Source organism: Hordeum vulgare, chromosome 6H (genome assembly GCF_904849725.1).
Source record: "Hordeum vulgare subsp. vulgare chromosome 6H, MorexV3_pseudomolecules_assembly, whole genome shotgun sequence".
In the NCBI taxonomy this organism is placed as follows: Eukaryota; Viridiplantae; Streptophyta; class Magnoliopsida; order Poales; family Poaceae; genus Hordeum; species Hordeum vulgare.
The window spans coordinates 409,095,097-409,167,185 of NC_058523.1; the positions used below are offsets into that span (position 1 = coordinate 409,095,097).

The 72,089-nt window shown below is 48.7% G+C and overlaps 1 protein-coding gene across 1 annotated transcript; it reads left to right on the forward strand.

Moving 5' to 3' along the window:
- The first annotated feature begins 45,065 nt into the window (after positions 1-45,065).
- Positions 45,066-55,352, forward strand: LOC123401370. Its single transcript, XM_045095158.1, has 10 exons — positions 45,066-47,187; positions 52,466-52,714; positions 53,334-53,441; positions 53,525-53,566; positions 53,657-53,752; positions 53,826-53,915; positions 54,014-54,130; positions 54,229-54,258; positions 54,959-55,030; positions 55,112-55,352. The coding sequence occupies exons 1-10, from the start codon at positions 45,232-45,234 to the stop codon at positions 55,199-55,201; spliced, it is 2,850 nt and encodes a 949-aa protein (XP_044951093.1). The 5' UTR covers positions 45,066-45,231; the 3' UTR covers positions 55,202-55,352.
- Positions 55,353-72,089: the final 16,737 nt, after the last annotated feature.

The following is a 72,089-nucleotide window of genomic DNA, read 5'->3' on the forward strand; positions in this document are numbered from 1 at the left end:
AACATGCTTCTATGATTACTACTCAGGTAGAACAAGTACTTAAAGCTCAGAATGACTTGCTTAGTGAATTAAATGACAACTCTGTCAGAGTCATTACTAGAGGAGGCAAAATGATTCGGGAACCTTTGTATCCTGAAGGTCATCCTAAGAGAATTGATCAAGATTCTCAAGGAATCAATGCTGATACACCCAGTCATCCTAAGGAGAAGAAGAAGGATGATAGAAGCCTGCATGCCAGTTCACCAAATACTGTCACACCTGAAGAACCTAATGATATTTCTGCGTCTGATGCAGAAACACAATCTGGTGATGAACATGAACCTGGTGACAATATGGACAGTGATGTTCATAATAATGCTCAACCTAGCAATGATGAGGATGTGGAGATTGAACCTACGGTTAATCCTGATAACCCGCAACCTAAGAAATATGATACGGATGACTTCACTGCTAGGAAGCATGGTAAAGAAAGGGAGCCATGGGTTCAGAGACCTATGCCCTTTCCTCCTAAGCCATCCAAGAAAAAGGATGATGAGGATTTTGAGCGCTTCGTTGAGATGATAAGACCCATCTTTCTGCAGATGCGGTTAACTGATATGCTCAAGATGTATCTGTATGCCAAGTACATGAAAGATATCGTGACTAATAAACGGAAGATACCAGATCTTGAGATCTCCACCATGCTTGCCAATTACACTTTCAAAGGTGGAACTCCTAAGAAACTTGGTGATCCCGGAGTGCCCACTATACCTTGCTCCATTAAAGGAAACTACGTAAGAACTGCCTTATGTGACCTTGGAGCCGGTGTTAGTGTTATGCCGCTCTCTCTTTATCGTAGACTTGAATTGGATAAGTTGACACCCACTGAAATTTCTCTGCAAATGGCTGACAAATCAACTGCTTTCCCTATCGGCATTTGCGAGGATGTGCCTGTTGTGGTTGCTAACACCACTATCTTAACAGACTTTGTTATCTTGGATATTCCCTAGGACGATGCCATGGCTGTCATCCTCGGAAGACCCTTTTTAAATACTACAGGGGCTGTTATAGATTGCAACAAAGGAAATGTCACTTTCCATGTCAACGGTAATGAGCACACAGTGCACTTTCCGAATAAACGATATCAAGTACATTGCATCAATGCTACTGAAAAGACTTCATCGATTCTTATAGGGAGCTTTGAATGCCCCATTCCTTGTGTCAAGATGAAGTATGATTTGCTTGTTGGGGAGATACATATCCCCATTGAGGTGACTTAGTGGCTATTCGAAAATTCTCCGCTCTCTCTTGCGATTCGAGAAGGTTTTGTCCTGAGGACTTGATCAACCCCATTGACAGATTTCTTTCGATGACCATGAAATGGATGAATCAAAGATTTCATTTTATTTTGCTTAGAAGAAAAATGATAGAATTAGTTTAGTTTTTCCTGTTTTCTGTTTTAGCGTCCCGGAGAAAAATACCTCGAAAATAAATGTTCTTCGATGGTCCTGAAAATTTCGTATGATTTTTTCTGGAATTTTTGAAAATTACTGGGCCTGAGAGCTGGCCTGGGGGGCCAGACTAGTGGGCCACAAGCCCTGCCACCGCCACCCACCCCCTGGTGGTGGAGTGCAAGCTTGTGGGGCCCACAGGGACCCCCTCCACTCATTCCGGCTCCCAACCTCTTCTTCCACCTCGAGAAAAAATTGTTTCGCAGCTCAAACCCGTGTTCTTGCTTATTTGGCTGTGATTTTCGATCTCCTTGCTCAAAGCATCATTCTCCGAACCGTTTTGGGGAAATTACTCCTTGGTAAGTGACTCCTCCATTGGTCCAATTAGTTTTTGCTCTAGTGCTTTATCCTTCGTGTATTCTTGCTACCTTGGTGACCCTGTTCTTGAGCTAGAAATGTTGATTTTAGCTGGTTCCAAGTAGTTTTAGCGCGTGATACGGTCTCTAGGCACTAGTAGGAGTTGTTGCTACAAGTTGGGTTAATCCTTGTTCACTTTTCTTTCGAAGTCTCTAAAAATTTCAGAATTTTTCAGAGCTAGAAAAAGGAAAAGATGAGGAGGTTCTTGAGAGGCTCTTCAAGCCGTAACCCCAAGGAGGATGAGAAGAACCACCCCAAGTACGTAGTCCCTCGAGTCACAAAAGTTCGAGCGTGCGAGTGGCCAAGTGATGAATTTTTGCGCGCCGCCGGACTTTATGAAGACTTTTATTACTTGGTGTTGAAAGCGGGTCTTACTGCGTTCGTTGAAGGTAAGTTCTCACAATACCTCCTCCTCACCAATATTTTTGTTCAAAGCTTCAACTTTTATCCGAGGAAGAATCCTCCCATGGTTGAGTTCATGATATACGATGTCCCCCAGTGCATGATGCTGCAGGATTTTTGCAATGTATGCAAATTACCTTATGTTGGGGATATCCGTGACCCTCGTCCACGGGACTTGGAGGATTTCATTGGTTCTATTGCTATTGGAGAGGAGAGAGGAGTGTCTCGCGCTAGAATTGCTAGCATACATTTTTCTGTGCTTCGGTACTTCTCATTATTTGTGGGAAAATGTTTGATTGTCCGTGCGGAGGCTGGATCACTTAGTTCTCCAGACCTTGCGGTTTTGCGCGAAGGCCTTTATAACGATAAGACTTATAGCTTGGGCGCTATAGTAGCTCAACGGTTGAACCTGAACCGTTCTAAAGGTGTCGTCTATGGAGGTATCTACGCTACCCATCTTGCGAGACACTTTGAGATACCCATTAGACTGGGAGAGGAAGGAGAGATGCTTCTCCCTGAGAAATATCTGGATTATGACAGCATGGTTCGCCATGATTTTCTGGATAGAGATGCTAGTAGACGGATGACTTATAACCTGGTATTTAGTGAGGGTACTCGAGAGACTATTACTTTGCCTGCTCCTTCTTTGTTCGATCTTCATTCAGGCAGGTACACTATTATGCCCTCGGACATCTACGCATATTGGGGCTTGGCCCAACCACAGGTGCATGTGCCCGAGTCGCTAGTCGAGTACCAGACGCCAGTTTATCAGTGGGAGCCAGAGGAGCTCACACAACAGTGGCATCCACAGTCTGCTCCGGAGTATCCTGGAGCTGATTATTTCCCACCTTGGGAGTAGACCAAGCTAGGCCAAAAGCCTAAGCTTGGGGGAGTACGTGTTCTCACCGAGTTTAAATTCATGCTTATGCTTTCACTTTGTTAGCCGATGTTTACACTTTGCCACTGTATTATCCATGCTAGTTTATTTTCGTTTTCTTGTTTTCCTATTTTTTGTCCTTTTGTGAAAACCCAAAAAGATTTTTCTTTCTTCTTTTGCTTGTTGGGAGCTTTCTCGTATAAATAGTTTTCTTTTTCTTTGTGTCAAGGTAGAAGATATTGGTTACAATGTTTATTGGTTCTTACATGCTTACCTGTTTAGCTTTCAAAGAGCCATATTACTTTGTCTTCTCCTTTGTGTTTGCCTGCAGATTCAGCTTAGTCCAATGCACGAGCACTCTTATTATCGTTCACATTGTTCGATCGTGCAAATGAAAGGCAACAATGATGATATATGATGAAGTGACTGAGACTGAAAAGCTGGTATGAACTCTATCTATTTTGTTTTTGTAAATATGACTAGCTTGTCGACCCAGATTTAGCTTTGTTGTGAGAGAACCATGTTTGCAATGACAACTTAGAGATCATAGTTTCTGATACCATGCTTATTTAGCTGAGAGCTTATAATGGTTTGTCTTGAATGCCAACATAGATTTTGAGATGACTATGATGTAGTATGATAGGATGGTATTCTCCTTTGAATGTTTCAAGTGGCTTGACTTGGCGCATGTTCATGCATGCAGTTGAAACAAAATCAACATAGCCTCTATGATGTTCGTGTTCATGGTGATTTATATCATGTTCATGCTTGCATTTAATGTTAGTCAAACTCATTGCATCTTGATGACTGTTGTCGCTCTCTAGTTGGTCGCTTCCTAGTCTTTTGTTAGCAATCACTTGTACTAAGCGGAATACTGCTTGTGCATCCACTTCCATAAACCCAAAAGTTTTTCCACGAGAGTCCACCATACCTACCTATTTGCGGTATCTACCTGCCGTTCCAAGTAAATTTGCATGTGCCATTCTCTAAACCTTCAAGAAATAATCTGTTTTGCATGCCCGAACCGCTCATGTGGTGACAGGGGGATATCGGTATCTTCCATGCTAGGAGTGTTATCCTCGACATGTGTTTATTCACTGTCATTCACGAGAAAGGGGATGGTAATTGGAATGCCCAGTTCCACGCTTAAATCGAAAACATAACTGTAAAACAAGACTCCCCCGGATTGATGTTAGTATGGACGGTACCCGAGGATTCGACTAGCCGTGGAGTGTGATTGATTGGTGGTGGGGGAGTTAAAACTTTACTTTTCTGTTTGGGAACCGCCTATAGCATGAGTAGCATGGAAGATATTGAGAACTCTTGGTCATTGCGTTGATAATGAAAGCATGCCACCCAAAATTATTATCTCTGTTTTCAAAGCTTGAGCTCTGGCACCTCTGCAAATCAATGCTTCCCTCTGCGGAGGGCCTGTCTATTTATTTTCCTGTCGAGTCATCCTCCTCTTATATAAGCACCAATTAGAGAGCACCTCTGTCATTTTTATGTTTTGCTTTTGATTGATATTGAGTATGACTATGACTGGATCTTCGTTGCTATGAATTACAATGTTTAGTCAGCCCTTGATCTTCGAAAGTGCTCTGCATTTATGTTTTGCGATCACACAAAGAGCTAGCGAGATACCACCTATTCATATTGCTTCATGCTTGTTTTGATTGAAGTGTTGGTATTTGAAACTCATTATTATTTGCTCGTTAGCTGATTATGCCATTGATATTAGCTTACCGTGAGACCTTTGTGTCATTTGCTTATGTGGTTAACTTGTGATCTTGCTGAAATTCTGGTTATGAGTTAGACATAGTTGCAACAACAAGATCAAACAGAGTTTGTCAAAGTTTTTCTTTCTCTCTCAGTTGGTCAACTGAGTTGCTTGAGGACAAGCAAGGTTTTAAGCTTGGGGGAGTTGATACGTCTCCATCGTATATACTTTTCCAAACTCGGTTGCCCTTGTTTTGGACTCTAATTTGCATGATTTGAATGGAACTAACCTGGACTAACGCTGTTTTCAGCAGAATTGCCTTGGTGTTATTTTTGTGCACAAATCAAAGTTCTCCAAACGTCCTGAAAATTTACGGGGAGCATTTTTGGAAAATATGAAAAGTATCTCCGCCAAGTTCCACCTGAGGGGGTGGGCCAGTGGGCCACAAGCCCTGGCTCCGCCACCACCCCCTGGTGGCGATGGGCAGGCTTGTGAGGCCCACACGGCTCTGCCGCCCCCAATTCCAGCTCTATAAGTTCCCTTTCGTCCCAGAAAAAATAAAAAAGAGAAGTTTTCGTCGCGTTTGCGATACGGAGGCGCCGCCACCACCTGTTCTTCATCTGGAGGGCAGATCTGGAGTCCGTCTTGGGCTCCGAAGAGGGGAAATCGTCGCCATCGTCATCATCAACCTTCTTCTCTCTCCAATTCCATGAAGCTCTTCGTCGTTCGTGAGTAATCTATTCGTAGGCTCGCTGGGCGGTGATGAGTAGGATGAGATCTATCATGTAATCGAGTTAGTTTTGATGGGGATTGATCCCTAGTATCCACTATGTTCTGAGATTGATGTTGCTACTACTTTGCCATGCTTAATGCTTGTCACTAGGGCCCGAGTGCCATGATTTCATATCTGAAATTATTATGTTGTCACCAATATATGTGTGTTTTAGATACGATCTTGCAAGTTGTAGTTACCTACTATGTGTTATGATCCGGCAACCCCGGAGTGACAATAACCGGAACCACTCCTGGTGATGACCATAGTTTGAGGAGTTCATGTGTTCACCAAGTGCTAATGCGTTGGTCCGGTTCTTTATTAAAAGGAGAACCTTAATATCCCGTAGTTTCCATTTGGACCCCGCTGCCATGGGAGGGATGGACAATAGATGTCATGCAAGTTCCCTAAGCACGTATGACGACACACGGAATGCATGCCTACATCACATTGACGAACGGGAGCTAGCCACATATCTCTCCGTGTTATAACTGTTGCATGATGAATATCATCCAAACAAATCACCGACCCATTGCCTACGAGTTTGTACTTCTGCTGTTGTTACTACTATTGCTACTGCTGTTACTTGTCTTGCTCTGCTGCTACTGTTGCTACTACTCTCGCTTGCTACTGTTGCTACTTGCTACCGATGTCACTATTGCTTTTCCTTGCTGCTGCTATTGCTTGTTACACTGCTGCTACCTGCTACAATTTTGGTTCGCTGGTCGTTGACGGGAACTGACAATTTCCGTCAACGAGGCAACTTGGCGCCATTAATACAATCGTTAGGAATAGTTTGCCGTCAACAGATCGTTTCTGACACCGTTGTTATCATACTACTTTGTTGTTACTACTTTGCTTGCAGATACTAATTTTTCGGGTGTGGTTGAATCTAACATATTCAGCTGCTAATACTTGAGAGTATCCTCTCACCTCCTATAGGCGTACCAACAAATTTGGGTCGAATACTCTACCCTCGAAAACTGCTACGATCCCACGCGCTAGTGGGCCGTCAACAACATTTTTCTAGTTTCGATTGCCGGAGAGTGCTAGCAGCATTCTTCTGGTGTCGTTGCAAAGGGGAAGAACAGTTGACATCAGGTATCACCGTCGCTTCGGAAAAGCGTCGGATGGAGGCCACGCAGCGCGAGTATAACTCCGCATACGGCCTCACTCCGATTTCTGAGGCTCCTACCTAGCTTGGATCGGTCCGCAGCCGCGGCCGGTTCATCGCTGAAGTCCTAGGTGGCGATCTGTCCACCTACGAGACCCCTGCAGCCAACATGAGAGCGGCTCAGGCGGCCATGGAGGAGATGGCGAGCCTGGAAGGCGATGAGCGCGCTTTCCAGGAGAAGCGGGTCAAGCACCTCCTTGACGCAGCCAACCAGCAGCACGCTCGGTTTGACCCCAGTCAGGCCCAGTCAGAGTCTCCAGGACCCAACCCCGGAGCACGCCGCAACCCTAGTGGTCAGCATCATGCAGAAGGATCTTCCTCGCATCGCCCTTCCGGCCGAAGGGGCGAGGGAAGCCAAGACCGGCGCTCCCAGCGCCAGAGCGAGCACACTTCGGGCTTGCGTCGCGGAGGTGACGAGGGCGATTTGGAGTGTGAGACTCTTCCCCCGCGAAGAACTCATGTCTCTGGTTCGCGAGGCGCCTCCCCTCTCGCCACTCGGGCTGGCGCTCACACTTCTCAAGATGATTGGGATGCTCGCTGGCGTCTCATCGTCCTGGCCCAGTCATCCCTCCTAGAGGAAGACGGTCCCGTCGGTCCGGCCTGCTTCGGCCCCCGGATCCGAGGGTAGCCGTTCCCCCGAGGTTTCACCTTGCCTCAGGACACGCCCAAATACAATGGCACGGCCAAGCCAGAGGACTGGATGATTGACTACACCACGGCCGTCAGCATTGCCAGGGGCAACAAGCGCGTAGCGGTCCGCTACGTGCCACTCATGTTGACCGGCTAGGCCCGGACTTGGCTTAACAGCCTTCCGGCCGGCAGTGTCAAATCCTGGGTGGACTTCGAGGAGGCGTTCATCCGCTATTTCACTAGCACCTACAAGCGCCCTGGCCGGCCCCGCGAGCTGGCCATGTGCATCCAGAAGCCCGACGAACCCCTTCGCGACTACGTCACCCGGTGGACAGAGCTCCGTAATTCTTGCGAGGGGGTGCATGAGGTACAAGCCATCCAGTACTTCATCGACGGTTGCCGAGACGGCACCCTCCTCAAGCATAAGCTTATGTGCTCCAAACCCACCTCTCTGGCGGTGCTCGTGGCCAAGGCGGACAAATACGCCACGGCCGACTCGGCGATGCGCGTCAAGGTGACCGCCTCAGACAAGGCTGTCCCTACGCCGGCTACTCCCAAGCCGGCTGGGGACAACCGAGGCGGCCAAAACATCAACAAGCGCAAGGCGGATCAGATGGATTCCCGCTCCAACAGAAAGTTGGTGGCCGGCGTGGAGGGCGAAACATCGGCTCCTCAAGCCGGCCCACCACGAAAGCGTCCCAACCGGAACAACACCAACTGGCTGCCCAAGCAATCCTTCGAGCAGCTGCTCGACGCCCCCTGCAAGATACATTCTAGGGTGCGGCCGTCCACCCATACCCTTCGACAGTGCAGCTTTGCACGCCGGCTGTCGCAAGGGGATGGCCTGCCGGCTCCCCAGGTGCGCAGGCGGCACCTCGTGCACTGGCTCCTGGCCACGCTCCGGCTCCGCTGCCGCCGCCTCGCGAAGACGGCCACCGCCAAGACGACTACCCTCATCAAGACGGAGCGTTCGTCGTCTTCACCAGTGAAGGCGACGACAAGCACAACCTGCGCCAGAGGCGGCGCGAGGTGAATGCCACGGTCCCCCCGGTTCCCCAGTACATGCATTGGTCGGACAAACCAATCACATTGAGCCGGGTGGACCATCCTGCGGTGATGCCCAACCCGGGATCATACGTGCTCGTCCTCGACCCCACCTTCGCCTCCGAGAGGCTCACCTGCCGATTCTCCCGGGTGTTGGTCGACGGCGGCAGCAGTATCAACATCCTCTACCTCGACACTCTCCTCAAGCTCGGACTCAAGGAGACGGACGTCCTACCGACAAGTATTGTCTTCCATGGCATCGTGCCTGGGCAGTCCTACTCGCCCATTGGTAAGATCCAGCTGGACGTCCTCTTCGGCGACAAAGCCCACTTCCGCCGAGAGTCCATATGGTTCGAGGTAGTGGAACTCAGCAGCTCGTATCACGCGTTGCTGGGAAGACCGACTCTGGCCAAGTTTATGGCTATTCCGCACTACGCCTACCTAAAGATGCAGATGTCGGGTCCCAAGGGCATCATCACTGTTGTTGGCGACTACAAGAAGTCGCTCAAGTGTGCCCAAGATAGTAGCCACCTTGCCGATGCCTTGGTGACTGCTGAGGAGAAGCGGCAGATCGACCTCGTGGCCCAGGCTACTGAGCAGCCGATGATTCCTTCTCCTCCGTCCCAATCGGCCGGCGAGGGCTCTTTCAAGCTAGCTAAAGAGACCAAGCAGGTCCCACTCGACCTTGCCAACCCAAAGCAGTGCGTCACCATCTGGGCTGGCCTCAGCCCCAAATAGGAAGGCGAGCTCGTCGACTTCCTCCATGAGAATCGGGACATCTTTGCATGGTCCCCCAAGGACATGTCGGGTGTTCCGAGGAAGTACGCCGAGCACAAACTTCACGTGCGTCCGGATGCAAAGCCGGTGAAACAACCCTTGCGAACTTCGCCGAGGGGAAGCGACGCACGATCGGAGAAGAGATCACCCGGTTCCTTGCAGACGGCTTCATCATGGAGGTTTTCCACCCGGACTGGCTGGCTAATCCAGTCCTGGTGTTGAAGAAGAACAACACTTGGCGAATGTGTATCGACTACACTAGCCTAAATAAGGCTTGTCCGAAAGACCCTTTCGCGTTGCCTAGGATAGATCAAGTGATCGACTCCACTACACGCTGCGAACTGCTGTCGTTTCTGGATGCTTATTCAGGCTACCATCAAATCAAGCTGGATCGAGCTGATCGCCTGAAGACCTCCTTCATCACGCCTTTTGGGGCCTACTGCTACACCACCATGACGTTCGGTCTGAAGAACGCATGTGCGACGTTCCAACGCTGCATGCAGCAGTGCCTACTACCACAGATCGGCAGAAACATCCACATCTATGAGGATGACATCATCGTCAAGACGAAGCAGCACTTCAGCCTCCTCGACGACTTGCGGGAGACGTTCGCCAACCTGCGCGAGTACAAGATTCGGCTCAACCCAGAGAAGTGCGTCTTTGGGGTTCCAGGCGGCAAACTCTTAGGGTTCTTCGTGTCCGCCCGCGGTATCGAGGCGAACCCCGAGAAGATCGGCACCATCGAGCGGATGGTGCGGCCGGATCGAATCCTCGACGTCCAGAAGTTCGTCGGCTGCTTGGCGTCCCTTAGCCGGTTCGTCAGCCGGCTTGGCGGGAAGGCCCTTCCACTCTACCACATCATGAAGAAGACAACGAAGTTCGAGTGGAACAACCAGGCGGACGAAGCCTTCCGCGACCTCAAGCGGGTAATCTCGAGCCTGCCAATCTTGGCAACGCCGTCTAAAAGGGAACCATACTCATATACATTGCAGCGACCACTCGCGTGGTTAGCGTAGTGTTGGTAGTTCAGTGTATGGAGGAGGGCAAGGCACTGCCAGTACAGCGCCCTGTCTATTACCTTAGCGAGGTCTTGCACGCCTCCAAGCAGAACTATCCGCATTCTCAAAAAATGTGTTGTGGTGTTTACCTTGCTGCAAAGAAGTTGAAGCAATACTTCCAAGAGCATGCCATCACCGTGGTAAGCACTCCTCCACTTTCAGAGATCATGGGCAACCGTGATGCCACAGGCAGGATTACCAAATGGTCCATCACTATGGCGGACCACGATATCCGGTACGAGCCCCGCACCGCCATCAAATCTCAGGTGGTGGCCGACTTCTTAGTCGACTCGGCCGAGACCCAGTTTGAGCCACCGCCTCCAGACTCCACGCATTGGCGGATGCACTTCGACGGCTCGAAGATGCGGACAGGACTGGGAGCCGGCATCGTCTTGACGTCTCCGAAAGGGGACCAGCTCAAGTATGCTCTCCATATCCACTTTGCCGCCTCCAACAACGTTGCCGAATACGAAGCACTTGCTCACGGCCTCTGGCTCGCCAAGGAGATCAGCATCTGGTGGCTTATATGCTTTGGCGACTCCGACTTGGTGGTACAGCAAGTCTCTGGCGAATGGGACGCCAGGGACGCCAACATGGCAAGCTACCGCTTCCTCATCCAGCAGCTCAGCGGCCCCTTCGAAGGCTGTGAGTTCCACCACGTTCCCAGGGTAGAAAATGAGGCGGCTGATACACTGGCAAAGATCGGCTCCATGAGACAGGCCATTCCAGCCGGTGTCTCCCTCGAGCAACTCCATAAGCCGTCTATCAGGCCGTCTCCCAAATCGACATCGATCTTTGTGCCGGTAGACTCTATGGTGCAAGCGCCATCGGCTCCACCAGTTACGTAGGCCGCAGCTCCTAGGCCGGCTATGTTGGCTATGCCGACTCCAATAGCGGCATCGGCTGAGTCCACGGTACAAGCACCGTCGGCTCCACCAACTACGCTGGCTATAGTTCCAGTGCTGGCTACGTTGACCACGCTGACTCCAATGGCGGCACCGGCTACAACAAACAACTCCGGCTCTGCCTGGCCTCGAATCCTGTCGCCTCGACACCCAGTGGGTGGACGTTGATACGTCTCAAACGTATCTATAATTTTTGATGGTTTCATGATGTTATCTTGTCAACTTTGGATGTTTTACGTACCTTTTATATCTTTTTGGGGACTAACTTATTAATTTAGTGCCAAGTGCCAGTTCCTGTTTTTTCTGTGTTTTTGGCTCTTTTCAAATCTGATTTTGGAACGGAGTCCAAACGGAATAAAATCCCCGAAATGATTTTTCCCGAACGGAAGAAGATCAGGGGGCCTGTGGGCCAAGCCAGGAGGGCTCCAGGGAGCCCACAAGCCCCCACTCCGCCACCAGGGGAGGCGGCGGTGGCAGGGCTTGTGGCCTCCCTGAGCGCCCCCTGACCTAGATCTTCGGCCTATATATTACCTAAAATACAGCAAAAAATCAGGGGATCCACGAAAATACTTTTCCGCCGTCGCAAGCTTCCGTTTCTGCGAGATCTCATCTGGAGACCCTTCCCGACGCCCTGCTGGAGGGGACTTTGGAGTTGGAGGGCTTCTTCATCATCATCATCGCCCCTCCAATGACTCATGAGTAGTTCACTTCAGACCTACGGGTCCGTAGTTAGTAGCTAGATGGCTTCTTCTCTCTCTTGGATCTTCAATACAAAGTTCTCCATGATCTTCATGGAGATCTATCCGATGTAATCTTCTTTGGCGGTGTGTTTGTCGAGATCCGATGAATTGTGGATTTGTGATCAGATTATCTATGATATATATTTGAGTCTTTGCTGATTTCTTATATGCATGATTTGATATCCTTGTAAGTCTCTCCGAGTCTTGGGTTTTGTTTGGCCACCTAGATCTATGATTCTTGCAATGGGAGAAGTGCTTGGTTTTGGGTTCTACCATGTGGTGACCTTTCCCAGTGACAGTAGGGGCAGCAAGGCACACATTAAGTAGCTGCCATCAAGGGTAACAAGATGGGCTCTGTCGTTGATATGAGATTGTCCATCTACATCATGTCATCTTTCTTAAGGCGTTACTCTGTTCTTTTGGACTTAATACACTAGATGCATGTTGTATAGCGGTCGACGTGTGGAGTAATAGTAGTAGATGCAGACAGTATCGGTCTACTTGTTTTGGATGTGATGCCTATAGATATAATCATTGCCATAGATGACGTCACGACTTTGCACGGTTCTATCAATTGCTCGACAGTAATTTGTTCACCCACCGTCTACTTGCTTTCATGAGAGAAGCCACTAGTAAACACTACTCCCCCCAGGTCTATTCACATCTATCGTTTACACCTCCTCTTTTACTTTGCTTTGTTACTTTGTTGCTTTTAGTTCTCACTTGGCAAACAATCTATAAGGGATTGACAACCCCTTTAAAGCGTTGGGAGCAAGCTTTTTGTGTTTGTGCAGGATCTTGTGATACTCCTCCACTGGATCGATACCTTGGTTCTCAAACTGAGGGAAATACTTACCACCGCTGTGCTACATCACCCTTTCCTCTTCGAGGGAACACCAATGCAAGGCTCCAAGGCCACGGGGGAAATCCTTTGCGTATTTGCCTAGGAAGTCCCTTAAGGCGTAGCCGTAGCAGAAGGATTCGTGGTGCCGTCGACACGACTATTCCTGTCGCCGTTGCCGGGGAAGCACAGCTGACATCGGAAGTATTTCTGACGCCGTTGCCGGGGAAGCACAGCTGACATCAGAAGTATTTCTGGCGCCGTTGCCGGGGAGGAGAGATCAAGATCTATCCAAGTAGGTCTCACAAACTCATCTCTTGCATTTACTTTTGTTGCTAGTTGTCTCTCGTTTTCTTCTCCCCCACTTCACATTTGCCGTTTTCTTTTGCCTTTCTCCTTCGCCGTTTTATTTTGCCTTTGCCGTTTCCCTTTGCCAGTTTTCTTGCTTGCTTGTGTGCTTGTTTGTTTGTTGAAGTCATCATGGCTGAAAACACGAAACTTTGCGACTTCTCGAGCACTAATAATAATGATTTTATTAGTACTCCGATTGCTCCCGCCACTAGTGCGGAATCGTATGAAATCAACGCAGCTTTGCTGAATCTTGTTATGAAAGAGCAATTCCCTGGCCTTCCTAGTGAAGATGCCGCATCCCATCTCAATACCTTCATTGATCTTTGTGATATGCAAAAGAAAAGAGATGTGGATAATGACGTGATTAAGTTGAAACTTTTTCCTTTCTCATTGCGAGATCGCGCAAAAACTTGGTTTCCTTCTTTGCCTAAATATAGCATCGATTCTTGGGATAAGTGCAAAGATGCTTACATATCCAAGTATTTTCCGCCGGCTAAGATCATCTCCTTACGTAACGATATCATGAATTTCAAGCAACTTGATCAGGAACACGTTGCACAATCTTGGGAGAGGATGAAGCTTATGATTAGAAATTGTCCCGCTCATGGCTTGAGTTTGTGGATGATTATACAAATCTTTTACGCTGGCTTGAATTTCGCTTCTCGCAATATCTTAGACTCCGCCTCAGGTGGAACGTTCATGGAAATCACGTTAGGAGACGCTACAAAACTCCTAGACAATATCATGACCAACTACTCTCAGTGGCACACTGAAAGGTCGCCTGCTAGCAAAAAGGTGCACGCTATAGAAAAAATTAACTCGCTTAGTGCTAAGATGGACGAGTTGATTAATTTGGCTGCTAGTAGAAACGCTACCGTAGATCCTAATGAGATGCCACTATCTTCTTTGATTGAGAGTAGCAACGCTAGTTTGGACGTGAATTTTGTTGGTAGGAACAATTTTGGCAACAACAATGCTTTTAGAGGAAACTATGTTCCTAGGCCTTTTCCTAGTAACTCCTCTAACAATTATGGCAATTCCTACAACAACACTTATGGAAATCACAACAAATTACCCTCTGATTTAGAGAGTAATATCAAAGAGTTCATCAACTCTCAAAAGATTATCAATGCGTCCATAGAGGAAAAACTACTCAAAATTGACGATTTGGCTAAGAGCGTTGATAGGATGTATTGTGATATTGATGCTTTGAAAGTTAGATGCGCTCCTCCCAAGGTCAACTTGGATGAAACTTTGAAAGCTATGCGTGTCTCCATGAATGAGAGCAAAGAAAGAACCTCCCAAATTCGCGCTAGGCATGAATAGTTTAAAAGGGTGCGTTCTAGTGATGCAAATCATGAAGATCTTAAAGTGCTTGGTGTGTCTCCTCTTGAATCTTTGTTTTCGCGTGTCAAACCTATTTATGGAGGGTCTGGATATGAATCCACTTTGGTTGAAAAACGCCCCAATGATTCGGAGTCCACCCATCTTGATGATAAAGGTGTGGAGAGTGGAGTAGAAGAAGTGCAAATTTTGGGTAGTAATGGAACTCCCACTTTGGATTTCAAGGAATTCAATTATGATAATTGCTCCTTGTTTGAATGCATTTCTTTGATGCAATCCATTGCAAACTCTCCACATGCTTATAGCCAAAGCAAAGCCTTTACCGCGCATATCGTAGATGCTATGATGAAATCTCTTCAAGAGAAGCTCGAACTAGAAGTCTCTATACCTAGAAAACTTCATGGTGAGTGGGAACCTACTATCAAAATCAAGATCAAAAACTATAAGTGCAATACTTTGTGTGATTTGGGTGCTAGTGTTTCCGTGATTCTAAAGTCTTTATGTGATATTCTTGGTTTTCATGAGATTGAAGAGTGTTCTCTTAATTTGCATCTTGCGGATTCTATTGTCAAGAAACCCATGGGAAGGATCGATGATGTTCTTATTGTTGCAAATAAGAACTATGTACTCGTGGATTTCATTGTACTTGACATAGATTGCAATCCTTCATGTCCCATTATTCTTGGTAGACCTTTCCTAAGGTCTATTGGTGCTATCATCGATATGAAGGAAGGGAATATTAGATTTCAATTTCCTTTGAAGAAGGGCATGGAGCACTTTCCTAGAAAGAAAATAAGATTGCCTTATGAATCTATGATGAGGGCTACTTATGGTTTGAGCACCAAAGATGACTATACGTGATTCCATCACTTTTTGCCTAGCTAAGGGCGTTAAACAAAAGCGCTTGTTGGGAGGCAACCCAACGAATCTATCCTTTTTATTTCTGTTTTGTGTTTTCCACACTTTCATAATTCTGTTATGATTGTGTTTTTTGTGTTTCTTTTTGCGTTTGTGCCAAGCAAAGCTGTTATGATTAGTCTTGGGGATGATCGTTTGGTCATGCTGGAAAAGACAAAAACTTTCTGCTCACGAAAAGAATTTTCATTTTTTTTGTAAGAGCTTTTGAGTTGATTATTTTTGCTTCGGATTGCTACACAAATTCTTCAGACTGTTGTAATTTTTCAGAAGTTTTGAAGTACCAGAGGTATACGAAATATACAGATTTCTACAGACTGGTCTGCTGTTAACAGATTCTGTTTTTGTTGTGTTGCTTGCTTATTTTGATGAAACTATGGATAGTATCGGGGGTATTAGCCATGGAAGATTGAAAATACAGTAACCCAACATCAGCACAAGTAGAATTTAAGTTTGCTACAGTACCTAAGGAAGGAGTGGTTTGCTTTCTCATACTAATGTTATCACGAGTTTGTGTTTAAGTTTCGTGTTGTGAAGTTTTCAAGTTTTGGGTGAAGTTCTTATGGACAAAGAGATAAAGAGTGGCAAGAGCTCAAGCTTGGGGATTCCCAAGGCACCCCAAGAGATTCAAGGATGTCGTAAAAGCCTAAGCTTGGGGATGCCACGGGAAGGCATCCCCTCTCTCGTCTTCAATCCATCGGTAATGTTACTTGGGGCTATATTTTTATTCACCACATGTTATGTGTTTTAAATTGGAGCATCTTGTATCGTAGGAGTATTTTATTTTTGTTGTGTCACAATCATCCTTGCTGCACACCGAGAGAGAGAGACATGCACTCACTATGATTTTGTCGAGCTTCACTTATATCTTTTGGTAGACAATTCAGCTCACATGTGCTTCACTTATATCTTTTGAGCTAGATACTTTTGCTCTATGTGCTTCACTTATATCTTTTAGAGCGCAGAGGTGCGTGGCTTGGTAGTTGATCTATGCTAGTAAGGTGTTGTGGATCTAGAAATACTTGTGTTGAAGTTAGTGATTCCCGTAGCATGCACGTATGGTGAACCGCTATGTGATGAAATCTGAGCATGATTAGTCTATTGATTGTCATCCTTTGCGTGGCGGTCGGGATCGAGCGATGGTTTATACCTACCAACCCTTCCCCTAGGAGTATGCGTTGAATGCTTTGTTCCGATTACTAATAAAACTTTTGCAACAAGTATATGAATTATTCATGACTAATATTGCATCCATGGTTTAGATGCACTTTCACCTTCCACCATCACTATCTTCTAAGTGTCGTGCAACTTTCGCCGGTGCACAAAACCCACCATTAGCCTCCCTCAAAACAGCCACCATACCTACCTACTATGGCTTTTTCAAAGTCATTCCGAGATATATTGCCATGCAACTACCACCACGACATGTGCCACCACGTCTACATTGCCATTGCATGATCGTAAGATAGCTAGCATGATGTTTCCATTAATGTCTATGCCATGCTAGATCATTGTCACGGTACACTACCGAAGGCATTCCATATAGAGTCACCGTTGCTCTAAGTTTTGAGTTGAAAGTGTGATGATCATCATTGGTGGAGCATTGTACCATCTGAGGAAATAAAAGAGGCCAAAGAAGCCCACCAAAAAAAATATAAAAAAAAGAGGCCAAAGAGCCCACAAAAAAATGAGAGAAAAAGAGAGAAGGGACAATGCTACCACTTTTTCCATGATCTTCATGATCTTCATGATTGAGAGTCTCTCATTTTGTCACCACCATATAGCTAGTGGAAAAATTTCATTATATAACTTGGCTTGTATATTTCAATGATAGGCTTCCTCAAAATTGCCTTAGGTCTTCGTGAGCAAGCAAGTTGGATGCACACCCACTAGTTTTCTTTAAGGGCTTTCGCATACTCGTAGCTCTAGTGCATCATTTGTATGGCAATCCCTACTCATTCACATTGATATATATTGATGAGCATCTCCACAGCTCATTGATATGCCTAGTTAATGTGACTATCTTCTCCTTTTTGTCTTGCAACCTCCACCACAGTCCACACCATCTATAGTGTTATAACCATGGCTCACGCTCATGTATTGCGTGAGAGTTGAAAAGGTTTGAGAAAGTAAAGGTGTGAAACAATTATTGGCCAATACCGGGGTTGTGCATGATTTAAATTAGTTGTGCAACGATGATAGAGCATAGCCAAACTATATGCTTTTGTAGGGATAACTTTCTTTCGGCCTTGTTACTTTGTAAGTTCATGATTATCTTGCTAGTTTGCTTGAATTATTATTGTTTCCACGTCAATAGTGAACTATTGTTTTGAATCTAATGGATCTGAACATTCACGTCACATAAGAGGAGTTACAAAGGACATCTATGCTAGGTAGCATGAAAACATCAAAAATTCATTCTTTATCACTTCCCTACTCGAGGACGAGCAGGAGTTAAGCTTGGGGATGCTTGATACGTCTCAAACGTATCTATAATTTTTGATGGTTTCATGTTGTTATCTTGTCATCTTTGGATGTTTTATGTACCTTTTATATCTTTTTTGGGACTAACTTATTAATTCAGTGCCAAGTGCGAGTTCCTGTTTTTTCTGTGCTTTTGGCTCTTTTCAGATGTGATTTTGGAACGGAGTCCAAACGGAATAAAATCCCCAAAATGATTTTTTTTCCCGAATGGAAGAAGAAGATCAGGGGGCCTGTGGGACAAGCGAGGAGGGCTCCACGGAGCCCACAAGCCCCCACTCCGCCACCAGGGGAGGCGGCGGTGGAAGGGCTTGTGGCCTCCCTAAGCGCCCCTGACCTAGATCTTTGGCCTATATATTCCCTAAAATACAGCAAAAAATCAAGGGATCCACGAAAATACTTTTCCGCCGCCGCAAGCTTCCGTTTCCGCGAGATCTCATCAGGAGACCCTTCCCGGCGCCCTGCCGGAGGGGACTTTGGAGTTGGAGGGCTTCTTCATCATCATCATCGCCCCTCCAATGACCCGTGAGTAGTTCACTTCAGACCTACGGGTCCGTAGTTAGTAGCTAGATGGCTTCTTCTCTCTCTTGGATCTTCAATACAAAGTTCTCCATGATCTTCATGGAGATCTATCCGATATAATCTTCTTTGGCGGTGTGTTTGTCGAGATCCGATGAATTGTGGATTTGTGATCAGATTATCTATGATATATATTTGAGTCTTTGCTTTGCTTTTTTACACCTCCGCTATCGTTTACACCTGCGCTTTTACTTTGCTTTTTTACTTTGTTGCTTTGAGTTCTCACTTGGCGAACAATCTATAAGGGATTGACAACCCCTTTATAGTGTTGGGAGCAAGCTTTTTGTGTTTGTGCAGGATCTTGTGATACTCCTCCACTGGATCGATACCTTGGTTCTCAAACTGAGGGAAATACTTACCACCGCTGTGCTACCTCACCCTTTCCGCTTCGAGGGAACACCAACGCAAGGCTCCAAGGCCACGGGGGAAATCCTTTGCATATTTTCCTAGGAAGTCCCTTAAGGCTTAGTCGTAGCAGAAGGATTCCTGGTGCCATCGACACGACTATTCCTGTCGCCGTTGCCGGGGAAGCACAGCTGACATCAGACGTCATGGAGGTAGACGGCGAGCCAGCTGCCGCAGCACCTCCAGAGACACCTTGTCTCGAGTCCACGACCGCGGCTCCACCAAGCTCGGGGGCTGCAGAAGCCCCCAATAGTCAAGTCGAGGCGGAGGCGACCCTTGTGTCGGCTCCGTCATGGGCTCAAACTATTTTGGCCTTCCTTCTTCGCGGCGAACTTCCTCAGAACGAGGCGGAGGCGAGACAGATCTAGCACAGGTCTGGAGCCTACGCCATTATTAATCGCGAGCTGGTACGACGCAACATGACTCGCGTGTTCCAACGCTGCGTCAAATCAGAAAAGGGACAGGAAATCCTCAGAGACATTCACGAGGGGGAGTGTGGGCATCACGCCGCCTCCAGAACCCTGGTGGCCAAGGCGTTACGCCACGGATTCTACTGGCCCACGACTCTCGAGGAGGCCGTGGATCCGGTCGACAAGTGCGAAGGCTGCCATTTCTTCAGCGCAAAGAGCCATATGCCGCCTTCGGCCCTCAAAACCATCCCCCTATCATGGCAGTTTGCCGTCTGGAGACTGGACATGGTAGGGCCCTTCAAGACGGCTCGTGGTGGGATGACGCACCTCTTGGTAGTCGTCGACAAGGTCACCAAGTGGATTGAAGCCAGACCTATCAAAAAGCTTGATGGCCCCACCGCTCTCAAGTTCATCACAGACATTTCTGTCCGATATGGCATTCCCCACAGCATCATCACCGGCAACGACACCAACTTCGCAAAAGGCGCTCTGGCGCTCTACTGTTCCAAGGTAGGCATCCGGCTCGATTTGGCGTCAGTGGCACATCCCCAGTCAAATGGCCAAGCGGAGAGGGCCAACGGCCTGATTCTGGCCGGCATCGAGCCGAGACTGGTGGCACCACTGGTCAGATCGGCCAGCTGCTGGACTAAAGAACTGCCAGTTGTGTTATGGAGCCTCTGCACAATGCCGAACCGGTCCACCGGCTTCACTCCATTCTTTCTTGTGTATGGGTCCGAGGCTATCATCCCCACGGATATCAAGTTTGACTCACCTCGGGTCACCCTATACACGGAAACGGAGGCGAAGGAGGCAAGAGAAGATGGTGTGGACCTCCTCGAAGAAGCAAGGGATTTGGCCTTGAGGCGGATGGCCATCTATCAACAGAAGCTGAGATACTACCACAGCAAAAAGATCAAGCCCCTCTCTTTCAGGGAGGGATACTTGGTCCTCAGAAGAATCCAGCGCACTGCCGGCCAACACAAGCTCTCATCCCCATGGGAGGGACCCTTCATCATCAGTAGGGCGTTGCACAACAACGCTTATTACTTGATCGATGCCCAAAAGCCAAGGAAGCGCAAGAGGGACGACTCCGGCCAGGAGACGGAACGTCCATGGAACGCGGCGTTGCTCCGCCCGTTCTATTGCTAGAAGGCAAGAATCAAAGAATGGAAAGGGCATGCATATGTATCTTTCTCCCTCTTCAGGGATCAACAACAAATGCAATAAAAAGAGCATGCCTCATGTTTCTTTTTATTGAGAGTTTTCACTCAGTGGACGCCCCTTGCCGACTTCAATAAGCTCGGGGCTACACAGCGTACACCTCTTGCTAGCTTAATCAAGCTCGGAGGCTACGCAACGCACGCCCCTTGCTGGCTTTAACAAGCTCGGGGGATCGCTAGCCGCTCGAATGCCTTCCCTAGTGAAAAAGAACACATAGTGTAAACCGGTTGATCCCTGGTCACCTCGTACGAGCTTGCGGACTGGCTCCGGCCGTCTGGCTTGCGAGGTGACACCAGGTCAGGCTGGATACATGCAAAGTTCGGCTACAAAGGGTCGTCGGCTCATGCTAGCTCGATCATATATACGATCTCATTCAAGCCGGCCTCTGTTGGTTTATGTCTTGTTCTTTAAGTCTTGATGGCTTCGAAAAATCTAAGTCTCGTATTCGAAGATCAGAAACCTCGACCCAGCCACAGACCGGCTCCCGGCTGTCGGGTTGGCGGGGTGGAATATTAGGAATACGAGGATTGGAGAAAAGGGAGTCAACCAGGAATCAAAAGACAAAGATATAAGACAACATGCATGGCAATACGAATATAATGCTGAATACATATATTAAAAAAAGCATTGGCCCACGGCCCACGTTCATTACATCCCTCTGGGGGTAGAACAAAACACAAAGGACACCGACTACGGGGCTGCGGCCTCATCGGTCGCCCCGGCCGCTGCTCCTGAAGTGGTAGCTTCACCATCCCCGGCTGCTCCCGAGGCGGTCGCACCGTCTCCTTCGCGAGGGCTCCCGGCTCCATCCGCACCGGAGTCGGCGTAGGCCGCACCACTGGAGGCGGCAGCAGATTCCATAGCACGGGCCGCCTCGTCGGAGCTGCCATCAGGGTCATAGGGATGAAGGCCGTGCAGATCTTCAGCGATCACACCGCCATCTTCACCCCGCTCCAAAACAAAATCATCCCACGCGGCGTACTCGGCGATGCCGCTGGCCCTCACACGCAGCGCCTCCTCCACGCCCTGCAGCTCCGCCTCCGAGCCGTCACTCTAGGCGGCGAGCTTGCCCAAGTCCAGGTTCCGATAGCAGGACTTAGCCAAGCGCAGGGCCATGTAAGCCCCGCCCCGCGCGACAGAGGCGCGCTAGACATCCAGGCGTTCTCTGCCCGCTGCAAGCCAGCGGGCGAGTCGGCTCATTGACGCCGGCTCCACGCCCTCCGGCCACAAGGCCGCCACCATTGATGAGCCTGCAACCTGGAGCTGAGCCACAGACTTGCCCAGGGCGCGCAGGCAGGCCCGAAGGCCCATCCCGATCTCCTCCACGCTCCAGCCGGAGGTAGTGTCTACCTCCTTCCCACCCGCACGGCGCTCCTCGCGGCTCACCTCGACGGCAATGTCGGCCGCGATGTGGGTCTCAGGAAAGAGACCTGGAATAGCAACAGCCGGGACACAAGAGCACAGTAAGAAGAGAGGACGGCCAAAAAGCCAAAAACAAGACAAAGAAGAGAGACTCATGATGGAAGGCGCCATCGGTCTCATGGGAGCTCTCGAGGACCTCAAGCTCCCGCACCTTACTTGCGTGAGTAAGGCGGGCAACCTCCTCCTAGAGAGCCACCGCAGACTCCAAGGCCTTGGCCAGCTGCGATTGCTTCTGGACAAGGGCCTCCTCCTTCTCCTTCAAGGCGGCGTCCTTGAGGTTCATCTCCTTGAGATGAAGCGATGCGAGGCGGTCCAAGTCGGCAGAGAAGGAGGCTTACTTCTCCTGCAGCGTGCTGCGCGGCTGCTCCAGCTCGACCCGGCGGGCCGCCTCGAGCTCCTTCTTCTTCGACTAGAGAAGGGTCAGCTGCTCCTGGAGCCGGTTGTCGGCACCACGCAGGGCATCCCGCTTCGTGGCAACTTCGCCCAGACAGACATCGAGCTCGGCGATCCGGCCATCAGCGCCCAGGTGCTGGGTTTGCTGCTCATTATAGGCCTGCGACTGAGCATCATAAAGCTCCTGCCAAAAAAGCAAAAAGAAGCAGGATTAAGATTCAGCCTGGTTAAGATTTAACCAGCCCGATTCTCGAGGGCTACACCCAGTGGGTGCGCTAGCGCGCCCCCACTAAAAGAGCAAAACACAAAAAAGATGCTCCAAGAGATTCGGATCGGCCGACGATTGACCGGCCCGATTCTCGGGGGCTACACCTAGTGGGTGCGACGTCGCACCCCCACTAACGCAAAAGAAGAAAAGTTCAATAACCAAATAGGAAACACCTACCTGGGTGCGGGCCTCCAGGCGCTCCATGTCGCTACACACCACGCGGGCCGACTGCTCCACCTTGGACCGGCTGCTGGTAAACATCGACACTAGCTCCGGGACGCCGGAAAGCGCGGTGCCAGCGGGCAGTCGCAGGCGGGCCAGGTTGGCCACCCGCCATGTCTTCATGGGCCGGCTCCCGGCCTGGCCCTCAGCTCCTGGCGCAACAAGGTCGTGCTGGGGAACAACAATGGCGCCGGCTCCAGGTGTCGGCTCTGGCGTCATCCCGGCCGGTGCTGCCTCCTCTACAGGAGGTAGATGGGTCGCGTCCGGCGCATCCATGGCCGCCCCTGGCGCGTCAGGGGCTGCGTCCGGCGCATCCAGAACCAGTTCCGGCGCGTCGGGTGCCTCTTAGGCCCTGGGGGAGTCAGGGACCGTTTCCAGGTCCACCGGCGCCGAGGCATCCGGCCCTGAAGGCTGAGCCCCCTCAGCCCTTGGGACATGCCTTGAAGCCGCTTCGTTAGCTGGCTCCTTCGTGCGAGCATGTGCGAAGGGGTCATGTCTAGCCTTCGCACGCTTCTCCACCGGCTTCTCGACCCGGCTGGGGCGAGACTAGCCCACGGCCGTCTTCCCCGCAGCCATGTCCCACCGGCGCTTGGACTCCGTCTCAAGCTCCCTCTGGGCAGCATCGGCTGCTGCCCAGCCAGCCCGCTCGGCTGCGGAGGCGGTATCTTCCTCCACATCCTCCGCCTCCCTGTCAAGCAAAGTCCTTAAGGAACAAAGCTTATCGCAAGATAAGCAAGGAAAAGGGGGAAGAAATCTTACCCCGCCGCCATAGGCACCTGCCTCCTGCCAGCACCACGACGTCTCTTGGCGCCGCCTGCTCGCGGTCTGGTTGGAGGACCCGGTGTCGGTCGGGATGCTGTGGCGCCCTTGCCCTTCCTCCCGGCCGACTCATCGGCGGCGATTGCCCCGGACATCTGACGCCGATCGCGCGTCAATGGCGGGCTGGTGACCTCCTCCACCCCGTCGGAGTCCTCTTCGAAGGCCGCACCAGAGAAGAATGAGGGAGTCTCGTCGTCATCCGTCCAATCTGCGACGGAGGGCCGCAGGTACTCACCAGGTGGCTCTGTCCCTTCCGACTCCAGTAGGTTCTCCGAGCCCGCGGAGGAGTTCAAGCGGGATTCAATCATGCCCTCGTCCTCAATCTCCGAGGCGTCGGACGTATCCACGTCGGGAGCAGGCGAACGGAGGGATCCCTGCAGTCTCTCGAACAACTGCGAATGGGGATTCAATCGCGGGCTCAGCAAGGTGGCCGGCTACAGGACAAACAACGAAAAACAAGAAGGCCGCTTACCATTGGAGGCGGATAGGCCCTGTTGAAGGGGGCCATCCCCCATGTCCATTCCCCGCCCTCGTCCATACGGGCGGTGGAGATCAGGTTCACCCGCCGCGCTACCGCACCTGGGGTGAACCCCTTGGTGGACAGTGACTCTGTGACAACATACCTTCCCCTGCAACGGCACCAGAAGAATGCTGCTAGCACTCCCCGACAGCGAAACTAGAAGAATGTTGTTGATGGCCCACCAGCGCATGGGTTCGCAGTAGTTTTCGAGGGTAGAGTAATCGACCCAAATTTGTTGATACGCCAATAGGAGCTGAGAGGATACTCTCAAGTATTAGCAGCTGAATGTGTCAGATTCAACCACACCTGAAAGATTAGTATTTGCAAGCAAAGAGTCAGCAGCAAAGTAGTATGATAACAACGGTGTCAGAAACAATCTGTTGACACGACAGACTATTTCTAACAATTGTATCAATGGCGCCAGAAGTTGCCCGTTGACGGAAATTGTCTGTTCCCGTCAACGACCAGTGAATCAAAATTGTAGCAGGTAGCAGCAGTGTAACGAGTAACAGCTGTGGCAAGGAACAACAGTAGTGACAGAAGTAGCAAGCGACAGTAGTAACAGCAGCAGAGCAAAACAAGTAACAACAGCAGTGGGACAAACTCGTAGGCAATGGGTCGGTGATTCGTTTGGATGATATTCATCATGCAACAGTTATAACACGGAGAGATATGTGGCTAGCTCCCGTTCGCCAATGTGATGTAGGCATGCATTCCGTGTGTAGTCATACGTGCTTAGGGAAAAGAACTTGCATGACATCTATTGTCCATCCCTCCCGTGGCAGCGGGGTCCAAAAGGATACTACAAGATATTAAGGTTCTCCTTTTAATAAAGAATCGGAACAACGCATTAGCACTTGGTGAACACATGAACTCCTCAAACTATGATCATCACCGGGAGTGGTTCCGGTTATTGTCACTCCAAGGTTGCCGGGTCATAACACATAGTAGGTAACTAAAACTTGCAAGATCGGATCTAAAACACACATATATTGGTGACAACATAATAATTTCAGATCTGAAATCATGGCACTCGGGCCCTAGTGACAAGCATTAAGCATGGCAAAGTAGTAGCAACATCAATCTCAGAACATAGTGGATACTAGGGATCAATCCCCATCAAAACTAACTCGATTACATGATAGATCTCATCCTACTCATCACCGCCCAGCGAGCCTACGAATAGATTACTCACGAACGATGAAGAGCTTCATGGAATTGGAGAGGGAAGAAGGTTGATGATGACGATGGCGACGATTTCCCCTCTCCGGAGCCCAAAACGGACTCCAGATCTGTCCTCCAGATGAAGAACAGGATGTGGCGACGCCTCCGTATCGCAAACGCGACGAAATCTTCTCTTCTGATTTTTTTCTGGGAGAAAGTGAATTTATAGAGCTGAGATTGGGGGTGGCAGAGCCACGTGGGCCCCACAAGCTTGGTTGCCGCAGCCAAGGGGGTGGCCTCGGCAACAGGGCTTGTGGCCCACTGGCCCATCCCCTCCAGTGGATTTTTGAGCAGGTATTTTTCATATTTTCCAGAAATATTCTCCGTAAGTTTTCAGGACGTTCCGAGAACTTTCATTTCTGCACAAAAACAACACCATGGCAATTCTGCTGAAAACAGCGTTAGTCTGGGTTAGTTCTATTCAAATCATGCAAGTTAGAGTCCAAAACAAGGGCAAAAGAGTTTGGAAAAGTAGATAGGATGGAGACGTATTAGACAGCCGGCAGGGATCATGCCTGCCGCTCATCTGACAGACCAGATGCGGTCGCCTCTGTAGCGGAAGTATCCGGCGGGTCACCATAGTGGTGAGCAGGTCGCGGCCGAGGAGGCCGCTCTTATCCAGAATGTCGAGGTGGGCACGGATTAGCGCCACCTCGGGAATCGGTTTGGGGGTCTTCGCCGCCCAGTTCAACTTCGTCGGTGGGTCGATGTTGAACGGGGGCATATTGAGAGCGTCCTGGGCGGGGTCGGCGTTCTTTGCGTAGAAGAAACCCTTCTGCCACTGCTTGGCGGATCCCTGGAGTGGCATCTGGGGGAAGCCTGACGACGGGCGGTGATGCACCAGCGCGGCCCCGCACGGCGTCATCGGTCGTGGCCCCTTGAGCTTCTCCACCTCGGATTTCTCCATGGCAATGGATTGATGCTTGAAGAAGAACAAGCTGCACCATAGATCGACGCGGGGCTCGATCCCCACAAAGCCCTCGCATAGGATCACGAAGGCCGACAACTACAGTATGGCATTCGGCGCCAGGTGATGCGGCTGCAGGCCAAAAAAGCGGAGCCATTCGGAGAAGAAGGCGCTGGCCGGAAGCCCGAAGCCTCGATAGAAATGTTCGGTGAAGACCACGACCTCTCCCACGGCGGGTGTGGGAGAGGTCTCGGCGCCAGGGAGTCGCACCAGCACTTGGGAGGCCGGGGGCGGCAGCCGGTGGTGGCGGAGCGCCTCGATGTGCTCCTCGCTGACGTCGCTGCCCAGCCAGGCTCCCTGCAACGACGCCTTCTGCGCCGAGGGCCTTTTCGAGGAAGAACCACCGGCCATGACTGCGGGCGACTAAAAATCGAAGGGCTTGGCGGTTTCGCGGCGACGAAGACAAGGAAGACGAAGGATACGAGCTCTTTCTCTCTGAGCGCAGGGAGGAAGAGGGCGCGGATGCGGGGCGAGAAGGGGGCGAATGGCCTCCTCGGAACCCCTGCATCCCATTTAAACCCCCACGAAGCATCGTGGGGAGGGGGTCCGGTGTGTGCGGGCCCCCCACCAGCCCCGTGTATTACGGGCGGTAACGCTTCCCTAAGCCCAACCGTCGCGGAGTAAATCCGCAGAGGATCTCTCACGCGGAGGCCGAGGGGGCGTCATGGCGGGACCGAGGGCCCAGGCCCGGTCCCGTCACCAGTAATCACCATCATTATGTCAAGCGGGGCCTGGCATGTGGCGCTCTCCGAGCGACTCGCGACGAAGCCGAGGCATCGTTTCGAAGCCAGCCGGTGCTCCTCGTCACGAATAGCGGCGAAAACACCAAGTCAAAACGTCAAGCTGGTGAGGCCGTCCGCCTGCAGGCGGCAAGCCTCTCCAGCTTCGGGGGCTACTGTTGGGGGGATAACCCCGGGGTAGGCTCATCAAGCCTGCTCCTTCATTTCCGGCCCAAAGGATATGAACATATACAGTTTCCCAAGGCCCATGTCTTCCGCCCGGCTAGGCTGCGCCTACCGGCTAGAGGACGAGGCGTCCATCCCTCTGGCCGGCCAGGCAACCCCTGCCGCCTAGAGTCGAGGCGGTTACCTCTTCTGAGCCGGCCTGGTCCAGCCAGCCGGCTAGGAATGAGGCGGCTACATCCAAGCCGGCTGGCCGAACAGGCTAGCCGACCAAGGATCACAAGTCACATCAGATCGTAGGTCAGGATGAGACCTTACGATTAAAGGTAGCTACGCATCAGCAAAGGTACTGGATCGGGGCACCCGACAGGTACGAGCGTCGGCGGCCACGCCACTGACCTACCCCGGCTCTGATCCATCACCTAGCGTAGTGTCGGACCGTCGCACTCCGACTCCATTACTGCACTCGGCGTGGGGAACAGTGGAGGCGGTCGTACTATCTGCCCATGACGAATCTCGTTGGACGATGCTTGACGTACATCGCGTGCTCGGCGTCAACCTTACGCGAGAGCTTCATTGGCCAGGCGGCGGGTCCCACTGCCAATCGAGACCATGCAGCCGGCGGGCCCCTCAAGCGACAAGACAAGACTCTAGTGGGCCCCTGGCCAGCCGGCGAGGCTGCTAGCCGGGTCCCACATTTGTACCCTTTATCCATATTGTAGGCCGGCGGGTTCGTCTATAAAACCCACCGGTCACCCTCCATGCAGGGGGCGATCATTCCACAGTCGAACAACACCACACACTCACCAACCATAGAGAGAGAGGCAGAGACGAGCCAACTGCTCCCCTCTTCCTCCTCCCAACACAGCTCCAGGAGCAACTCTGTACTCTGTTCATACACATCAAACACTCCGGCAGGACTAGGGGTATTATCTCTACAGAGAGCCATGAACCTGGGTACATCATGCGTTCCATGTGTGCACCAACCTCGTTCCCAGCGTCCACCTTTGTCCCTTCGGTTCTCACCGACTTGAGCCTACCTATGGCATATGTTGTGAGTATTCACCGACACTAGTCCTGAAGGCAGTCTTCGGAATATCTTCCTCGCGAATGCGAATTTGATGATAGCCCATCCTGAGATCAATCTTGGAGAAGACCTTAGCACCTTTCAAATGTTCGAACAACTCAGTTATGTTCGGAAGTGGATATTTGTTCCTGATTGTCTTCTTGTTCAATGGACGGTAATCGACACACAGCCGGTCCGTAGCCCCACAGAGATGAGCTTGGTCTGATCAAACCCAAACGCTCCTGCTCATCGAGTTGCCTCTTAAGTTCCTTCAATTCTTCTAGACCCAGCTTGTACGGCCGTTTGCACACGGGCTCTGTGCCTGGCTCTAGCTCAATCACAAACTCAACTTCTCTGTGCGGAGGCATGCCTGGAAACTCTTTAGGAAACACATCTTCATATTCGCAGACCACTAGGACTTGCGAAATAGGATTGATCTCACCCTTTTCATTCAAAGAGAACAAACGGATTGTATCATCGCGCACCGCGAATATAATCACGTCCTCCGAAGAGTGGGTAAGCTTCACTTCTTTGGCTTCACAATCAATTGACGCCTTGTTCATGGCCAGCCAGTCCATACCAAGAATCAAGTCGATGTCGGAATTGCCCAAGACAATAGGAGACGCCAGAAAGGAATAACTGCCTATCTTGACAGAAGCATCCGGAACCCTCATGTGCGAACTCATGCGCATGCCCGGAGAAACCACACGGAAGGGACTATCCAAATGAATTGCAGGAATATCATGCTTAGCTATGAAAGGCTTGGAGATGAAGCAATGCGATGCACCAGAATCAAATAACACTTTAGCAGGAATATCATTGACGAGGAGGTTACTCATGATCACATCTGACGGGTTCTCTGCCTCAGCAGCATTCACCATGTTGACTCGAGCTGATCTGGGGTTGAACTTGACAAGAGCATTACTTGGAGGTTTGCCTGGAGGAGGAGGCGGCAGTCGGAGCTGAGAAGTACACTTGTTGGCATAGTGACCCTTCTGCCCACACTTGTGACAAGTAACATCTACTGGCTGCCGGTACTGAGTCTGAGGAGGCCCTTGCTTCTGATGCTGGAATCTCTGCTGGAAGACAGAGTTGGGTGGGTGGGAAGAACCACGACCACCAGAGTGCTTGAGCCGCTGCGAGTGCCGAGGAGGAGGAGGAGGCACCCAAAACTTATGTTGCTTCTGAACCACCTGAGTCGAGGAAGAGCTGGAATCTCTGAAGTGCTTCTTAGAATTCTCCACCCTGAGCAAGGCTGCCTCTGCTCTGAGAGCTAGGTTGTAGAACTTGTCGAACTCCTCAGGATCGTGCAAGGCAAGAGCTAACTACAAATCTTCTTTCAAGCCACCTCTGAACTGATAAATCTTGCTCTTCTGGTCAGGGATATCCTACAACGCGTAACGGGCTAGCTCGTGGAACTCAAAGTTGTACTTGTACACGGAATTGCCACCCTGCTTCAAATGCCTGAACTTCTCACGCATCTCCTCCACAAAGATGGAAGGAATGTAGTGGGACCTGAAGTCACGGCAGAACTCATCCCAAGAAATCACTCTAGCGCCTCTGGAGTCCTTCAACTATTGCCACCAGATAGAAGCCTGCCCCTTCAACTGGAATGTGCAAATTTGACGAAATCCTCAGGACGCACATTTCTACACTCGAAATGCTTGTTCATATCACGGATCCAGTCCACTGCATCAAATGGCTGGTCGCATGAAGTGGAAGTCTTTGGCTGGTTCGACATGAACTGACTCAGACTAGCAAACTGATTGCCACCATGCTGAAAATTGCCTTGCTGCTGATTGGCTCTCTCTTGCAACAACTGTAGCAGCATCTGGGTGTTTGCATTAGTAACAGCCATCACCGCTTGCCAAGCCTCTGCAGGAGGAGGCAATGGCGGCGGAGGATTCTCCGGAGGAGGAGGTCGTGGCGGGATATCCTCACACCCTGGGTTCTCACGAGTTGGTGGAGCCATCCTGAAGACGGACAGCACATTAGCCCACAGAATAAATTGAAGATATAGCTGAATCAAAAAGACAGGAATATCTGAACAGGATTAAGCAATTGCACTCGAACAAAATAGTAAGAATGCTTCCTCAAAGTGACGGTCGACAAAAATATGATTAAGACCACTCCAAACAAGTATGAGCTAGAACTTCTCGGAACAAACATATGATCGAGATTTCATCCGATATCTTCGTGGATAAGATCGCATGGGCTCGAATTTATAGTAGCCATCCTGTGCAAGGTAGTGCACACGGCATACGAAGTATCCCCGAGTCGTAGCGAGCTACAAGGACTCTTTAAGATACAACGAGAACCGATGTAAGACGACCGTCAACAAACGCACCCACTGAACATCGAATCCCAACCTCAATCATGCATCTGTAGGAAGATAGTCCTATAAGATACTACTTGATATCCCACCTATGAATTCCCGAAATAACTGGTCATGCAATCTGGTACACGGATACAAGGAGTAATGTGACACAACTCCTAAACTAACCCGTCACCTGTATCACATCAGTCAACACACAACCAGCATCTCGGACCTTCATCTACAACAGACCCTCGTGATCACAACGATACTAAGTATGGCAGTACTCCCGAACAATCTGCACCAGTACTGGGGACATCAGGGTTATCTCGCCACTACTAGTATTGAAGCAATAACGAACATCCTTCGTTCTTAGATACTCAGAAATCTGAATGATGGCGATGTGCGCAAGAATCCCCTGGAGCTCAACTCCCCAGAAGAAATCAAAGCAGACAGGAGGCACCAAGACAGGACTCCGTCACATCGAAATCATATAGATTTCACAAATACCCGCGTGATCCTAAAAAAATTTGAGCGAGAAAAGGAGTAGAATTTAAGATTTCCTAAGTAGGGAACCTCACCATTGCATGGAAGAGGAGAAAAAAGAATCCTACTCTCCGATATAACTAAGACTCAAAACATTTTCTAGACTCGACTCGGCCAAGTACGATCACACAAAGGCTCCTATGGTCGTAAGGCTCTGATACCAACTTGTAACGACTAAAATGCGGTTCTTTCCGATCTGGGGATCGAGGCCCCGAATTGGAAAGGAGCACACCTAAGCGTCTCGCAAACAAGGTATCATAGCACATACATAATAATAACAGATTGACAATCAGGGGTTCAATTGCCATCTCATAAATATACCAGAGTACATCACGCATACAATCAAAGTAGTTCCGCTACAGACTACAAAACAAGGGAAATGGCTATGCTACCCTGCCTACTGGCCCACGATCACGACCATGCCTCAATCTTCTAGATAGTTCACGTACAGGCGGTTGTTCTCCTCGTCGTACTACCACGCCAGCTGCGCGCCGTCGGGATCACCTGTTTCTGGGGTACCTGAACCTGTTGGTGTTGTGAAGGAATCTATAAGCCACGGGGACTCAGCAATCTATGACCTCGGTGCCAAAACTAATCAAGTTATAAGGTTGGATAGGTGGAGTAGTTAGCTTGCAGCATCCTAAGCTTTATTTGGTGGCTAACTTACGTAGAACTTGTATGAAGGTGGTCTATACTAGCGGTCGGTCATACTTGATCACTAAGTGATCCTGAACACCTGCCTACGTCAATCATAACCCCACTGTGTTCCCGATCGAAGAGAGATCTTCGAGGGGACAGTCACGGTTACGCTCACGGTTGGCAATTTTATTAGCTTATGTTTAAGTTATCTAATACCGGATGTTAACAAAATATCCCAAGTTGCCACATAACCGCGGGCACGACTTTCCGAAAGATTTAACCCTACAGGGGTGCTCCAACTAGTCCATCACAAACGTACACGGGCCGCAAAGTAATCCTCTATCACGAATCTCGTGATCTCGTCGGAATCCTTAGAGGAAAACCTCAACTCTGGGGAGAACCAAAGCTTCACTGGGATTCCTATACGCAAGATATATCGCTAAGGTAAGACAAGACTAGCAGGACCTCCCGACGTGTCGACGACCCTGATAAGAGCCGCGTATCTCAGTCTCAGGACACGCCGGATGAGCGACGGTTACCACGCCAAAACACCGAGTTGCCCCGGGGAGCGTAATAAGCTGCTCTGGGTTGGACCAACACTCATGAGGAGCACTGGCCCGAGTTGTTGATTAAATTCCTCGGGGTAGCTATTCCCTATGCAGATTATTATTAAGTGATTAGCAAATTAACACCAATGTTGGGTCCTGCCGGACAAGTCTTAACACTACGCGATTTATCAAGGGGGTCCCCATAACAACCCCGAACGTGTTAGGAGCGATCAATATGGAATCAAACACCGGTAGCCGGTAACTATGGCGGCAATAACGGAACAAAGCACCCGACAAAAGGCTAGGCCTTCCGTTATTTACCAAGTATATATGTGCATTAATTAAATAACACAATTAAGATAATGATATCAAGCTCATGTTATCACATGAGACAAAGCACCTTCATCTAGCAACGCTAACATTAGTAGCTGAGCAAAGCCTACTTAGCCATTGAAGTTTGCTAGGAAGGGATCAGTGTTTGGTTTCATGGCATATCAAGAGGCAAATATTTCAGTGGTAGGCAGCGAGCATATGACAAGGAAACGTAATCTAGCATAACAAGTCTAGAGATGGAATCAAGGTCATATCATCTTGCCTGTGATATCCTCAGCTTGGAATGGTTCTTGTTCGTCCTGCACGTACTCTCCCGAATCCACGTACTCGTTCTCCGATCCCGGTGCTACCCATCATAAGAATAACATCCAGTGAACAACAGCACCTCAAGATGCAACAATCACATGATGCATGACATGAATATGAGCATGCATCACTATTTCTATCACTAGCACAAGCATGAGAAGCAAATACATGTTCCTGGAAAGAACTGCATCCTAAGCTATTTTGATATGCATGAGGATGATATGATCAAATGCGTCTCGAGAAAACGATGCAAAAGCATATAAAGAACATAACAATTGGAGCTACGGATCAACGGGAATCAACGAAACAAGATATGAAGCCCTACGTGTCAAAATCATCACCACACTCTCAAATGGCGCAACTCTGGTATTTCCCAGGTTGCCAAGACATAAAACAAACCAACATGGATGGGGTGGAGCAAACAAGAACACCACATCATCAACTAAGCACTCACAAACATCAAAATGGCAAAACTACACAATCTGCCATAAACTGCATCATAGCACTTTGTGAGCTACATGCAAAGCACCTACAGCCACCCAAACATGACAAATAATATATGTGGCTGTAGCTATCCAAGAGTACTACAAGCACAAGCAAGAATCACACACAAAGTAATTAAACATAGAAAGTTACAAGGCTGTAAACTTGCCCAAAAGATATCAGATTTCAGGAACTTAGTGAAAATTCCAGATTCTCACTATCTGCCTATGCTCTGAAGCATTTTGACAGCAGCCAAAACAATATCTACAGGACTCCAAATGGAATGAAATTTTACACGGAGCTAGACAAACATATCATCTCCAACTTTCCAGTTGAAAGCTAAGGCTAGATCGCAACACATTGACGTGCACAACCTCATCAACAGGAGAAGAAAATATAAACAGATTCTCAGACTTAGTGAAAATCACTAATCTGGAATTTCAGCCACATGCCTACTTTGGATGGGCACAACTTGCACATATGGATTCCAAAACATGAAATGAAACCAACATGTGGTAGAGGGGGTCATCCTCTACTACCACAGCCAAGAATCAAACACAAAGGCTCACCACAACTCATGGAACCAAGCTCTAAACATAGAAGAAAAATGAAATATGTCATCTCCAGAAAATGTTCCAATGGCAAAACTAAGTTCACCAATGGATTCCTTGGGAGATTCTACCCCAAAATCATATATAATATGTATGCACTTACTTGGATCAAGTGACCACAAACTAGGAAGGAAGAAACTACAAGAAATCATACATAGTGAATAGTGCAACATTTCATGTGCATTTCACTAGATCAACTCCTACATGGATACTTGTTCATGTGCATAATGGCAATAGTGACATGAGGGTTTTGACCCCATGTATGTGTCACACATCAACACTAAGCTCATCTACCAAACTATCCACACACCACAAGACATCATGCCCACTCACATATGGTCATGTGAAGGTGCATAGTGATTGCAAAGGTGGGGAAGTTCCACACACACACATATACTCCACATCATCCACTACAACATCATGCTCTTGATCAACACAAACATGTAAGGCATCTACATAGTAACATGGACATGGAAGAATATTACCACATACACTCCCATTAGGTGTCACATGATCCAAGCCCATGTGTGTGGCTCACATATACACACACCACAACTCATGCAACTAAAACTACTAGCACAAGACACCCAACATAGATATGAACACCATCTAGTATATACAACAAGCACCACATGCTCTCTTAGGATGTGTGCCTACACACACATACACACAACCTACACTATGCCCATGAATCCACAAGCACACATATACAAAAGGTTCAACTCCTTACATGGGCAACTACACACAACCAGCAAGCTAGTATGCAAATCATGTTGTTGTGAGGGCAGCTTAAATCAGCCTCATGGTGTGTTGCACACCACAGCAACAATCACTCAAAGCAGGAAGCACAACACACGAATAATTGCATAGCAAGAAGAAAATAAAATAAAAGGAGGAGGTAGGGGTCGAACCCTGTACCTCTAGTACACAAACTCCACCTCTACCACCCTGCTATCGAGGCCGTGTTTGACAGAACAGAGGCATCTCAGTAGTCAAGCTGCTCTGTTGCGCTCTCCACTGCCAGAACTAAAAATGCAAAAGGAAGGGGGGTTGCTTCCCCTGGGACTCGAACCCACCACCTCGTGAGAACAAATACATACAGCTACCACTGCGCTACAGAACGACGTCTGACAAAGGGGAGGACTATAGCTAGGTAAACTAACACGAGCACCCATTCCCTACTCTGCACGCCAGCGACAGGGAGGACGCCGGGGCATATCCTGCTACTGCTGCGCCCACGTGAGGGCACCACTACCTTGTTGATGGGCTGACGCTACGAGGGGGAGGATGCCCCTACACTACAACACGCAACACGAGCGCGCCCACACATGTAAGCACACATCTACTGCACCTGATGCACCTGCTGTCGTTCTGCTACTGACATAGGAGCACGGCGAGCACTACGGCGGATCTGAGCCGATCCAAGGAGGAAGAAGGAAGGGGGCGAGGCTCCTCACCTTTGGGAAGAAAGAAGGGAACCGGTCGGAGGAGGAGTCACTGGAGGGGAAGTAGATCGAAGCCGAAGAAGAGCCCTGCTGCAGGTCGAAGTGGAGGAAGGATATCACTGCGGTCGAGGCGGTGGCGAGCTCCTGGCCGTCGAGGGGCGTTCCCCGTCCTCCGTGAGGTCGGGAATGGGACGCGGGGAGCAACCCCTCGCCCCTGGACATGGCGGATGGCGCGGCCGTCGACGAGAGCGGGGGCTAGACGCCGGTGGGCTGCTCTCTCTCTCTCTTTGCTCCTATCTACAGAACCTTACCAGGAGGAGGAGAAGAGAGACGGGGAAGGAGATGGCGGCGGTGCTGGAGGAAGGAGAGGGAACCCCAGGTACGGAGGAGGGTTCCTGCAGCTTAAATCATCTCGGGGGGATGCACTTGAGCCGCTGGATCGGAGTCATGGGGAATCAATGGAGGAGGAGAGGGCGTACAGTGGCTGACGCCGAGAGGAGGAAGAGAGGGTCGCGCGGGTGGGCTGCTGTCGCGAGGGAGAGGAGTAGTTTGGCCTCTTTGAGTGGGAGGAAGCCCACCAGAGCGACAAATAGAGAAAAGCATGTCTTGGGACTTTCCTATTTACACAAAAGGGCAGAAAAGAGAAAATAAAACCAGCAAACTACTGGAGATAAATTCAAAGCAAAAATGCCCGTGGACCTGAAAATAAATAAGCTATTTAAATAAAATGCAAAAGGAATTTATGGGGCAATTAAATAAATACAAAACAGCAATTGTAATATCTGTTTTGTGATTTATTGCACCTTTAGGACACTCTCAAAATACCAAATGTTGCACCCCAATATCTCCACAATAAATACTAAAAAAGGACATTTTTAAATCAGGTTAGGAGCAAGTGGAATTTTGAACTTGAGATAAAAAGAGAGAAAAGGGATTTGAAACAATATCAAGCCACCACACCACAACATACATCACATGTTCCCCCCTCACATGAAATCACAATGACCACATCTAACAAGATCACATGCAACCACAACATGACATGGCAAGACAATATATGGCAAGCAAACAAGGAAGGTTAATGGAGCCACATGAAATCATATGACCACATTGCTACAACAAGAACACATGGCATGAAACAATATGGTATGCATGCATGCAATGGAAGAGAAATTAATAAGGTGACATCACATGAAATAATGAGCATGGGCTCTCTCAAGCATTGACAAGGTGGTCCCACATGGAGTAGGTTCCAAATAGGGAAGGTTTACACTTGGGGCATTACACTCCCGTGCCCACTCGAGCCGTCGTCGGCTGCCTCACCGGCCGTCGCCGACGCTGTCCCGCCCCGGCCGCCTCCCCTCCACCTCCCGAGCCGCCGCCGATGTATCGCCCCGCCGTCGCCGCCCGCCTCAACCTCCCCGGCTGTCACCCGCCTCGACCTCCCCCGCCGCCGCTGCCTCCTCGACCTCCGCCTCCATCGCTCGCCTCGGCATCCCCAGCCGCCGTCTCCTCCTCCCGCCCGCCTCGACCTCCCCGTCTGCCGCCCGCCTCAGCCTCCCCGTCCGCCGCCCGCCTCCGCCTTGTCCTCCCCGGCCACCTCCGCCCGCCCCCTGCGCCCTCCGCCTGCCGCAGCAAGAGGCCGCCCCGAGCTCTCCTCGCCGATCCGCAGGAATATTCCGTTATAAGGGTTGGGTTTGTGGGTTCTAGTCTTTGCCCCTATTTTTCAACCCTTAAAAATGTCAAAAATGCCATATTTCAACCCTTAAACTGGTTTGAGGATTTGAGGGTTTGAGGGTACTACTAGAGATGCTCTTAGAGCATCAGCAACATAGGAGGCACCGCTTCCTAACATGGGACCCATACAAATTTTCTAGAGTTGGCTAACAATGCTGCAGTTTATAGTATTTGATACCACCTTAGGGACGAAATTGGTCATGTGCGAAATCACTAGTTAGCGAATACACTTTCCAATGATTACTCCCATCTTCACAGGTTGCGACAAATGACGCACTGCATGCGTGTCGCTTGGCGCAACCTGAGAGTTTTTTCCTTTTTTCGTAGATCTGTATTTTCAAAACGTTTTATCTCCTAAACCGTGCGTCCAAATCTCGAACCGTTTTTACTGTTGGTTTTTTCGCGTCGAGATCTTCAAAACTAGATCCCATGTTGATAGATTTTGATGAACTTTTTTTCACTAGAAGAACTGGAAGAACAAAACCACACGAAAAAACCGTGTCTCACGCGATAGAAAAAAACAAAAAACGCGTTTTTTCACTTTCCGAGAGGCACGAGTCGCGAAGACAAAACCGTGCCTCTCGCGGAAGCAAAACAATGCCTCTCGCAAAAAAACAAGAAACACATTTTTTTCTTTTCCGAGAGGCACAGCCGTGCCTTTCGCGAAGGAAAAACCGTGCCTCTCGCAAAAAAATAGAAAACATGTTTTTTCGTGAAAAAAAATTATAAATTTATTTTTTCGTCCAAAAGTTACGAAAGACCGGTGAAAACCGTAACACCAAAGAAAATAAAAAACCATTTTAAAAAAGACGAAAACGCGTGCGAAAAAATTAAAAAAACAAAATAAGAAGGAAACGCTTAGAGCGCGACACGTGGCGAGGGGTTGAAAACGCGCGGGAGCGTCAGTTGGGAGGCTTCCGAGGGAGCGCTCGCTAACTAGTTGCTCCCGGTCCTCGGGCAACTGAGGCTACAGCCCTAGACGTGGGCCAACTAGTACATGTACGCATAGTAGAAGAAAAAAAACAGATTTTGGGATACATAGAAGCCCAGCCCCAAGCGTTGCATAGACTTACAAGCCTTGAGCGCATTAGCCAACTCCATCAACCGATCAGAACAGAAAACCCCACACAGACAAAAACTAACCCTAGCGGCGACTAGGGTTTAGGGTTCCTTACTCCGGCGGATCACCACCGCCGTTGAGGCTTGGATACTTCTCCCGCAACGGATCTCCCCCGTGAGACTGCCCCTGGCAATGGCGTCCTCGTCTGGTGCCGCTCGTCGGGGTGGTGGGACGGGGAAATCTCCGGTTGATCTGCAGGCAGCTATGAGAAACATGAAGCTTAAAGAGGCGGAGCTAGATGCAGTGATGGTGGACGATGAAGAAATCTCGAAGTTCACAGAGGAAACGCGATGGCTTACGGTGGCAAAAGTGCACATGACCAAACCCTTCAGCGCTGAGTCATTCAAAACCATGATGAAGTTCGTGTGGCGCTTGGCATATGATCCAGGGATACGAGAAGCGGACGACAATCTCTTCATTTTTCAGATGTTCTGCGTTGGGGATTGGAACAGGGTGATGCACCAAGGGCCTTGGATCTTCAGGGGCTTAATGGTGGTGATAGGGGAATACGATGGCAAGGGAAAACCACATACGGTTGCTCTGGATCGGGTGCAAGTTTGGGCACAGATACATGATACTCCTGAATTATATCGGAGGGAAGGGATACTAGACCAACTTGCTCGACGCATTGGGCAGGTAAAGAGCGTGGAGATGAACCCTAATAGGTTTTTTGAAGGAAATTATGTGAGGGTTCGAGTCAAGATCAAGATAGATGAACCGCTTGTTCGTTTTACTCCGCTCAAGATCAGAGGAGAGGAAGCCCTCCTCCTACCGGTGAAATATGAGAAAGTTGGGTTTTTCTGCGAGGTTTGTGGTGTCATGGGGCATGTCCTGGAGGTGTGTGGAGATGGCGTCCACGACCCTGAGGAGGTACATTATGGCCAATGGATGGTAGCTAATAGGCGTTCATTAGCGTCTAATCAATACCCCCCAGCACAGCTCAAACCCCCCACGTACTCGGGCCCGTCGCGGCAGGGGTGGAGGACCGCAGGGATATGCTACTTCCAACAGTAGAACAGAGAACGCAGCAAAGAAACGCTCTTCGCAGGAGGCAGGGATGAGCGATGACGAGAACGTGGAAGACACGGCTGAGAGCCCCATGAAACCAATGCAGATGGAGCAAGAGGAGGGGGGAGCTAAACCACCCCAGATTGAATCTTCTGCAAAGAAGCAGTTGGACTGTCCAATGTAACTGCAGCAGGGCCGACTGATCTAGGGGGCGATAACCAGTACACGACCAATATGAGGGAGGCTTCGGAACTCCTGGAGCAGACTCCACCACCTCCGCAGGCGTACGTTGCACCAAGGGATCGAAAGAAGCACAGGGCAGGATCTTCACCACATAAAATAACAAACACTATGAGCGATTGGGCGGGCTCCAGCGAGGAGCGCCGCCGGGCTCAATGAGTTTTCTATGCTGGAACTGTCGAGGGGCTGGTAGACCCGAGACAGTTCGTGAGCTTCGCAATCTTGTGAAGCAATATACTCCAACGGTGGCTTGCATTGTGGAAACTCAACTTCCTGGAGGGAGAGTAGAAAGCTTGGCAAGCTCATTAGGGTTCGATCTTTCTTTTGCTGTTAGTAGTTCTGGTAGAAGTGGAGGTTTAAGGATCTTTTGGAATAACTCAATAAAGCTTGAGATCTTTGGCTACTCTGAATATCACACTGATGCGTTAATCACCATCCGGGGGTGGAACAATGGAGATTGATGGTGGTTTATGGTGAAGCAAGGGTGGAGGAAAGAGGTATAACCTCGGACCTCTTCGGACATTAGTTTCGGCGAATGATCGTCCTTGGTTGTGTATGGGGGACTTCAACGAAGTCTTGCGTCTGGACGAGTACGAGGGATCCAGCCACCGCAGCATGACACAGGTCCATTGGTTTCGAGACGTCGTTGATGTTTGCGGATTCTCTAATCTGGGATTTACTGGACCGAGATGGACTTTCGAGAGAAGGGTTGCAGGAGGAAACTATACTCGCATCCGTTTAGACAGAGCTTTAGCTACTGCGGAATGGTTGTCTATCTTCCCAAATGCGAGATTAGCGCACAAAGTGGCTGCCACCTCAGATCATAGCCCCATCTTGCTCGAAACCGAAGGCCAACTGGACAGGTTCAGACATCAACCTTTTAAATATGAGATGATGTGGGAATCCCTTGATGGTTTCCAAGAGGAGGTACAACAACATTGGCAGGGCCCCGGAGTGGCTACAGTAGTAGAACTAAAGGGGAAAATTGATGCTCTGGCAAAAGGCCTCGGACGCTGGGATAAAACTACTTTTGGCAATGTGAGTAAGGAGATCAAATGATTGAACGGAGATCTGGCAAACCTACAGGCAGACCCAAGGCGTACCCAACCTACTAGGGTTGAAACAAAGATCAAAGATAGATTGTCGGAGCTCTATCACAGAGAGGAGGTGATGTGGCGTCAACGGTCCCGGGTAACATGGCTCAAGGACGGCGACAGAAATACAAGGTTTTTTCATCTACGGGCAAGCAAGCATAGACGCAAGAACAGGATTCAGTCTTTGGGACGGGAGGACGGTACTACAGTTGATGATGCCCTTGAGCTAGAACACATGGACACTGATTTCTATAAACATCTATACACATCAGAGGGCACATCAAATATGGAGGAAGTACTTAATATGGTTCCCCGTAAAGTCACCACTGGGATGAATAATCTTCTGACATGGGAATTTACTCAAGAAGAGGTGAAGGTGGCTTTATTTCAAATGGCACCCACAAAAGCGCCAGGGTCTGATGGGTTTCCCGCCCATTTCTTTCAGCGATATTGGGAAGTATGTGGCATGGAGATCACCGCAGTCACCTTAAAAATCTTGAAGGGAGAAGACGAAGTAGCTATCTTGAACGACACTATTCTGGTGTTGATACCCAAGGTAACAAGCCCCACACTCCTCCCACAATTCCGTCCGATAAGTCTTTGTAATGTTCTCTATAAAATAGCATCCAAGGTCATAGCAAACCGATTGAAACCTATCCTCCCTGAGATCATATGAGAAGAACAATCAACTTTTGTTGGAGGAAGAATTATTACAAACAACATAATATCTGCCTATGAATGCTTGCACTTTATGAAACGAAGCAAGTCGAAGAGGAATGGATTCTGTGCCTTGAAACTGGACATGATGAAAGCATATGACCGTTTGGAATGGACATATTTGAGCGCTATGATGACCAGACTGGGGTTTGCACCAGCTTGGGTTGATCTTATCATGAGGATGGTGAGCTCAGTTACATTTTCGGTCTTATTTAACGGGAAGAAACTGGATCAATTCACTCCTACGAGAGGGATTCGACAGGGAGATCCACTATCACCCTATCTCTTCTTGTTGGCACCAGAGGGCCTTTCGTGCCTCCTCAAAAACCACAATGAGTCATCACCTATTCACGGAATTAAAGTGGCACCAACGGCTCCTCCGGTAAGTCACTTACTGTTTGCTGATGACAGCCTGCTGTTTTTCAAGTTGAGTAGTGAGGGAGCTACTATGGTATCTTCTTTGTTGGAAACCTACTTCAATGCTTCGGGACAGAGAATTAACCAAGCTAAGTCCTCCGTTTTCTTCAGTAAAGGCTGTGCAAATGAGGTGAAGGAGAGTATCAAGAACATTATCAATGTGCACAATGAAAGTCTGAATGACAAATATTTGGGGATGCCCACATATGTTGGTAGCAGCAAAAATGGGGCCTTTAAATATCTGAAAGATAGGGTTTGGAATAAAGTTAAAGGCTGGATGGAAAAGATTTTATCTTCAGGAGGGAAAGAAGTTCTTATAAAGTCCATTGCTCAAGCAGTTCCAGTCTTCTCTATGGCGTGCTTTAAACTTCCCCGTGGTTTGTGCCTCCACATCAACTCCCTCATAAGGAAATTCTGGTGGGGTAGTAAGAACGATGAAAGGAAGACTAGTTGGGTCTCGTGGGAGGTGATGACACGGCCTAAATATGAAGGTGGACTGGGTTTCAAAGATATTGAACTATTCAATCTCACCTTACTTGCTAGACAAGCTTGGCGCCTGCTCAAGACTCCGGAATCATTAAGTGGCAGGATCCTAAAGGCACGATACTTCCCTTCCACTTGTTTTCTGGATTCTGAACTTGGAAATAACCCATCACAGATATGGCGTGCAATCATCGATGGGAAAGAGATTCTCAAGTTAGGACTGATCAAACGGATCGGCGACGGCACGACCACGGAGATATGGAACCAAAATTGTCTCCCTAAAGAAGCTTCCATGCGACCAATTGCATGTCTTACGGCCCAACGCCCTACAATGGTTGCCGAGCTCATCGATTATACATCAGCCAGATGGAGGCGGGAGTTGATCACCTCAAGATTCTTACCGATAGATGCTGACGTGATCCTCAACATTCCTCTAAGCGCCATGCACTATGAAGATTTCTGGGCATGGTCACAGGACAAGAAAGGAATGTTTACCGTCAAATCTTGTTATCGCATGCTCTATTACTACCAAACTTCGACGGGAGGCTTGGCTTGAAGGCAGTGCCGGCCCGGCGGACGTCACCAAAGAGAGGAGATGTTGGGATACGATGTGGCGGATCCAGGTCCCTTCGAAGATCAAGATCTTCCCGTGGAGATTGGCCCAGAGCTCTCTACCGACAGCAGACGTTCGGCACCATCGCCATATGGCACCCTCCCGGGCATGTGCGATATGCGGGGCAGAGGACTCTTGGATCCACTCCCTGCTTACATGCACTATGGCTCGATGCGTCTGGGTACTACACGATCCAGAGCTAGTCGAACACATGATGGCGACTGCGGAACCAGACGCGAGGTCTTGGCTCTTCACCATGTTATCATCAGTTTCTGCGACCTAGATGACCAAGATCACAGTAACACTATGGGCGATCTGGTTTGCCCGACGTAAACTGATCCATGAAGGAGAGCATCAAAGTCTAGGGGCTACACAAGCCTTCGTCAACCGATTTATAGCAGAGCTGGAACTGAACAAGCCAACATCGAGATCAAACCCTAGCCCGGTTCACTCCAATACTCGGCGATGGATCAAGCCCCCTGCGGGATGGACAAAGATCAATGTCGACGGTGCAGTTTGCAAGGCCCCCCCCATAGGAGCGATCAGTGCAGTATGCAGGGACGACCAGGGAGCTTACCTGGGTTCATCAACCGTCGTCTTCCATGGGTTAACTGACCCTCACATTTTGGAAACTCTGGCTTGCCGTGAAGCCCAATCTTTGGGAAGAGACCTCTTATTGCAAAAGGTTGCAGTGGCTTCCGATTGTCTGAATGCTGTTCAAGAAATAAACCCTGGATCTGAAGGAATATCCGCCCCTATTATCAAGGAAATCTTCGACGGAAGGAGTGACTTTCAACATATATCGTTTACCCATGAAGGAAGATTATCCAACATGGAAGCTCACCACTTGGCTAGATATGCTCTGCATTTAGGGGAGGGACGCCATGTGTGGCTACTCGAACCCTTTGATACTACTATTATTCCTGTAATCCGCAATAGTGATCAATAAAGCAGTTTTTTACCCCTCAAAAAATAATAATAATCAACCGATCAGAACAAAACCAATTCGCGAGCTAGATGGTCGACACTTCAATCTTTGATGCTTAACCCGGTCATTCGTCTTCGTCAATCAAGTCAATCACTGAAGCGTCGTCACCGCTGTCATCAACACGCGATTGTCGATACCCAGCCGCGCCGGCCGCCGGCCCTGTGTCCTGACCACCCGCCCGCCTCTAGTTCTTCTCCATCTATCTCTAAAGTCCGAATTGCACGCACGTAGACCCAGGCCAACCCACAGTGTGCCGCCCGCCCGCACGCACATGCACATGTAATTTGTAATCTGCATCTAATTATGTTTCCCCTAATTCTTTTATATCAGCCAAACTTCAGTGAGTTATATTTACTTTGTCAATTTTATTTCATTGTTGTGAGGAAATTATAAATACAAGATGAAGAAAACCCGGACAATTGAATCTTTCTTGCAGTCAACATAAAACCAGCCTAAGGCCATTGTTGTGAGGAAATCTTTCTTTCAATTGTTGCTAGGATATTGAGTGTGAAGTATTTATAAGGGTCGATGATATTAAGATTATACAGTGCTATAAAAAAAATGAGGAAACGCAAGGGTCTACTACCATGTGGACTTCGTGTTAATGGTATAATATGTACTCTCTTTTTTGCCAAATTTCATATGAACAATTGGTTTACTCTATGCCCAGTGACTTGATTTGAAGTACTTGATTTTATGTTTGCAGATCCATTGATTTTATGTTTGCAGATCCAGGCCCTTCCACCGGTGAAGAAATAATGGCCTTGAATTAAACAAGCCTTCAGTAATTAGGTACCAAACCATGTGTTGCAATTATTCACTTTGTTAAACTAATTGTTTTATGGAATTTCCTCTCATGATAATAACGAATTTACAATTTGTTTTAGATGTATATATAGAAATTCTTAACTAGTGACTTGACCAAAACATCCCTAAAAGGATTTTTTTTTTCAGGAATCCCTGGAAGGACCTAAAAGGGCCGTTCCGGGCTGTTTCATTGGCGTGCGGTGCCAGGCCGAAAGCCCATGCCCGCCAGACGGCCTTACAAGCACGGACAGCCGTATTCCGACCGTGGGCGTGAGCGTGACTTCGAGTACTAGTATACTACTCCTATTATTATCCCAGCATAAGCAAGAGTTGGCGTAAGAAAAAGGAAAAACACAAATACGGAGGAGTATCAACAACCCTAGCCTAGCCGGCCCGCTCTCTCAGCGAAACCCGATTCCTCCGTCTCCGTCCGGCCGCCTCCACCAAATCGGGTTGATCGGCAGGGCCTTCCTATTAGTTGGAACGATGCCGCGGAATCAGACCGCCGGCACGGCCTCTGGTGGAGTGCGGCCGCCGCCGAATCAAGCCGGGGTTCGGACGCCCTTGTCGGTGGTGCCGCCGCCGAATCAACTCGGCGATTGGACCGCCGGCACGGTGTCCGGTGGGCAAGCCCTGCCGAAGCAGCTCCGGAATTGGACGCCCCCTCCGCCGCTCAAGGGTCAGACGGTCGGCTCGGCCTCCGGTGGGGTCGTGCTGCCCAAGCAAGTTGGGAATCGGACTCCCGTGTCACCGAACCAAGCCGGGAATCGGAGGCTCGGCTCCCTCTCCGGCGGTGAGGTGCCGCCGAGGCAAGTTGGGAATGGGTCTCCCTTGTCGGTTCCTCCGTCACCCAAGCAAGCCGGGAATCGGAGGCTCAGCTCCCTCTCCGGTGGAAAGGTGTCGCCGAGGCAAGTTGGGAATGGGTCTCCCTTGTCGGTTCCTCCGTCACCCAAGCAAGCCGGGAATCGGAGGCTCAGCTCCCTCTCCGGTGGAAAGGTGTCGCCGAGGCAAGTTGGGAATGGGTCTCCCTTGTCGGTTCCTCCGTCACCCAAGCAAGCTGGGAATCGGAGGCTCAGCTCCCTCTCCGGTGGAAAGGTGTCGCCGAGGCAAGTTGGGAATGGATCTCCCTTGTCCGTACAGACGAAGCAACACGGTGATCAGACTGTCGGTGGCACGCTCTCCTATGAAGAACTGGTGCGGAAGCAAGTCGGGAACCGGACGCCCTCATCGGTGGCCCTGAAGCAACACAGGGATCAGATGGTCGGTGGCACGCTCTCCTATGGAGAACTGGTGCGGAAGCAATTTGGGAACCGGAAGCCCTCATCGGTGGCCCTGAAGCAACACAGGGATCAGATGGTCGGTGGCACGCTCTCCCATGTAGAGGTGCTGCAGAGGCAAGTCAGGAACCGGACGCCCTTGTCGGTGGCCCTGAAGCAACACAGGGATCGGACTGTCGGTGGCACAGTCTCCCATGGAGAGGTGCTGCAGAGGCAAGTCGGGAACTGGACGCCCTCGTCGGTGCTGCCACCAACGAATCAACGCAGGGGTCAGACGGTCAGCGGCACGGTACCTGGTGGAAAGGTGCTGCGGAAGCAAGTCGGGAACCGGACGCCCTCGTTGGTGCTGCCACCAACGAATCAATGCAGGGGTCAGACGGTCAGCGGCACGGTACCTGGTGGAAAGGTGCTGCGGAAGCAAGTCGGGAACCGGACGCCCTCGTCGGTGCTGCCACCAACGAATCAACGCAGCGGTCAGACGGTCAGCGGCACAGTACCTGGTGGAAAGGTGCTGCGGAAGCAAGTCGGGGATCGGGCAGCCTCGTCGGTGTTGCCACCAAGGAAGCAACGCAGGGATCAGACGGTCAGCGGCACGGTACCTGGTGGAAATGTGCTGCGGAAGCAAGTCGGGGATCGGGCAGCCTCGTCGGTGCTGCCTCAGACGAATCAACGTAGGGGTCAGACGGTCAGCGGCACGGTACCTGGTGGAAAGGTGCTGCCGAAGCAAGTCAGGGATCGGGCAGCCTCGTCGGTGCTGCCACCAAGGAAGCAACGCAGGGATCAGACGGTCAGCGGCACGGTCGCCGGTGGAGAATCCTCATTCCACACCCCCCAACAAGGCAGACCAGCCAGTTCTTTAAAATCTAGTGCATGTGCCACTCTCCGCGGCAACACTAGTTTGCATGCTCGTAAGCCATCTGCAGCTGCCAACAGAACTATGGTACAAGCTATGTCAAAGAAGAACAAGGAACTAGAAGAAGCGGAGGACGAAATCCGAAGGCTGAACAAATTGGGATTGGGAGATAATGTCAGTTATGAAGAGTATTGTGCTTATCTCAAACAGCTGCCTGACAAGCCTCATGTCAATATTTCCACTAAGCTGGATGCTCTGCAGCTCAAGGACCTCAATGCTCGCCATGAAATGTATCGCACCAAATATTATCAGGTTAGATTCGGAGTCCCATCACCCAGTGTTGTATGTCATATATGGTACTATTGAGTCCATGTAGGTTGCTTTGCTTGTATTATAATTCAATTACTCCCTCCGTAAATAAATATAAGAACATTTATATCACTAGTAGTGATCTAAACGCTCTTATATTTCTTTACGGATGGAGTACTAGTTATATGCTGCGTATGATGGTTTCTTAATACCATGTTCATTGGTAGAGGCTAGGGTTCTACCAGGTCTCGGACGTAGGTTGTAGGGGTGGAAGTGCGGGCTGCGAGGTTGGGGACGCCGGCGCCGGCCGTTGGGCGTCGTCGCGGCGTGAGAGAGAGAGAGGGAGGCGGCTAGGGTTTGGGGCTCTCGTCTCCTGAGGTAGACGACAACAGAATATACTGTTTATTGTCTGATTAATATCGAAGGGGTACATGTGTTTATAAAGGAGGACAGCCTCCACTAAACCCTAGATAACTTGGACTCTAACTTGGACTCTAATATAACTTGGACTCTAATATAACTTGGACTTCTAAGATAGGTAAGGTAACTTGGGCTAAGCCCGTAATTAACCCTGCCCATTGGGCCTCCTCCGTTGGTACGTTGTACCGGTCATAACATCTCTCCCCGCCTTCTCAAACAGCTCGTCCTCGAGCTGAACATCTGGAAACTGCTGGCGGAAATCGTCGAGCTTCTCCCAAGTCGCTTCCTCCTCTGGCAGGCCGGTCCATTGTACCAAGACATGCCAGACGCCGCGACGCTGCTGCGCCTGTAGCACCTTCGCCACCTGTGCGGAAGCTGGAAGGAGGCGGCCATCCGAAGTAGGAGGAAGGGCCGGTGTCGCTGCAGGAGGGTCCCCGCGGTAGGCCTTCAGTAAGCCGACATGGAAGACGTCGTGGAGGCGAGAACCAGCTGGCAGCTCCAAGCAGTATGCGAGTGTGCCGACACGCTCCAGCACACGAAAGGGACCGGTGTAGCGAGGTCCCAATTTGCGCTTGGAGCGCGGGTCCAGAGACTGCGTGGTCCTGTGGAGGAGGCGCAGCCACACCCAATCGCCCACCGCGAACTCCGCCTCGCGATGATGAGCATCGTAGTACTTCCGAGCCAGCTGCTGTGCTTGGAGAAGACGCTGGCGTGCCTCAGCCAGAATGTCGTCGCGGGTGCGGAGTAAGTCGCCCGCCGTCTCGGACCGAGCCGTCCCAGGCTCGTAAGGGAGCATCGCCGGAGGTGGGCGCCCGTAGACCACCTCGAAAGGCGTGGTGCGCAGGGCGGAGTGATAGGAGGTGTTGTAGCAGTACTCCGCCCACGCCAACCAGTCCACCCAAGCTCGTGGACGATCACCAGTAACACAGCGCAGGTACATGGCGATCACCTTGTTGACCACCTCGGATTGGCCGTCTGTCTGAGGGTGGAACGCCGTGCTCATGCGGAGCTTCACGCCCGCCAGTCGAAAGAGATCCCGCCAGACATGTCCCGTGAAACACGGGATCACGATCGCTGACGATGGACGACGGAAAACCGTGGAGGCGGACGATGCCGTCGAAGAAGGCCCGCGCCACGGAGGCGGCTGTATATGGATGACCCAGGGCGATGAAGTGCGCGTACTTGGAGAAGCGGTCAACCACCGTGAGGATGACAGACTTGCTGCCCACCTTGGGAAGGCCCTCGATGAAGTCCATGGAAATATCCGCCCACACCTGGGAGGGTACGTCCAGCGGCTGCAGTAGACCCGCGGGTCGTAGTGTCTCCGTCTTGTTCCGCTGGCACGTCACGCACGACCGTACCCAGTCGCGGACCATCGCGCCATCACCGGGGATGTAAAAATCAGCACGGAGACGATGGAGAGTCTTCTGCACGCCCTCGTGCCCTGCAGAGTGCGCCAAGGTCAGGACCTGGCGGCGCAGGTCGCCATGGTCGGGCACGAAGATGCGGCGGCCATGTAGGAGTAGCCCCTCGTCCAAGCGCCAGGGCGCGTCCAGCTCGCCGGCGTCAAGGCGCTGGCGCAGGCCCTGGGCGTCCACGACCATCGAAGTTGCCCGGCGAATGTCGTTGGTGAAGGCGAAAGATGGCCCGGAGCGAATGCACATGATAGTGCCAGCCATGGCGACGTCGTCCGCGACATCCTCAGTGTTGCGGCGGGACAAGGCGTCGGCGACCGTGTTGAGACGGCCGGGGCGGTACTCAACGGTGAAGTCGAAGCCAAAGAGCTTGCTGATCCACTGGTGTTGCGGAACTGTGGAGAGGCGCTGGTCCAGCAAAAACTTGAGGCTGTAGTGGTCCGTGCGCACACGGAATGACCGGCCCCAAAGATAAGGCCGCCAGTGGCGCACCGCCTGAACCAGCCCAATAAGCTCGCGCTCGTAGGCCGCGAGCTTGTGATGGCGAGCGGCGAAGGGGCGGCTGAAGAAGGCGAGCGGTCCCTCGCCCTGGTGAAGGACGGCGCCGAAGCCGATGCCAGAGGCGTCAGGCCTGGAAGGTCGCCGACGCGTTGGAGAGGCCGAACGGCATCACCAGGGACTCGAAGTGGCCATGGTGAGTGCGGAACGCCGTCTTCTCGATGTTGTCAGGGTGCATGCGCACCTGATGGTAGCCCGAGCGAAGGTCGAGCTTGGTGAAGAAGCGCGCTCCGTGTAGCTCGTCCAAGAGCTCATCCACGACGGGGATGGGGAACTTGTCCTTGGACGTCAGGGCGTTGAGGGCGCGGTAGTCGATGCAGAAGCGCCATGTGCCGTCGGACTTGCGCACAAGGAGCACCGGGGCGGAGAACGGCGATGTCGAAATCCGGATGATGCCCTGCGCGAGCATGACCGCCACCTGACGCTCGAGCTCGTCTTTCTGCAGCTGAGGGTACCGGTACGGACCCACGGCGACAGGTGCCGTGTCCGGCAGCAGGTGGATGCGGTGGTCACAGGGCCGCACGGGAGGGAGGCCCTGTGGCTCGTCAAAGATGTCGCTGTGCTGCTGCAGGAGGTCGGCCAGGAGGGGATGCGCCTCGTCCAGTGCGGACGCCATCAACTGGAGCTGTGGAGTCACGGCGCCGGAGCCGCCGATGCCTGTCCACTGAACGCGACGGTCGCCCTCGCGTCAGAAGATGAGGGACAGCACATCGAGGTCCCAAAGGATGGGGCCGAGAGTGGACAGGAAGTCGATGCCGAGGATGAAGTCGTAGCAGCCCAGGTCGATGCCGACGCAGTCGATGGAGAACGGCTCGTCGCCGATGAGGACGGGAACCTGCCGCGCCACCCCCTGGCAAGCAAGGCGGTCCCCGTTGGCGACGGTGACGCTGAACTTCTCCGAGCCCGCCGGTTGGAGTGCGAGGCGGCGCATGGCGTCCCCGGACAGGAAGTTGTGCGTCGAACCCGTGTCCACGAGCGTGGTTAGACGCTCCCCGTTGATCGTCACCGGAAGCAGCATCGTCTTTGCCGTCTTGATGCCAGCCATGGCATGAAGGGAGACGACGAAGGCGGTCGCGTCGACCGGCCCGTAGGTCGTGACGCCGGCCTCGGAGAGTGTGGTGGCGTCGAGCTCCGCGGTGAGGGCCTCCACCTCCGCGTCGTCGACGGTCTCCAAGTAGAACAGGCGGGCGCACGTATGACCCGTCGCATACGGCTCGTCGCAGTTGAAGCACAGGCCCTTGCGGCGCCGCTCGAGCTGCTCGGCCGACGTCAAGCGCCGGAAGGTGCGTGTCGGCGCGGGGGCAGCCGCCGTAGCGGCCGGCAGGGCGGGGCGTGTCGGGGTGGCGGCCGCCGGGGCGGTGCGGGTCGGGGAACGCGTGCCGCGGCCCGGGAACGCCTGCTGCAGGGCGTTGGCGCGCTGCTCGTACGCGCGTGCGTAATACATGGCCGTCTGCAGGTCCTGGGGGTCGCGCATCTCGACGTAGATGCGGATGTGGTCGGGAAGGCCGCCGACGAAGAGCTCGGCGCGTTGGCGAGCCGTGACGTCAGGCGCATGGCAGGCCAACGTCTGGAAGCGGTCGACGAAGTCCTGCACCAAGGTGGTGAAGGGAAGGCGACCGAGCTCGGCCAAGCGACTCCCACGTATGGGGGGGGGGGCCGAACCGGAGGAGACACAGGTCGCGAAAGCGCTCCCATGAAGGCATCCCGCCCTCGTCCTGCTCGAGGGCGTAGTACCAAGTCTGGGCGGCGCCACGGAGGTGGTAGGAGGCGATCCACGTGCGGTCGGACGCCATGGTCCGCTGCCCCCTAAAAAACTGGTCGCACTGATTAAGCCAGTTCAGGGGGTCGACGGTGCCGTCGTAGGTGGCGAACTCCGGCTTGGTGAAGCGGGGTGGCTGCTGCACGTGTGGCGAGGCCGCGTAGGTGCCCTCGTGACGGCCCAGCGCGGCGGAAGGAGAGTGTTGCGGCACCACGGAGCTCCCGGCGTACGGATCAGTGTGCCCGCCGAACCCCCCGAAGGTGGGGGCGGGTGGTTGCAACACCGTCAGCTGTAGTGGCGCCGTCGTGTAGGTCGGCGTGTCCATCCACGTCGGTAGCGGGGACGGCGACGGCGGCCACCGGACCTGGGTGATCGGCAGGCCCTGGGGCACGACAGTCGCCGTGGGCGGTGGCGCGAAGGGCGCCGCCGGCGGAGGCGGTGGTGGCGGGGTTGCGTACGGAGCCTAGAGGAGAGTCCGGAGGTTCGAGACCGCCAGGTTGAGGTCGCGGATCGCCGAGGACATCTCCGCCGGGGAGAGGACGGGGGCGGGTTCGGCCGCCAAGGCCGCAGGACCGGAGGCGGCCGGCGGCGGTGAGTGGTGCGGCGGCGGCGGCTGCTGTGAGGTGGCGGGGAAGGCGGTGGTGGCGGCGTCGGTGGTGGTGGGAAGGTCCGACAAACTCATCGAACCCAAGCTACCTGATACCAAATTGGTAGAGGCTAGGGTTCTACCAGGTCTCGGATGTAGGTTGTAGGGGTGGAAGTGCGGGCTGCGAGGTTGGGGACGCGGGCGCCGGCGGTTGGGCGCCGTCGCGGCGTGAGAGAGAGAGGGGGAGGCGGCTAGGGTTTGGGGCTCTCGTCTCCTGAGGGAGACGACAACAGAATATACTGTTTATTGTCTGATTAATATCGAAGGGGTACATGTGTTTATAAAGGAGGACAGCCTCCACTAAACCCTAGATAACTTGGACTCTAACTTGGACTCTAATATAACTTGGACTTCTAAGATAGGTAAGATAACTTGGGCTGAGCCCGTAATTAACCCTGCCCATTGGGCCTCCTCCGTTGGTACGTTGTACCGGTCATAACATTCATAGTTACTTAATCTCATGATTGATCTCATTGTCTATAGCTGTCACAACATGGGCCTGAGGATAAACTTTGCTATGATGAATTGAAAGAAGACTACCCCCATGGCAATCGTCCTGTGGGGCAGAGATCTTCTAAGTGCTTTGAGGACTACCCCTCTGGCAGTCGTCCTGTGGAGCAGAGATTTTCTGAGAGCTACGAGGAAGATGACAGATTAGATTGGTCTTTCCACCCTGATTACTGCAAACTTGCTGGCCTGGAGGACTACCAACGGCTGGTCCCTCGAAATTATGTACGTATGTTTTTTTTTCCAGACAAGTTGTATGCATCTGGTTATGTTTTGTTGATCTAGTACAATAGACCAATATTTAAGCTCAGAAACTACTCACCAAAACGACAATTCTGTTGTTAGATCAAAATCTTTATATGGTGTTGTAGTTGTAAAACCTCATAAAAGGCTAAAAAAAACGTTCCAGTATATTCCTGTTATATTCTTGGGATCCCTATATTCTTCTAGAATAATTCGCACGCATGTTCATGCTAGCAGTAGCTGTACGTTTTAATTATTGTTACCTTGAAAGAAGTGTTCTATAATGTCATAATAATTTTATAAGCTAGAATGTGATACTCATCAATTTCTAGCCAGTTTGACTAAATACAAATATAGTGCGTATTCAGGATAATCACCTTATTGCCTTTTATGTGATTGCTACCTTATCGCGTTAATAATAAAATAGTGAAACTCTTCGTAGTTTTTTTTTCCTACCAAGGGTAGCAGACTATATTATTTCCTTTAAATGACCTTTTTGGCAAATGTATCCGAACTTATAAAATGGTCAAGTATAATTATTCGAGTCAGCTATTCTTTTTTTTGTTATTGTTGGCTACCTCTCTAATGCTTTTTGATGTAGGGTGGTTTTGAGTATGTCAATTGGGATGAGTACCACACGGATTGTCATAGTTATAAGATTGAACAAGAATATGTCAATTTTTGTGAAGAATTGTCCAAGAAACTTAAGGTATGCACCATAGATATGATAAAGTTACTCAAATGTAGATTTGTTTGTACTAACAATCTTTTTTTTTTCCCGTCTCGCGGCAGTGGATTGAAGCATATGTGCTAAATAAGCCTCCATCTCTTACGGTAAGCATGGCTATACAAAAACACATCGAGTGACACTATATACGTCAATATACATACTTTAGCACCATCATAATTTCTCTTCTATTTTAGTGGAGAAAGATTTTGACCAGAGGAACTTACCAAGCAATCAAGATCGCTACTGACTTCTCGGAGATATATGGGGGCTTAGCCTTTTCTGGCTTCTATGTAGGGTCTCTCGTACACTTGTTATTTTCATTTAGGTGTTTTGTATGTAACAATTGTATATTTTTTAATTCAGGAGTGGTTAGATAGTATGGGTTTTGATGTGTGCTGCTACAACGAGTTTGATGGTCTCTATTACGAGATTTGGCAAAGGTACACAGTGGAGGTTAGTACTGAACAACCAAGCAAGGATTGAATGATTATAACTCTTGTTTTTTGATGCTTTGTGATGCATTTTCCTTTTCTCCCTTGAACAATTTTCAGAAGAATTTCAGAGATGCTTTGTATGAAGTCTATGAACTTAACATGTTCCCGTTACGCCATGAAAGAATGAGACGTGCACTGAAGAATGACACATTCTGCTCCGACTTGGAAGAGGAGGTAAATTGTTTTCCTTTTGCAGATGGTTTCCAAATTCACATGATATTCATGGTTATAGGTGTTATATGCTCATCATTTTCATATTTTTCCTTTTTCAGTTTCTTGCTTGCACAGCTTGCCTTGAGGAAGTAAGTGTCGTTCCGTGTCTCATACTCTTACGCCATGTTTGGAATGGATGCAAAGTGTTTTTAGAGTTTTTTCTGAATACCATGATTTCTGAAAAGAATTATAGTTACTTTCTGGTGTTTGGAGTTTGGACCTAGTAAATACCACAGTTCTACAAACTGGAGTACTCCCAATATTATGGTATTTTTGGAGTATAAAAATATCTGCTCCCGCTTTGTTTTCTCCAAACAGAGAAACAATTGCATGGGATGTTTTAGTTAGTGTCCTACTCTGATTTTGCGTCTACTAGTTTGGATCTTACGCATCATCCAGTATGCAGTTAGCTACCAGTGTTACAACATATGTTGCTTTGAAACTTTGTCATATAGAGGATATAGAAGTATAGATCTGATATGTTAGTTAATATACCGAGCCAATTAACAAAACAGTTGTCTTGAACGCGCATCTGCATGCCAAAAATCTTATGTGTATATATATATTTTCTTTTTTATGATAGCGCTACGGAATGCAAAATAAGAAATCAGAAACTTTAGTAAATACTGCCATCGCCAAATGCTTCATTGTATTTGTACACTATTTCCTACCTACAACCTAAAGTGCTATGGTTTTTCCAGTAGTGTAGGTTTTCAAAATACTCGGCATTAGCCTAGATCAAAACCATAGAAACATTGTTCTTGTATCTGATGCTATACCTGACCATAGTTTGCAGAGGACAAAAGCCTGATTACAGAGGATAAAGCCCGGGAGTTGATTGCAGAGGCACTTAGAAAGGAGGTACTTTATTATAAACTGCATCTGCATGTCTGTTTCAAGTTTCAACTATAGTTTACTCAAGTGATGTTCCTTTTTTTCCAGACGCAGAAACCAAAGTTCTATGAGGATTATTGTAGGAAGAAGATAGATATTGCTCAAGCCATTGGATTAATTCCCAGCGTGCTGTCTTAACTGTTGATCTTCCTGATACACAACATTTCAGTTGTCGTTGGCCAAGTTAGATATGCAGCCTAACCGCCACTATTAGATATACTAAGTAATTGGCACGTGCCATGCACATATGCAGAATTCAAGGAATGTAAATTAAGAAGTTGGATATTTATTTTTCATTCTCCCCTTTTCTTGTGGATTACTCTTTCTTCATCTGATGACCATCGACTGTATCTTGACACTGTACTTCGCAAGCGCTAGAACAGTGTCCGGCTTCTGTTGGGCACTTACGAGCATGGTGATGAAAATCTCCTCCCAAGTTGACAAATCAGAGCACCGTTCATTACGGCAACCATATCCGTCTACCCTGCGGTAGTACCATAAGGGCGGCAGTACCGTTCCGGCAGTTTTACCGCTCGTTGTCCCGTGTAGTAGTTCCTCCCTCTGTCACTATTGTAGTACCGCACCCGTTGTCCCGTGTAGTAGTTCCTCCCTCTGTCACTATTGTAGTACCGCACCGGGTAGCGGTACTATCGCTATGATTGGGCTGAAAGTGAAGGTAATGGTTGGATTTTTTTCTCCCATTATATAAGGGGGTCTTTTTTTTCAATGGTTATCTATCCGTTGAGCTCGTGTTATTTTCACATTGTTGACCTTCTTCGAGCTTGCTAACTCTCAGTTTTTCGAAGGATTTTTGCTCCTTTTTGAGTCAAAAGAGAGAGGAGATCTAGATCCATATTTTCACCAATCACTTTCTCCTCTAAGTGAGGGGAACCCCTAGAATCTAGTTCTTGGTGTTCTTCTTTGTTCTTCCTCTCATTTTTCACTATAGCATTAGTTGTTGTGGTGGGATTTGGGAGTGAAGGACTTGGGCACTTTGTGTGCCCTTGCCATTGCATTTGGTGCATAGGTTTGAGTTCTCCACGGTGATAGTGGAAGTGAAGTTTGAGAAGCTTATTACCCCTTTGGTACTCGGTATCCTAGAGATTGTTCTTTATGGATGCTTTGGCGTCCTAGAAGCTTGGTGGTGCCTCGGAGCTTAATCATTGTGGTGTAAAGCTCCGGGCAAGCATCGGGGTCTCTAATTAAGTTGTGGAGATTGCCTCGAGCATTTGTGGTCACCTCGAAGCCATATTCCATTGTGGTGAAGCTTCGTGGTGGTGTTGGGAGCCTCCAGTTAAGTTGTGGAGATTGCCCCAACCTTGTTTGTACGGGTTCGGTGACCGCCCTCAAGGTTCCCTTAGTGGAATCACGACATCTAGCATTGTGCGAGGGCGTGCAAAGATTACGGTGGCCTTAGTGGCATCTTGGGGAGCATTGTGCCTCCACACCGCTCCAAACGAAGATTAGCATCCGCAAGGGTGTGAACTTCGGGATACATCGTCGTCTCTGCGTGCCGTGGTTATCTTTCACCCGAGCTCTTTACTTATGCACTTTACTTTGTGATAGCCATATTGTTTCTTGTTGTATATCTTGCTATCACTTAGTTGTTTATCTTGCTTAGCATAAGTTGTTGGTGCACATAGGTGAGCCTAGTTGTTTTAGGTTTTGTGCTTGGCAAATTAAATGTTAGTTTTATTCCGCATTTGCTGAAGCCTAAACCGTAATTATTTTAAAGCGCCTATTCACCCCCGAGGCGACGTCCACATCCTTTCACCTAAGATATTGTATCCATATAAAAAAGAAATCAGTGTGCGCATTATCCTTGGAAATGTACACAAAACTGATATACTTTGAATGGGGACATACCAGAAAAGGACAGACCCTTTTCTAATACATGTATACTCCTTCAAGACATACCCCTCTAGCGGGGTTGTGCCTCCTGTGGTTGTCGGTCCCCGAACAAGGGGGGTTGCTGGTGGCGTTGGGCCAGTCCAGGCGAAATCCTTGGCTGACCATGGCCGGTCGCGTTAACGGCGACGCCGAGGGTGACGTTCCCCTCCTTGGAGGCGCCGGTATGGATTCTCCCCACCACTTCCCCTTCCTCTAGGTCTCTGGGATGATATCCCTAACTCCGGGGGTTCCCTTCTTAAAGGCGCCGCCTTAGGAGCCTTGTGGTCGGTGGGCGCTTGTGAAAGGTTAGTGGTGACGGTGTGACCCTATTCGTCCTGGCATGAAGCTTCCCCTCTTCCTGTGCTGGATGTGTTCATCGGCCTTGTTCTGTCCAAGGAGAGCCTCCGGTGGCCTGGGGATGGCTGACACTCTCTATGTGGCCATCTTCGGCGACATCCATTCTAGCTTGCGACGGTGCGGCGCCTTCGATCCAAGCGAGGAGGTAGTGGCCTCCTTCGAAGATGGGTGTTAGATGTGTCGTCCGGGGTCCGTACGTGCATGGCATGCCCCGTTGGTCTCGGTCCCTCTCTCCTTTCAGCCTGTGCGATCTTGCTCGTGGTGCTACATTCTCGGTTGAGGACCTCGGCATCTTCGGCTTCATCCTTCATTGCTCATCTTGAGTTGTCATAGTGTGAGAGGCTTAGTTTCATGTTGTCGTTGTTTTTGTACGTTTCTACGTGTATTTACTTCTTTTTTACCCGAGGGAGTGTGCATGTACTCTTGTCCGGTTGATGGTTTTTGTTAATTCAAAATCGTGCTAGGCTCGAGCCTCATCTCAGGCTCGGTCGATGCCTTTTCTCTAAAAAAATAACCTACACGCTTATGAGCAATTTTCGGCTGGAAACAAAACGACCGACCGAGGCATGTATTTTTTTACTAAGGTATTTAGAATGAAAACGATGATCCAAATAGGGCCTGGCGAGGTGAATTTACCTCACATATTTCTACTATGAAAATAATTGGTAGAAGAATAAGGACGTGACTCGGTGGCGCCCGGGCGACTGTTGGCGGCCGCGAGCGCACTCTTGTAAAAGGAAGGACCAGTCGCGTGCGGACTAGAACACGCCAGAAAAGGAAAGCACCCGCCGACTCGCGTCCACGAGTGGTCCCGCACCAACCTGGTTGCGCCGATCGCGCGCTCCGGTCCTCCCTAGCGCCCTCACGTGTTTTATGTGCTCAACCTAGCCCGCATCTGGTCCCCCGCCCTCTCACGTGATCCTCTCCTCTCTTTTCCTCGAAGAACAAGCCCACAGGGGTACCCCTTCTTCCTCTTCCTCCTCCTTTCTTGCTCCTAACCAGATCTGGATTACAAGGCTACCTCTCCTCCATCAATGGCGTCTTGAAGAAACCAATAAGGTAAGCACCACCTCTCCCTGCCCCCCTCCCGCTTGATCTCAAGCCTTCGATCTACACCCATCTTTTCGGGCATCTTTCCCTTACTCACACACCTCATCCCTGCCTCGTTGAACATCAGGAGGTTTCTTATTTGTTACCGAATTGGTGAAAATAGCACCTAGCTAAAAATCCAACCCTTCCCCCAAAATATAAGGTTTTAGGATGGTTCTGTAAAAAATAAGCAACTGGTCGACTCCTTTGAGACAACCCTAGTGTATGCATTGGGCAACTAGGTATAATGCACTGTGAATCTGGTGCACTTTTGTGAATAAAAGGCAAGTCTAGTGCCAAAATATGGGCAGCTCCTCCGTGGTTTAGTTGACAAAAAGGTACAAATCAGGCCGGTCCCCTAATATAAAATTTAGGGATGCGTGAAAACAATGAGCAAAATTGATCCTCTAATACCAAGCGACTATAATGTATGCATTGAGCAACTATGTGCAGACAAAAACAAGATGTGTAGGACCATTGTGTAGATTTGGGCATCATAGGAAAACACAATTCAAACATTATGTAGTAGAGGTACAACCGCCGATGCATCTGTACTATAAAAAGCATGAGAGGGCAGATCCAACTCATCATCTCAGCCGTCTAATTACATAATTAAGGGTCTTAAATCATCGTTAACGAAATCTTTCGTTAACACCGCGAAGCCCCACGTTCTCTTCGCGAAGCGCCCTGAAACCGCACTAGCCCCGACTCCTCTCCAGTCTCCCCTCCCCTCCCCTCCCGGCCCGCCGCCTCCCCCCCAGCTCGCTCCGCCCGTCGCCTGCTCGCCCCGCCCCGACTCCTCTCCCCCCCTCCCGGCCCGCCGCCTCCCCCCAGCTCGCTCCGCTTGTCGCCTGCTCGCCCCGCCCCGACTCCTCTCCCCTCTCCTCCCGGCCCGCCGCCTCCCCCCAGCTCGCTCCGCCCGTCGCCTGCTCGCCCCACCCCCTTCATGCGCCACTGCCCAATCCTCCTCTGAATCCGTGGAATGCAGAAGGGATCCCAATCATGTTCGTGGGTCATCAGACGATCCACAGTCCCAGCTCCCTTAGCATGCCGCCTACACTTCCTCTTCTTCGCCGCAATAGTTGGGTCACCGGTTCATCTATTCGTTCATGGATTGTCGCCGACTGCATCCTGCCAGGTAGTTGCTCTGTTGCCAGGTACGTTCGTTCATGCCGGAGGCTGTGATGCATGATGATCCGTGTTTAGGATCACTTAATTTGCATGAACTGCTTATGCCATATGCATATTAATTAATATGTAGCTAGAGTCTGCTCTTGATAGCCAGATGATCTATGCACTTGACCAATATTCGGGATCAGAAACAAAAAAACCATCAGTAGAACAAATCTGTACTATGTAGCACGTGCAAGGGCTCGTATTAGAAGCTTCTACGTGGTCGTAAACAAAGCATGAACCCGACTTCAGTTTAATTAGTGTGACAAAACTATTCACTTTTACGAGAGTCAACACTTCTATCTCATAAGATTTTAGTATAAATAAAATTTTGGTTTTGATGCTCATGCCGTTGTACCAATTTTCATGGCCTGAAAATGATAATAATATGCATATCTATTGATTCTTCACATGGATCGTAAAAATATGTTTGATGTGACATAAATCTTTGTCTTGTCACTTTCAACTTAAAGAGCTTGAGAAGATTGGTTCTAGAAAAGGGACTGATCAACCAGTATGTAAGTAAACTGCCCAGAGGTTGATTTTATTTGTATATTTTTTATATAATGTGATCTACCAAAATATATATCCAAATTTAGGACAGTAAAACTGAGCTTAATCCTTGTCCTCTCACGCCATGAGACATCTGGACCGTTATTTTTTTTGATCAGATTGTTTTTGGCCGTTCGATCTGATCTGTGTGCTTTCGTGGGCTGGCTGTCCTAATGGGAGGCTACTCCCGTGGCCGAAACGCAGTATGCTAGTTGATTAGGCCCAAGCGACCGACCCATTAAGCACCGAGGGATGACGAGCGTTTGTGCGACACTGGTGCAGGTGCGAAGGCGACGATTCGAGAGCGACTCCCCTGTTCTCCCCCATCTACGGCGACGGCGGCACCAACAATCGGAACCCCGCGGCGACCCCCTTCGCCCCAGCCTCCTCATGCAGCAGCATGGACGAATGGGATGGAGCTGCCTCCACTGTTCCTAGGCCACTTTGTAAGTTCGCAGATTTCCTGCTCTACTCTTCACCTGCTCTTTCTCGGTTTTGAATTCTAGGTGTTGTGTTTGTACTCTCCTAAATGATTTTTTGGATGGACCTCACGTACTCGAAAAAGTATGCTGTGACTGAATCAAGAACAAGTATAACATTTTCACTCCGATGTCCAATCTATCACGATGGTTCTTGATCGACTGGTTAGAGAGATAGAAAGCAAACGAACGGTGGAGAAAAGCATGATGGGGCCGAGTAACAAGCACACCTGATCGTCGTTGGTGTGATCTAAACACGGCTTGTTGTTTCTTCCTACTGAGAACTACATGGACGTCATGCAAAATTGTAAGATTGATTAGTTTGTGTTGGATTTTCTCATGGCTGACTACCTTTCTCTGAACCCTTGATACAGACACTAGAATCTCTCACTGTAGGCGCAACAGATGAAACTTTACTACTGCAGGTGTGTGTCTTTGCAAGGTTAGCCCGGTACTCCATTTTACATTCAGTTAAATGCAATACCATATTTATCAATTGTTAATAATATGATTGCTGCTTCTACATAAAAAAGGTGATTTTTTCAAAATTATTTCATTGTTTATGTTGATTGATGACAGAACAAACACTGGGGTTATGGGCAAATTAATGACGAGCATGATCCTTGCACCTCCTATTTCTTTGAGGCTTTCTGTCTTCATGATCTTCTCATTCATGAGACCGGGCTGGAGCAATGGATCCTCCTCTTTTTTCTTCTTTATTGAATCCCGCACCATTTTTTCCATGGTTGGATCCCATTATGGGCGTGTTTACCTTGATCATCTATTATTGTTTTTTTCTTCCAGTGTGTTCTTTTTGTAGCTTCAAATGAATGGAAGGCTGAAGGGTGATTTAAGAAATTATTATGGTGGTCACGAGGACATCAGGCAAGAGGTAATTGGTTTCAAGTGACATTTATCAGACTGTATCTATTGTTTCATACGAATCCATATTATTTATGACGACCAACAAAAATGATGGCATGATAGATAAACAGTGGTTCGGTAATGAAAGGGACATGAATAGTTAACTAATTTCTTAGCACAAGCCAAATTATTGCGGGATATGTGCACCAAGCATTACAATTATTTTTCTTGCGGTAGCACAATTTACGCACATAATTTTCTTCAACTGATTGATGGAAGGAAAACACAAGAATATACAAAAACCAGAGGATGGTGTGCTATTGAGATGTTAAAAAGGTACCTTCTGGATATCATTCCTTGTATTTGAATCTGTGATGTCAAGTGTAGCCCTGGACATGTACTCTTTATTCCATACATTTGCATGGCCACGAACACATATTGTAAGGCCACTACACCAATAGATTTTTTTTCATATTTTTCATCTTGGCATGGCCTTTAGTGCATCATTGGTCTTGGTGAAAGTTTGATTTCCATGTTTCATGTCCTAATTTATTTCTTTAAATTCCTACCATTTACCAAATGGACGGGCGCGGCAACGCGCGCCATCATGGTCTACTATGTGCCATAAATCCTGCCGTCTTCAACGAATCGGCGCCCCTATCACACTGTGTAGCACTTGCCTAGCCTGTACAGCGGGAGGCGAGCGAGCACCCGAAGACGATAAGGTGACACATGTGCCAATTTTTCCGAATCAAATGTGATTTTGCTAATTTGTTGTATCTTTTTTCACAAGTATTTGCAAAGGTAAAGATAGTGGATAGTACCAACATTTGTTCCACCTTTTCATTTTTCATTATGTACAGGTGCTTCCAGACGAATACCGCGATAGGTGTCAGGTATTCATGGTCTGTTCTTTGTTTCATTATTTTCATCCGATGTAGTATTTATATTCTGTTGCATTATTCGTACATGATATTCTTTGCAATGACTGTAAATGCAAAGGAAGATCTCAGTTTCCTTGGCAAATTCTGGACATGCTAAGCCCCATCCACCTCCTTAGTTCAGAGTCATTGTTCTATATTAGTGGAGATTAAAAATAATTCTGACTATCCTTTCCGGAAATTAGTTGGTGGTGTCGAGTGTAGACTAAGATTTGATCTGGCTATACTTTCCACAATTATGTTCATCTAGAAAGAGATCAATTGATAGCATATATTTCAGTAAAAGGTAAATTACAGCCTTTGTTGAACCATGATTTGCACGTATCTAAGATCAAGACTGGCCTACTAAATGAGGAACCAACATCGCTGAGATTCAACATTCAGGAATGTATCACATACGGAAAATCCTCTAAAACCGACTAGACTGTTAGAATTGTTTTTGATAGTCTTTTGTTTGAATTTTGAAGTGTGAATAAGCAGGAAACCTTCGAGAGATATCAGTGCATCATTTCTTATACAACCGATATTAACTTTTTTTCTGAATGGATGGTCTTTATTTTAACTATTAACTTGGTTGTCATCCAGGAGTTACGTTTTTGTAATCTAGAATATCTTCCTATAGTTTTTAAATTGTTTGCATAGCGTGAAAGTGTTTATTTTAATAAGGCACAAATATGTACTCCCTCCGTCCCAAAATAAGTTACATAAGTTACTCGACTTTGTACTAACTTTAGCACAAAGCCGAGTCGCTTATTTTGGAACGGATGGAGTAGCACATAAAGGAGATGCATGCTGTTCTAAATGGATACTTTTTCTCTTTGTTGGTTAGCTTCGCGAACCAATAATTCTTATAGCCACTAATCTGCTCACGTCATTCCTTATTGTACAATTTGCCATCCTACAGTAGTAGTACACTTTCTCCGGTGCTAATATGTTGATACCATGGTGACATCTTTAGCTCATGTTTAATCTTGCCAGAACTAAGCTGGTTTATGAAATATTAAATTCCCTCTGTATTTTCTTATTATGAATCTAATGCTTTATTGATTTTTTTTGCTTCGACATGTTCTACAACAATATACGTAATAGGAATATCTTTGAACCGTAGTTCTACTTTAGGATAAGCCGCAAGAAAGTGAGTGGGGAAAAACTGTCGCCTGACCGCCATCATCAGTCCTCCAACTTGTGAAGATGAAAAGCAGCATGAATCCAAGAAGGAACTAATTAATTTTTTCCAAGACTGATTTTTTTTGTATCTTCGCTCCAAGTTTATATCTCCACCATGTTCACTTGGACAATGTTTATATGTACCTTCCAAGATCACCCAAGAAAATTAGACATTCTGAAATCTTCATCGGATGTTTGATTCCATTTTTACTATAAAATAGACTAAATAGGCTATGACATTATCTTCTCTATGAAGAAGTTGTTCATCCAGTCGATTGTCCTTCATCTCTAACATGTACCTATACAATTGTGATTTCTACTTGGTGTGCTCGAACTTCACATGACATCCACAAAAGATAATTGATAGGTTTGTATTCCCCCTTCCCTCTTTTCTTTAGAGATAATAAGGTAGTCATCGAATAATATGATTTCAAATTTTTATACTCACTTGAACTTCATGTTTGTGGACACGTGCGTTGCACGTGCAGTGTTACTAGTGAAAAAAACAGCACACGAAGTGTGTAGTAGGGAAAATAATAAAACTCGTATTGGAAGTACTAAACACATAAAACCTCCATACCTTGCATGTGCTTTAGGAGGGTAGAAAAAAGGCAACTCCGGTACTAAACGCAGGAAAATCATGTGCATGATGTAGCTACATTTTTCATCGGTGTTTCTGTATGACTCCATCTAGAAAAAAAGAAGACCGAGAACAATGATGATCCAAAAACAATTAAACAACACACAAAGTATATAGTAACGCTATGTTGGAAATAAGTGCATATATGTGTGTACGGTAAACACAATTTGGGCATTCACTGCGATTCTCGGTAATCACAAAAATAACCAACACAACACACGAATTAATATTCATGTATTTACCTAGGTACAGAAGGTCCCGATAAAAAGTGAAACTACACCCAAACGTATGCCTTCTACCCCCATTGTTAAGCTCTACATCAGATATGTGCTGACCTTCTTCGTCCTTCAAAAGTTGTCATCATCCCTTCCTGAAAAAACATAAAACAAACAATAATTGTAAACTATATTGGTGTGATACTGCTAGAAACAGAAAGATACAAAGAAACAATAAATACTAGTGAGAAAAAAAGAGACAAAGAGTTGCCTGTGTTTAACTATGTAGTTTCCCCGAAAACTGCATGTAGTTGCTCCTTTATTATATAACTAACTTCTTGTCCATAGCTCATCACAAACACAGTGGGTTTTTTGTTTTTGTGGAAAAATGATGCATGTTTACGTTGTCCACTAACACAAAGTTTGTTGCGGGTTTGATGTGGTGATAAAAGGACAAGTAGTAGTGCAAAGAAGATGATTGATATGAATGAACCAACGATTGACGTTGAGTCTATGAACATTTCAGTTGAGTTGGTTGCACCCTTCTTACATCTAGGTTATGAGCAGGGGATATCCATTTGGATGAGGGCGTTGGTGAGTCTCCTACCCCCGACATTGGCTCTAATGGTACTCATGTCCCGAACAATCATGTGGCTGCTCCCCCGCCTTTGGTTGGTCTTGCTAATGCTATAATTGATGAGGCACCTGAGTTGGAAGACGAGGAAGCTTAGTCACAACCACAAGAACCTTATGTTGGCATGCGATTCGACATGTTCGTTGTTGCACGGGAACACTATAACCACTATGCTTTGAGGGTAGGTTTTTTAATCAAGTCGAATACATCCAACAGGTCAGCCTACACGGGCTTGGTGCGGAGACAACAATTCTGTTGTAACAAGTTTTGCAAGCCGGTGGAGAGGGTTGGTGTCTCAGATGTTGCCTCATCTAGCAAAAACACCATGCCCGAGCTCACTTGAACAAGATGCTGAATAGGATGACGAAGAACCCACTTATAAGAAGAAGAGGAAGAGAGAGACTATAACGCAAACAAAATGCCCTGCTAAGATGGTGGTGAAGCTTATAGATGACAAATGGGAGGTTATCAGCTTTGTTGCAGATCACACCCACCCACTGATTGACAAGCCACCACTTTCCAAATACCTCCGTTCTCAGCAAGGAATCCCATGTAAATAGGAAAAAAAATTCTGACTCACCTTAGCGAGTGCAACTTGACAGCAGGTACAATAAAACCAGCCCACCCCACCCCCTCCCCTCACTAAAAAAAACTTGCTATAAAAGTGTTTATTATTCCTGCCTGGTGTCATTGTTTTTCTTCTGTTCTAGAATAAAAAAGGGTGTTAGGATGTGACAACCCTGAGCAACAAACATGGCAACTATATAAAGTAAAATGAGGCAACTCTCTTGAATTTATGCAACTTTGATGGTAAAAAGGGAAGAAACCTGACAAAAAGTGTCAGGATCTGGGGCAGCCCTAATCCAAAAAAACTAGCAACTTAAGCAGAAAATTAAAGCAACTTTATTTTGATTTTTAATCATATGAGTTGCTTCTATTTCTATGAAAACAAATTGCTTCCTACATTGTGGTTAACAAAGTTTCTTTGGTTTTTACAGATATGATGATGATGATAATGTCGTCATACTATGGTTCAGAGTTGATTGTCCCTTACACTTCTAAAGCCACCCATAACCATTGTTCAAAGCTGAATGTCACAACTAAAGACATCGACATTGAAGAGACACTCAACTACTTTGGCAAAGTGAAGGAAACCGACCCAGTGTTCTTCAAATGAAAGATGGATGCGTAACGTAGGACATCGAACTTGTTTTCTGTGGATGGTGAGGCACGGAAAACTTACGCGGAGCCTTATCACGATTGCGTGTCATTTGATGCCACTTATCTTACAAACATGTAAAATATGACATTTGCCTCCTTCATTGGCATCAATAGGAATGGGCAGTCTATTATGCTTGGATGTGGCTTCATACAGCAAGAGCTTCCCTCGAGCTATGACTGGCTGTTGGACGCTTTTTTGGAGGCAATGGATGGGTTGGCTCCGGACAACATAACAAAGGATCAAGACGTTGCGATGGAACAAGCAATCAAGAGGAAGTTCCCGACAACGATTCACCGTTGTTGTTGTTGGAATTATGCCCTAGAGGCAATGATAAATAAGTTATTATTATAATTCCTGTATCAAGATAATCGTTTATTATCCATGCTATAATTGTGTTGAATGAAAGACTTAGATACATGTGTGGATACATAGACAAAACACTGTCCCTAGCAAGCCTCTAGTTGGCTAGCCAGTTGATCAAGGATAGTCAAGGTCTTCTGACTATGTACAAGATGTTGTTGCTTGATAACTAGATCACATCATTGGGTGAATCATGTGATGGACTAGACCCAAACTAATGAACGTAGCATGTTGATCGTGTCATTTTGTTGCTACTGTTTTCTGCGTGTCAAGTATTTATTCCTATGACCATGAGATCATATAACTCACTGGCATCGGAGGAATGCCTTGTGTGTATCAAACGTCACAACGTAACTGGGTGACTATAAAGATGCTCTACAGGTATCTCCGAGGGTGTCCGTTGAGTTAGTATGGATCAAGACTGGGATTTGTCACTCCGTGTGATGGAGAGGTATCTCGGGGCCCACTCGGTAATACAACATCACATACAAGCCTTGCAAGCAATGTGACTTAGTGTAAGCCACGTGATCTTGTATTACGGAACGAGTAAAGAGACTTGCCGGTAAACGAGATTGAAATAGGTATGCGGATATTGACGATCAAATCTCGGGCAAGTAACATACCGAAGGACAAAGGGAATGACATACGAGATTATATGAATCCTTGGCACTGAGGTTCAACCGATAAGATCTTCGGAGAATATGTAGGATCCAATATGGGCATCCAGGTCCCGCTATTGGATATTGACCGAGGAGTCTCTCGGGTCATGTCTACATAGTTCTCGAACCCGCAGGGTCTGCACACTTAAGGTTCGGCGATGTTTTATGCGTATTTGAGTTATATGGTTGGTTACTGAATGTTGTTCGGAGTCCCGGATGAGATCACGAATGTCACGAGGGTTTCCGGAATGGTCCGGAGACGAAGATTGATATATAAGATGACCTCATTTGATTACCGGAAAGTTTTCGGCATTACCGGGAATGTACCGGGAGTGACGGATGGGTTCCGGGTGTTCACCGGGGGGGGGGGGGGGGGGCAGCCCACCCGGGGGAAGCTCATGGGCCTTAGGGGTGCCGCACCAGCCCTTAGTGGGCTGGTGGGCAAGCCCAAGAAGGCCCTTGCGCAGGAGATTAGAAAAATCAAAGAGAAAAGAAAGAAAAGGGCAAGTGGGAAGGAAGGGAAGGACTCCACCTTCCAATCCTAGTTGGACTAGGATTGGAGGAGTATTCCTCCTCCCCCCTTTCGGCCGACCCCTTGGGGATCTCTTGAGCCTCAAGGCAAGGCCCCTCCCCTCCCTCCTATATATACTGAGGTATTAGGGCTGATTTGAGACAACTTTGCCACGGCAGCCCGACTACATACCTCCACGGTTTTTCCTCTAGATCGCGTTTCTGCGGAGCTCAGGCAGAGCCCTGCTGAGATAAGATCATCACCAACCTCCGGAGCACCATCACGCTGCCGTAGAACTCATCTACCTCTCCGTATCTCTTGCTAGATCAAGAAGGCCGAGATCATCGTCGAGCTGTACGTGTGCTGAACGCAGAGGTGCCGTCCGTTCGGCACTAGATCGGAGCGGATCGTGGGACGGATCGCGGTACGGTTCGTGGGACGGTTCGCGGGGCGGATCAAGGGACGTGAGGACGTTCCACTACATCATCCACGTTTCTTAATGCTTCCTGCTGTGCGATCTACAAGGGTATGTAGATCGGAAATCCCCTCTCGTAGATGGACATCACCATGATAGGTCTTCGTGCGCGTAGGAAATTTTTTGTTTCCCATGCGACATTCCCCAACAGTGGCATCATGAGCTAGGTTCATGCATAGATGTCATCTCGAGTAGAACACAAAAGTTTTTGTGGGCGGTGATGTGCGATTTGCTGCCCTCCTTAGTCTTTTCTTGATTCCGCGGTATTGTTGGATCGAAGCGGCTCGGACCGACATTACTCGTACGCTTACAAGAGACTGGTTTCATCGCTACGAGCAACCCCGTTGCTCAAAGATGACTGGCGAGTGTCGGTTTCTCCAACTTTAGTTGAACCGGATTTGACCGAGGAGGTCCTTGGATGAGGTTAAATAGCAATTCATACATCTCCGTTGTGGTGTTTGCGTAAGTAAGATGCGATCCTACTAGATACCCATGGTCACCACGTAAAACATGCAACAACAATTAGAGGACGTCTAACTTGTTTTTGCAGGGTATGCTTGTGATGTGATATGGCCGACGATGTGATGTGATATATTGGATGTATGAGATGATCATGTTGTAACAGTTAATATCGACTTGCACGTCGATGGTACAGCAACCGACAGGAGCCATAGGGTTGTCTTTAAACTAATGTTTGTGCTTGCAGATGAGTTTACTATATTGCTAGGATGTAGCTTTAGTAGTAATAGCATGAGTAGCACGACAACCCCGATGGCGACACGTTGATGGAGATCATGGTGTGGCGCCGGTGACAGAAGATCGTGCCGGTGCTTTGGTGATGGAGATCAAGAAGCACGTGATGATGGCCATATCATGTCACTTATGAATTGCATGTGATGTTAATCCTTTTATGCACCTTATTTTGCTTAGAACGACGGTAGCATTATGATGTGATCTCTCACTAAAATTTCAAGACAAAATTGTGTTCTCCCCTACCGTGCACCGTTGCTACAGTTCGTCGTTTCGAGACACCACGTGATGATCGGGTGTGATAGACTCAACGTTCACATACAACGGGTGCAAAACACTTGCACACGCGGAACACTCGGGTTAAGCTTGACGAGCCTAGCATGTGCAGACATGGCCTCGGAACACGTGAGACCGAAAGGTCGATCATGAATCATATAGTTGATATGATTAGCATAGGGATGCTTACCACTTAAACTATCCTCAACTCACGTGATGATCGGACTTGAGCTAGTGGAATTGGATCATGAACCACTCAAATGACTAGAGAGATGTACTTTTTAAGTGGGAGTTTAGCAAGTAATTTGATTAGTTAAACTCTAATTATCTTGAACATAGTCTAAGTCCACTTTGAATATATTTGTGTTGTAGATCAATGGCTCACGTGACAGTCACCCTGAATTTTAATACGTTCCTAGAGAAAGCTAAGTTGAAAGATGATGGAAGCAACTTTGTAGACTGAGCTCGTAATCTTAAGTTGCTCCTGCAACCTGGGAAGAAGGATTATGTCCTTAATGCTGTGCTAGGAGATGAACCACCCGTCGCGGCTGACCAAGATGTTAAGAACGCTTGGTTAACACGCAAGGAGGACTACTCAGTAGTTCAATATGCAGTCTTGTATGGCTTAGAGTCGGGACTTCTATGTCACTTTGAGCGTCATGGAGCATATGAGATGTTCCAGGAGTTGAAGTTTATCTTTCAGAAGAACGCCCGGATCGAGAGGTATGATACCTTCAATAAAATCTATGCTTGCAAGATGGAGGAGAATTCGTCTGTCAGTGAACATGTGCTCAAAATGTCTGGGTACTCAAACCGTCTAGCTGAGCTGGGGATTGAACTCCCGCAAGAGGCTATCACTGACAGAATTCTTCAATCACTGCCACCAAGCTATAAGGGCTTTGTGTTGAACTATAACATGCAAGGGATGAACAAGTCACCCGACAAGTTATTCGCGATGCTGAAAGTCGTAGAGTCAGAACTCCGTAAAGAGCATCAAGTGTTGATGGTGAATAAGACCACTAGTTTCAAGAGAAACGGCAAAGGAAAGAAGGGTAATTCGAAGAAGAGTGGCAAGCCTGTTTCCAGTCCGACGAAGAAGCCCAAAGCTGGACCTAAGCCTGAAACGGAGTGCTATTATTGCAAGAGCATGGGTCACTGGAAGCGCAACTGCCCCAAGTATCTGGCTGATAAGAAGGCGGCCAAAGAAAAATCAGGTATATTTGATATACATGTTATTGATGTTTACTTAACCAGCTCTCGTAGTAGTGCCTGGGTATTCGATACCGGTTCTGTTGCTCATATTTGCAACTCGAAACAGGAACTGCGGAATAAGCGAAGGCTGGCAAAGGATGAAGTGACGATGTGCATGGGAAATGGTTCCAAGGTTGATGCAATCGCTGTCGGTACAGTTTTCACTTCAGTTACCATCATGATTAGTTATGAACTTAAATAAATGTTATTTAGTGCCCGCGTTAAGCATGAACATTATTTCTGGATCTTGTTTATTGCGAGACGGTTACTCGTTTAAGTCAGAGAATAATGGTTGTTCTATTTCTATGAGTAATATATTTTATGATCATGCACCCAATGTGAGAGGATTGTTCATATTGAATCTTGATAGTGATAATACACATATACATAACATTGAGACCAAAAGAGTTAGAGTTAACAATGATAGCGCCATGTTTTTATGGCACTGCCGCTTAGGTCATATTGGTGTAAGGCGCATGAAGAAACTCCATACCGTTCGACTTTTGGAGTTACTTGACTTTGATTCACTTGACACGTGCGAACCATGCCTCATGGGCAAGATGACTAAAACTCCGTTCTCCGGAACAATGGAGCGTGCAAGTGACTTGTTGGAAATCATACATACCGATGTGTGTGGTCTGATGAGTGTGGAGGCACGCGACGGATATCGTTATTTTCTCACCTTCACTGACGATTTGAGTAGATATGGTTATGTCTACTTGATGAAGCACAAGTCTGAAACATTTGAAAAGTTCAGGCAATTTCAGAGTGAAGTTGAAAATCATCGTAACAAGAAGATCAAGTTCCTACGGTCTGATCGTGGGGGTGAATATCTGAGTTTCGAGTTTGGTGCTCACTTAAGACAATGTGGAATTGTTTCACAGTTGACGCCGCCTGGAACACCACAGCGTAATGGTGTGTACGAACGTCGTAATCGTACTTTATTAGAGATGGTGCGATCTATGATGTCTCTTACCGATTTGCCGTTATCGTTTTGGGGTTATGCATTAGAAACAGCTGCATTCACTTTAAATAGGGCAGCATCAAAATCCGTTGAGATGACACCATACGAACTGTGGTATGGCAAAAGATCAAAGTTGTCGTTTCTTAAAGTTTGGGGATGTGATGCTTATGTCAAAAAGCTTCAGCCTGAAAAGCTGGAACCCAAAGCGGAAAAGTGCGTCTTCATAGGTTACCCAAAAGAGACAGTTGGGTATACCTTCTATCTCAAAATCGAGGGCAAAGTGTTTGTTGCTAAGAACGGAGCTTTTCTCGAGGAGTTTCTCTCGAGAGAATTGAGTGGGAGGAAGATAGAACTTGATGAGGTTGTCGAACCTCTCATCCCTCTGGATGGTGGCGCAGGGCAAGGGGAAACCCCTGTCGTTGCGACGCTGGTTGAGGAGGAAGTTAATGATGATGATCATGAAACTCCGGATCAAGTTCCTATCGGACCTCGCAGGTCGACGAGATCGCGTACTGCTCCAGAGTGGTACGGTAATCCTGTCTTATCAATTATGTTGT

What these genes read in the sequence shown, in the direction of transcription:
- LOC123401370 (XM_045095158.1), top strand. Translation starts at nt 45,232, where the DNA reads ATGCCGCGGAATCAGACCGCCGGCACGGCCTCTGGTGGAGTGCGGCCG. An exon ending in ATCGCACCAAATATTATCAG is followed by an intron (nt 47,188 to 52,465) that starts GTTAGATTCGGA and finishes CATTGTCTATAG; the next exon opens with CTGTCACAACATGGGCCTGA. An exon ending in ATAAGCCTCCATCTCTTACG is followed by an intron (nt 53,567 to 53,656) that starts GTAAGCATGGCT and finishes CTTCTATTTTAG; the next exon opens with TGGAGAAAGATTTTGACCAG.